This window comes from Trichomycterus rosablanca, chromosome 13 (assembly GCF_030014385.1).
Source record: "Trichomycterus rosablanca isolate fTriRos1 chromosome 13, fTriRos1.hap1, whole genome shotgun sequence".
Classification (NCBI taxonomy): Eukaryota; Metazoa; Chordata; class Actinopteri; order Siluriformes; family Trichomycteridae; genus Trichomycterus; species Trichomycterus rosablanca.
The window spans coordinates 34,362,980-34,435,068 of NC_086000.1; the positions used below are offsets into that span (position 1 = coordinate 34,362,980).

At 41.9% G+C, this 72,089-nt stretch overlaps 2 protein-coding genes across 4 annotated transcripts; one reads left to right on the top strand and one right to left on the bottom strand.

The window, feature by feature from the left end:
• Positions 1-5,792: 5,792 nt before the first annotated feature.
• setd3 (SET domain containing 3, actin histidine methyltransferase) lies at positions 5,793-60,552 on the top strand. 3 transcript variants are annotated; one of them, XM_063006993.1, is made up of 13 exons: positions 5,793-5,808; positions 13,081-13,208; positions 19,534-19,626; positions 19,744-19,892; positions 21,294-21,366; positions 23,083-23,339; positions 40,031-40,089; positions 43,389-43,503; positions 48,106-48,180; positions 50,723-50,889; positions 57,353-57,438; positions 57,883-58,043; positions 59,977-60,552. In XM_063006993.1, exons 2-13 carry the CDS (start codon positions 13,106-13,108, stop codon positions 60,373-60,375), a joined length of 1,737 nt encoding a protein of 578 aa, XP_062863063.1. In that variant the 5' UTR covers positions 5,793-5,808; positions 13,081-13,105; the 3' UTR covers positions 60,376-60,552. The 3 variants fall into 3 exon arrangements, with proteins under 3 accessions (XP_062863063.1, XP_062863062.1, XP_062863064.1); XM_063006992.1 differs by lacking the exon at positions 5,793-5,808 and adding an exon at positions 6,055-6,120; XM_063006994.1 differs by lacking the exons at positions 5,793-5,808; positions 48,106-48,180; positions 50,723-50,889; ... (1 more) ...; positions 57,883-58,043; positions 59,977-60,552 and adding exons at positions 6,055-6,120; positions 44,137-44,215.
• Positions 13,347-19,341, bottom strand: LOC134325592 (uncharacterized). The gene is made up of 3 exons (XM_063007843.1): positions 19,323-19,341; positions 13,696-15,245; positions 13,347-13,358 (listed from the first exon to the last, which is right to left on the bottom strand). Exons 1-3 carry the CDS (start codon positions 19,339-19,341, stop codon positions 13,347-13,349), a joined length of 1,581 nt encoding a protein of 526 aa, XP_062863913.1.
• Positions 60,553-72,089: the final 11,537 nt, after the last annotated feature.

Below are 72,089 nucleotides of genomic sequence, written 5' to 3' on the forward strand. Positions count from 1 at the left end.
TATATATTAGATATAATAACACACACACACACACACACATATATATATATATACAGTGTATCACAAAAGTGAGTACACCCCTCACATTTCTGCAGATATTTAAGTATATCTTTTCATGGGACAACACTGACAAAATGACACTTTGACACAATGAAAAGTAGTCTGTGTGCAGCTTATATAACAGTGTAAATTTATTCTTCCCTCAAAATAACTCGATATACAGCCATTAATGTCTAAACCACCGGCAACAAAAGTGAGTACACCCCTTAGTGAAAGTTCCTGAAGTGTCAATATTTTGTGTGGCCACCATTATTTCCCAGAACTGCCTTAACTCTCCTGGGCATGGAGTTTACCAGAGCTTCACAGGTTGCCACTGGAATGCTTTTCCACTCCTCCATGACGACATCACGGAGCTGGCGGATATTCGAGACTTTGTGCTCCTCCACCTTCCGCTTGAGGATGCCCCAAAGATGTTCTATTGGGTTTAGGTCTGGAGACATGCTTGGCCAGTCCATCACCTTTACCCTCAGCCTCTTCAATAAAGCAGTGGTCGTCTTAGAGGTGTGTTTGGGGTCATTATCATGCTGGAACACTGCCCTGCGACCCAGTTTCCGGAGGGAGGGGATCATGCTCTGCTTAGTATTTCACAGTACATATTGGAGTTCATGTGTCCCTCAATGAAATGTAACTCCCCAACACCTGCTGCACTCATGCAGCCCCAGACCATGGCATTCCCACCACCATGCTTGACTGTAGGCATGACACACTTATCTTTGTACTCCTCACCTGATTGCCGCCACACATGCTTGAGACCATCTGAACCAAACAAATTAATCTTGGTCTCATCAGACCATAGGACATGGTTCCAGTAATCCATGTCCTTTGTTGACATGTCTTCAGAAAACTGTTTGCGGGCTTTCTTGTGTAGAGACTTCAGAAGAGGCTTCCTTCTGGGGTGACAGCCATGCAGACCAATTTGATGTAGTGTGCGGCGTATGGTCTGAGCACTGACCGGCTGACCCCCCACCTTTTCAATCTCTGCAGCAATGCTGACAGCACTCCTGCGCCTATCTTTAAAAAACAGCAGTTGGATGTGACGCTGAGCATGTGCACTCAGCTTCTTTGGACGACCAACGCGAGGTCTGTTCTGAGTGGACCCTGCTCTTTTAAAACGCTGGATGATCTTGGCCACTGTGCTGCAGCTCAGTTTCAGGGTGTTGGCAATCTTCTTGTAGCCTTGGCCATCTTCATGTAGCGCAACAATTCGTCTTTTAAGATCCTCAGAGAGTTCTTTGCCATGAGGTGCCATGTTGGAACTTTCAGTGACCAGTATGAGAGAGTGTGAGAGCTGTACTACTAAATTGAACACACCTGCTCCCTATGCACACCTGAGACCTAGTAACACTAACAAATCACATGACATTTTGGAGGGAAAATTACAAGCAGTGCTCAATTTGGACATTTAGGGGTGTAGTCTCTTAGGGGTGTACTCAATTTTGTTGCCGGTGGTTTAGACATTAATGGCTGTATATCGAGTTATTTTGAGGGAAGAATAAATTTACACTGTTATATAAGCTGCACACAGACTACTTTTCATTGTGTCAAAGTGTCATTTTGTCAGTGTTGTCCCATGAAAAGATATACTTAAATATCTGCAGAAATGTGAGGGGTGTACTCACTTTTGTGATACACTGTATATATATATATATATATATATATATATATATAGAGAGAGCGAGAGAGAGAGAGAGAGAGAGAGAGGCAACAAAAGACATACCATGGTAAAATTATTCAAATGTAAAATTTTAAAATTCCATTAAAACAAGTGGAATTGTTACAGACCAATTTGAAAGGTCTAAAATAAGCAAATCAAATTATTATCAGAGCACTCCACTTTTTTCTTTAAGAGCATTAACTCTTTTATTAATGGAATACATTTCAGACATCTTTACTGTAGTAATCTGGGGTGATGGGATAGCAAGCTTATTAAAAAGTCAAATCAATAACAATAAATAAACAATAAATAAATCAATCAATAAATAACACTAGTACTTATCTTGTGATTTTGAGACTATTTTACCCTAGGAATTTAGAATAATAGGATTGCAAACCAACGTAAAGTAAAATGCAAATCAAATTATTATCAAATCACCCCATCAGACTCTTAAAGAATACTCCTACTTCTACTTACTGACTTTATGAGTCTCAGACATTTATACTGTACATTTCACTTTACGTTAGTTTGCAATCCTATTATTCTAAATTCCTAAGGTAAAATACTCTCAAATCACAAGCTAAGTACTCGTGTTATTTATGATTGTGGGGTGGCATTTGATAAGATTTTGATTTGACTTTTTAATAAGTTTGCTATCCCATCACCCCAGCTGTAAAAAGATGCTTTATTCTCTTCAATGCTTCGCAACTGTATTACCGTAAAACGGGGTGTGGGCGCACAATAAAACTTGTAGCGCAGACAATCCGTGCGTACGGTTTACTAAACCGAGGGTACGGTTTACTAAACCGAGGGTACGGATTACTAAACCGAGGGTACGGATTACTAAACCGAGGGTACGGATTACTAAACCGAGGGTACGGTTTACTAAACCGATGGTACGGATTACTAAACCGAGTTTACGGTTTACTAAACCGAGGGTACGGTTTACTAAACCGAGGGTACGGATTACTAAACCGATGGTACGGATTACTAAACCGAGGGTACGGTTTACTAAACCGATGGTACGGATTACTAAACCGAGCGTACGGTTTACTAAACCGAGGGTACGGATTACTAAACCGAGGGTACGGATTACTAAACCGAGGGTACGGATTACTAAACCGAGGGTACGGATTACTAAACCGATGGTACGGATTACTAAACCGAGGGTACGGATTACTAAACCGAGGGTACGGATTACTAAACCGAGGGTACGGATTACTAAACCGAGGGTACGGATTACTAAACCGAGCGTACGGTTTACTAAACCGAGGGTACGGATAACTAAACCGAGGGTACGGTTTACTAAACCGAGGGTACGGATTACTAAACCGAGGGTACGGTTTACTAAACCGAGCGTACGGTTTACTAAACCGAGGGTACGGATTACTAAACCGAGGGTACGGATTACTAAACCGAGGGTACGGTTTACTAAACCGAGGGTACGGATTACTAAACCGAGGGTACGGTTTACTAAACCGAGGGTACGGATTACTAAACCGAGGGTACGGTTTACTAAACCGAGGGTACGGATTACTAAACCGAGGGTACGGATTACTAAACCGAGGGTACGGATTACTAAACCGAGGGTACGGATTACTAAACCGTGCGTACGGTTTACTAAACCGAGGGTACGGTTTACTAAACCGATGGTACGGATTACTAAACCGAGCGTACGGTTTACTAAACCGAGGGTACGGATAACTAAACCGAGGGTACGGATTACTAAACCGAGGGTACGGATTACTAAACCGAGCGTACGGTTTACTAAACCGAGGGTACGGATTACTAAACCGAGGGTACGGATTACTAAACCGAGGGTACGGATTACTAAACCGAGGGTACGGTTTACTAAACCGATGGTACGGATTACTAAACCGAGCGTACGGTTTACTAAACCGAGGGTACGGATTACTAAACCGAGGGTACGGATTACTAAACCGAGGGTACGGATTACTAAACCGAGAATGTTCAGCATTTTTTATAATACCAGGTTTTATTATTTTTTTTAAAGTGACATTTGCAATAATTTGCAATATTGAGAAAAAATGTTACATGATGTCCTTCATGCATGTTGTTTTGCCTAAAATATGGTTCTGATTTATTGTTATAAAGAGCGAAAATAATATATGTTAAACAGCCTATATTAAACATTTTGATAATGTTCCTATTACCCCCCCCCCTCCCCGAACCAGGCGTCCTCTTTTTTAAGTGTAAAACATGACGTTAAAATCCCAATAAATAAATATACAGTAAAAGCTTCTATTCAGTGAAAAGTAAATAAGCATCTGTTTTAAAAGACAACTCTGCCACCTAGTGGACTTTATATTATATACAGTTACACTTCTGTATCAGATCAGATTTAAACATGATTTAAGAACAGAATAAAAGGACAGGCAACCTCAATATGTCCTGTTGTAACTAATATCATTTCAAAATCAAGGCGTTTGTGTAGTTCAGCGGTCTATTACAATAGCCCATCATTGCTGAGATCTGAAATCAATGCCGGCAAAGCATCTACAGAGACATGATTGGCTATGTCTCGGGTGGAACCGGGCCCACTGTGAACCTGACCAGGAAAAAGTCATAATCATGGTTAACAAAAATACAATGTAATGTATTTCACTATATATATTTTATATTTTAAGTTGTACTACGTTTCATGCAGTATTTAAAACTGTGATTTTCCGTATGTGGTAACTTCTGTACGGAGCGTCACTGGTAACATTTATTATAAATAAAAATAATGCTGTTGCTACTACTACTAACAACCATGAAGTCTTCACGGTAGGGTCAAACTCAACCTTACAGTGGACAGTGGTATCCTAACAGTTAGGGTAATGGGCTAGTAATCAAAAGGTCACTTGTTCAATTACCACTACAGTCAGGTTACAACTATTGGACCCCTGAGCAAGACCCTTAACCCTCAATTGCTTGTTGTTAATAAATACTTTTTTTTTTCACGTATCCCAGCTTGTTTGGAAGCTGGGGTCAAAGCACAGGGTCAGCCATCAGGAGCAGACAGGGTCAAGGGCCTTGCTCAAGGGCACAACAATGGTTGCTTGGCAGAGCTGGGATTTGAACTATCAACCTTTCAGTTAATAGCCCAAAGCTCTACGCATTAGGCTACCACTGTCCAAGTATTATTGTTATTATTATTATTATTGATAATAAAAATTATAACCTACTTTTTATTATTTGGTATTTTTGTTTGTTTTGTACTGTTATTAATAGTATTGATTTATTAATAATGATAATAATAATAATAATAATAATAATAAATACTACTACAACTACTACTAATACTACTACTACTACTACTAATAATAAAATATTACCACTAATAATAACAACACTTTATTATTATTATTAAAAATTATAACCTATTTTTATTATTTCATATTTTTCATACTGTCATTAATAGTATTGATTTAATAATAATAATAATAATAATAACTACTACTACTAATACTACTACTACTAATAATAATAATGATAATAATAATAATACTACTACTAATAATAATACTACTACTACTAATAATAATAATAAAAATAAAAATACTACCACCAATGTAATAACAATGTATTATTATTATTATTATTATTATTATTATTATTATTTACAGAAGGGCTACAAATGTATACACACACAACAAAAGAAATATACTGTATATACCTGTATAAAAGTTAGTTGTAATACTATAACCTATACAGATATGAATGAATGAATATAAGTCACCTTTAAACATTATACTATTGTTTATTTTTTATTATTATTATTACATCCTCACACTGCTCACGCCGCTTTAGCTCCATTTATGGTTACCGTTTCTCCCCAAAATAAACAAAAAAAAAGTTTAAAGGCTGAATCTTATTTAACCCCCTTACTCACTATTCTTGTTCCCTACAGAGGGCGCAGGTACTCTTTATTCACTACACATTCATCACGCGCCATTCACATGAAGTGTAGTGCGGAAGTGTGTGGATTGGGATGCGGCCCATGTTCTAGCCTCTGTCCAATAGGGGGCTGTATTGGGAGTCAGACTGCGCTTTTGCAGTGAACACAAGCTTGTTGATAATAAAACAATGTGGTAAGTAAAGTAAAATGAGGTGATTTTCGGGTTCTGTCCTGATTCAGGCCGGTTCGCGCTGAATCAACGGAGTGAGTAAAAATAACTGCCACTTCACACCACTCATACAGATATACGGACCAACTCGGGTTCAGTTGTGTAGCCAATCAAACACGAGAGTTGTTCTAGTTTAGGGCGGGATTTACATTTTTGAACCAATCGGATTGTACAAATTGACATAGGGGCGTGGCTTTAGAGAAGGGTTCAGTTGCACTTAGCTTGTACAGTGGAGGAAGATTGACAGGCAACAGGAGCTTTACATTCATTACAAAGGTATAAATTCATCCACACGTATACAGTATTTATTATTATTAACGTTACATTAATGAGAATGCGTCAGTTAGCGAATGTCGAGCTGGGCTGAATAGTTTTGCTCGAAGTATTACATTAGTGCTAGGCTAGCTGTGTGAGATTAGCTGCTTGAGTTTACAGCTAGTTTTTAAATGATGCACGTTTTTAAGGCCGTGCTTTTTACTGAATAATAGAAATACACCAGTGCTAGTGCAGTTAAAGAATATAAACCTCCTTAAAGTCAGAATTTATTTACTATTGGTTGAGTATCGTTGCTCGGGCCTGTTTATTCTGCAGAAGAAGAGAAGTAGTTGCACAACAGCATGTTAGAGGGCAAGTCCACCTTAAATACAATGTATTATCATATCTCATAATTGTGCATACAAGTGCATAGAATTGGGACAGTGTAAATGCAGGTACAGATGCAGTTAAAACGGGCCCGTACAAGCACTTCTACGGTACATAGTTATCATGCTGCTTTAAGCAGCAGGCCGACTGGTCTGATTGTACCAGTCCACCTTAAATGCAGTGTAAATATGTAGATATGTCCACCTTAAATACAGTGTCTCACAGTTGTGTATACAGTACAAGTGCATAGAATTAAGACTGTGTACGTGCAGGTACAGATAGAGTTATAACTTGCCATACCCTTCTGAAGTACGTAGTTATCATTCATCAAACACAAGGCCTGGGAGTCTGATTATTCTAGTCCACCTTAAATACAGAGTATAACGGTGCTTCACAGTCGTGTATGCAAGTGCATAGAATTGAGACGGTGTACATGCAGGTACAGATAAAAGTTTAAAACTTGCCATACACTTCTAACGTACGTAGTTATCATGCATCAAACAGCAGGCCTTCTAGTCTGATTTTTCAAGTCCACCTTAAATACAGAGTATAACAATGCTACATAATTGTGCATAAAAGTGCATAGAATTTGGACAGCCTAAATGCAGGTTCAGATAAAGTTAAAACTTGCCGTACACGTCTAAAGTACATAGTTATCATGCTGCATCAAGCAACAGGCCTGCTAGTCTGATTATTCATGTCCACCTTAAATACATTGAATAAAGTTGGGACAGTGAAAATGCAGGTATAGTCGAAGTTAAACTTAACATACACTAGAACACGACTTGATGATTATCGTGCTACTGGTTTGTTTCATTTGCAGCAGAATAGTAAGTACACCACAGCATGCCAGAGAGATATGTCCACCTTAAATACCAGAGTATAACGGTGCTCTACGGTTGTGTATACAAGTGCGTAGAATGGAGACGGTGTACATGCAGGTACAGATAGAGTTAAAACTTGCCATACACTTCTGAAGTACATAGTTATCATGCTGCTTTAAGCAGCAGGCCGGGTTAGTCTGATTATTCTAGTCCACCTTAAATACAGTGAATTTGAATGGTACATAGAAGTGCATGGAATTGGGACTGTGTACGTGCAGGTACAGATAGAGTTAAAACTTGCCATACGTTTCTAAAGTACGCAGTTATCATTCATGAAACACAAGGCCTGGGAGTCTGATTATTCTAGTCCACCTTAAATACAGAGTATAACGGTGCTTCACAGTCGTGTATAGAAGTGCGTAGAATTGAGACGGTGTACATGCAGGTACAGATAGAGTTAAAACTTGCCATACACTTCTATAGTTAGTGGTTATCATGCTGCTTCAAACAAGAGGCCTGCTAGTCTGATTATTCAGGTCCGCCTTAAATACAGTGAGTCAGAATTGTACGTAAAAGTGCATAAAGTTTGGCCAGTGTAAATGCAGGTATAGTCGAAGTTAAACGTTGCATGTTTGTTTATTAATTTATTAGGATTTTAACGTCATGTTTTACACTTTGGTTACATTCATGACAGGAACGGTAGTTACTCATTACACAAGATTCATCAGTTTTATATCAAACACAGTCATGGACAATTCAGTGTCTCCAGTTCACCTCACTTGCACGTCTTTGTACTGTGGGAGGAAACCCACACGGACACGTGGAGAACATGCAAACTCCACACAGAAAGGACCCGGATCGCTCCACCTGGGGATCGAACCCTGGATCTTATTGCTGTGAGGGTTCATTGTAGTTCCTCACAGTTGACGTGTTGAATGAAGCAGATCTGATCAGCATAAAGGCCCGAGTCACTCTGAAAAGGCCAAATCATTATGTGGCCACACAGGATTCTCACAGGCACCCAATGTGAACAATCACTGACTGCTGTGAGGAGGGACAAGCCACAAACTACAGGCAGGTTGTTGAGCCATCAAGACTCATTAATGGACCACGGTGGCTAAGTGGGTAGCACTGTCGCCTCACAACAAGAAGGTCCTGGGTTCGATCCCCAGGTGAGGCGGTCCGGGTCCTTTCTGTGTGGAGTTTGCATGTTCTCCCCGTGTCTGTTTGGGTTTCCCCCGGGTGCTCCGGTTTCCTCCCACAGTCCAAAGACGTGCAAGTGAGGTGAATTGGAGACACTGAATTGTCCATGACTGTGTCTGATATAATCTTGTGAACTGATGAATCTTGTGTAATGAGTAACTACCGTTCCTGTCATGACTGTAACCAAAGCGTAAAACATGACGTTAAAATCCTAATAAACAAACAAACATTAATGGACCAACAGCCGAGCAATTGTGGCTAAAATTACACATCTCCAAAGACAACAAGCACACGTGCCTAAAACCATAAAAGAAACTCTTTTAACCTACCTAGCAGCCAAAAAATGAAAATATAAAATGGAGCATCATATAAAGACAAGATAAAATAACTAGATAAAAACAATAATACATATTTTTGCCATTAAATGACACATATGTGTTAAACATGGCGATAAATAAATAAATAAATTACAGATCATTTTAATCCTAGTGTGGAAGTTAATGTGTCATAACTCACAGTGCATGAAAACCTTCTGTGTGTGGGGCTGTGTAGTTACAGGACAATCACTCAAGCGCTCAAGTTAACTCCTGTATACTGTTAAAAAAAAACTACAATGAGCACACAGACATCGGAACTGGACATTTTAGCTACTGGACAGTCAGGGTCAAGTAAATAAATCATTTATTAGTGGAAGAGGTGGCACCAGGGTGCAGTGTAGGATGATCCACTTTACAACATACAGAAGTTGAAGGACTCACTGGCAATGTCCTGGCACCAGATACCTCAGAACTACTTCAGATCTCTTGTATAGTTATTTTGGCTTATCAGTATTTTCACAGAGCAACTTGGATTATTAATTTGTTGCTGTACAGCGATCTATAATTTAAATTTTATTTTGTTGTATGACCTCCCAATACCTTGTTAATGATCAGGTTTATCTACAGGGTGTCTTTAAAGTCTGGACACTTAGGAAATCTGTCTGTCTGTCTGTCTGTCTGTCTGTCCGTCCGTCCGTCCGTCTATATCTATCTGTCCATCCATCTGTCCGTCCGTCTGTCCATCCGTCCATCTATCTATTTGTCCATCCATCCATCTATCTATCCATCTATCTATCCATCCGTCCATCTATCTGTCCGTCCATCCATCCATCCATCCATCTATTTATCCATCCATCCATCCATCCATCTATCTATCCATCTGTCCATCCATCCGTCCATCCATCCATCCATCCATCCATCCATCCATCCATCCATCTATCTATCCATCTGTCCATCCATCCGTCCATCCATCCATCCATCCATCCATCCATCCATCCATCCATCTATCTATCCATCTGTCCATCCATCCGTCCATCCATCCATCCATCCATCCATCCATCCATCCATCCATCTATCTATCCATCTGTCCATCCATCTGTCCATCCATCCATCCATCTATCTATCTATCCATCTGTCCATCCATCCATCTATCTATCCATCTGTCCATCCATCCATCCATCCATCTATTTATCCATCCATCCATCCATCTATCCATCTGTCCATCCATCCATCCATCCATCCATCTATCTATCTATCCATCTGTCCATCCATCCATCTATCTATCCATCTGTCCATCCATCCATCCATCCATCTATTTATCCATCCATCCATCCATCTATCCATCTGTCCATCCATCCATCTATCTATCCATCTGTCCATCCATCCATCCATCCATCCATCTATTTATCCGTCCATCCATCCATCCATCTATCTATCCATCTGTCCATCCATCCATCTATCTATCTATCCATCTGTCCATCCATCCATCTATCTATCCATCTGTCCATCCATCCATCCATCCATCCATCCATCTATCTATCCATCTGTCCATCCATCCATCTATCTATCCATCTGTCCATCCATCCATCCATCCATCCATCCATCTATCTATCCATCTGTCCATCCATCCATCTATCTATCCATCTGTCCATCCATCCATCCATCCATCCATCCATCTATCTATCCATCTGTCCATCCATCCATCCATCCATCTATTTATCCGTCCATCCATCCATCCATCTATCTATCCATCTGTCCATCCATCCATCCATCTATCTATCTATCTATCCATCTGTCCATCCATCCATCTATCCATCTGTCCATCCATCCATCCATCTATCCATCTGTCCATCCATCCATCTATCTATCTATCCATCCATCCATCCATCCATCCATCCATCTATCCATCTGTCCATCCATCCATCTATCCATCTGTCCATCCATCCATCTATCTATTTATCCGTCCGTCCATCCATCCATCCATCCATCCATCTATCTATCCATCTGTCCATCCATCCATCTATCCATCTGTCCATCTGTCCATCCATCTATCTATTTATCCGTCCGTCCATCCATCCATACATACATCCATCTGTTTATCTATCTGTCTGTCTGTAAATAGGGTTTAAATTTAATTTAAGTTGGACTGCATTACCAAGTATGTGGAACAGTGGTCTTCCCATGGTCTAAAAGAAAACCCAAACCGTCACCTTATGCTTTTAAGTCATGCCACATGTCCACAGCTTTAGAGTCTGCCATCCAACCAACAAGCCGTTTCACTTAGAATGAGATAAATCTGGTCACTGGTCATTTGCTGTAAACTGTTTATTTCTTGTCCTGCTGCACTGAGCTCCAGTTACTTTACAGCTGTCCATTTTTAAAGCCTTTGGCTATTTTAAGTCACCGGTTTTACAGCTGCATTGACCAAAATAAAACCGTATAACTTACCGTTAGGATTGTACAACTGCACTTTTGCTAATGTTTGGACACTTCTGAACAGGAAGGGTTTTTAATACGTTTGTAGAGGTTAAATAATTATGAATGACTGTACAAAATCATGAACAGTGAAGCGTCTCTGTGTCGGTATATGTGCATATGTGGATTTGCAGCAGTATTCATTTACAAAATAATGTGGATAATTTGCATCATGCTTCAGTGTAAAAGTACAAATCTGCTTACCATCATGTAATACCCACACTAATGTTGTCAGAAAGAGCTTTAATATACAGACCACATCTCTGTTCATTAGGAATAGCATATGCAGTTAGCTCTTTTAACTGTTGTTTACAAATCTACATTCTGAATGATAGTCTTTCGAGCTCAGTGTTTTTGCTTTACTACGATAGGTTGTTTTTAATTTTAAAAAGTATATAAACTCACTGATGTGTTTTATACATTGATGGGACACGGTCATCTTGTCGGCTGTCCTTTACCCATCGACTATTGTTTGTTTGTTTGTTTATTAGGATTTTAACTAGTTTTACACTTTGGTTACATTCATGACAGGAACGGTAGTTACTCATTACACAAGATTCATCAGTTCACAAGGTTATATCAAACAGTCATTGACAATTTAGTGTCTCCAGTTCACCTCACTTGCACGTCTTTGGACTGTGGGAGGAAACCGGAGCACCCGGAGTAAACCTACACAGACATAGAGAGAACTTGCAAACTCCACACAGAAAGGACCCCACCAGTAATCTAAGAATTAAGAATGATTCTGTGCAGTTTCTGTGCAGGATGTGTTGACATTCTTACACAACATTTATTTTGTTCGGGGTGAATATTGCAGTGATGCCAGTTAAGATACAGTGAGAAGAAACTTGTCTTGGTCAGGGTTGTGCTGGGTCACTGGGTGCAGGGCAGGAGACACCTGGACAGGATGCCAGTCAATTGCAGGGCTTCAGCCATTCCACCTTCTCAAACATCAGGTGTAATCGCTGCCCACCTGAGTGTGCACCTGTTTTTTATTTATTCCATACACTTTCATTGTGGATGTCCACTTTAAATGAACACCCACCATGTTTTATCTACTTGTAATTATATGTATAATGTGCCTGTTTATAAGCATTAACAAATGGATTAAAAGAGAAATTAGCAAAAGTATTTAGGTGAATAAATGACATCTGCATCAACACAATAATTGGCTTTTGCAGCATTGTTCTTCAATTTTGATCTGTACTTTTTGTCGTAGATTGTTTTCAGTTTTTTAAGGCTGTGACATGCATGTTTTTAACACAGACATTTTTAACTCTGACATGATTGACCATGTCTGGGAAGGGGTGGCTGTGATGGATTGGTGCCCTGTCCATCCTGCCTTGCATCCAGAGTTCAGGGATCTGCCGCGACCCTGACCAGGATTCAGCGGCTGATGAAACTGAAATGAAATAAATAATTGTATTAGAAGCGTAAATATTGTCACTGAAGTGTTAAAGCCAAGAGTTGCTTTTTTTGTGTGAGTATTAATGCTCACAGTTCCAAAGTAGAACAATAACTGACCTGATAGCATTTGGTAACTAAGAAAGATGTTTATTTATCAGCGATCAACATGCTGTATGAATGTTGGGCTTTTATTAACCCGTGTTTAACTTTTAACATTTAATCTTTGCTTTGTGACCCTTTATTTCACTGAAATGGATCTGGCCGGAGGAATTTTGTTCCAGTTATTCATGCTCCCAGGACTCAAACACTCGCATTTTATAGTGGTTTTGGCTGTAAACCTAATCGATTTACTGTTTCTTACCCTGCAGTCTTTCCTTATAACCAAACCAGAAGATGGGCAAAAAGAGTCGTGTGAAGACTCAGAAATCAGGGACGGGTGGGACGACTGTGGTGTCTCCCAAAGAGATGATGAACCTGATCTCTGAACTCCTGCAAAGTGAGTAAAACCCTCAGTAATCGTATTACTTCACACACGTTTAACTTTTAAATTGTTTATACAATTTTGATTGAACATCCAAGTCAGAGTAAGAATTGTTTTTTTTTTTATTTACACCTACTTCAGGTAGAATTTTGGTTACTTGTTGTCCTTAGTATTACAAATACCAGGGCATAGCACTGTCTCCTCACAGCACGAAGGTCCTGGGTTCGATCCCCAGGTGGGGCTGTCCGGGTCCTTTCTTTATGGAGTTTGCATGTTCTCCCCGTGTCTGTGTGGGTACATGACTGTGTTTGATATAAGCTTGTGAACTGATGAACCTTGTGTAACGAATAACTACCGTTCCTGTCATGAATGTAACCAAAGTGTAAAACATGATGTTAAAAACCTAATAAACAAACAAACCAGGGCAGGAGAACTACCGTTCCTGTCATGAATGTAACCAAAGTGTAAAACATGATGTTAAAAACCTAATAAACAAACAAACCAGGGCAGGAGAGGGGGCAGGAGAGGGGGCAGGAGAGGGAGCAGGAGAGGGAGCAGGAGAGGGGGCAGGAGAGGGAGCAGGAGAGGCAGGAGAGGGGGCAGGAGAGGGAGCAGGAGAGGGAGCAGGAGAGGGGGCAGGAGAGGGAGCAGGAGAGGGGGCAGGAGAGGGAGCAGGAGAGGGAGCAGGAGAGGGAGCAGGAGAGGGGGCAGGAGAGGGAGCAGGAGAGGCAGGAGAGGGGGCAGGAGAGGGAGCAGGAGAGGGAGCAGGAGAGGGGGCAGGAGAGGGAGCAGGAGAGGGAGCAGGAGAGGGAGAGGGAGCAGGAGAGGGAGCAGGAGAGGGAGCAGGAGAGGGAGCAGGAGCAGGAGAGGGGGCAGGAGAGGGAGCAGGAGCAGGAGAGGGAGCAGGAGAGGGAGCAGGAGAGGGAGCAGGAGAGGGAGCAGGAGAGGGAGCAGGAGCAGGAGAGGGGGCAGGAGAGGGAGCAGGAGCAGGAGAGGGAGCAGGAGAGGGAGCAGGAGAGGGGGCAGGAGAGGGAGCAGGAGAGGGAGCAGGAGCAGGAGAGGGGGCAGGAGAGGGAGCAGGAGCAGGAGAGGGAGCAGGAGAGGGAGCAGGAGAGGGAGCAGGAGAGGGAGCAGGAGAGGGGGCAGGAGAGGGAGCAGGAGAGGGGGCAGGAGGGGGGGCAGGAGAGGGAGCAGGAGAGGGAGCAGGAGAGGGGGCAGGAGAGGGGGCAGGAGAGGCAGGAGAGGGGGCAGGAGAGGGAGCAGGAGAGGGGGCAGGAGAGGGGGCAGGAGAGGGGGCAGGAGAGGGAGCAGGAGAGGGAGCAGGAGAGGGGGCAGGAGAGGGGGCAGGAGAGGGGGCAGGAGAGGGAGCAGGAGAGGGAGCAGGAGAGGGGGCAGGAGAGGGGGCAGGAGAGGGAGCAGGAGAGGGGGCAGGAGAGGGAGCAGGAGAGGGAGCAGGAGAGGGAGCAGGAGAGGGAGCAGGAGCAGGAGAGGGGGCAGGAGAGGGAGCAGGAGCAGGAGAGGGAGCAGGAGAGGGAGCAGGAGAGGGGGCAGGAGAGGGAGCAGGAGAGGGAGCAGGAGCAGGAGAGGGGGCAGGAGAGGGAGCAGGAGAGGGGGCAGGAGAGGGAGCAGGAGAGGGGGCAGGAGGGGGGGCAGGAGAGGGAGCAGGAGAGGGAGCAGGAGAGGGAGCAGGAGAGGGGGCAGGAGAGGGGGCAGGAGAGGCAGGAGAGGGGGCAGGAGAGGGGGCAGGAGAGGGGGCAGGAGAGGGGGCAGGAGAGGGGGCAGGAGAGGGGGCAGGAGAGGGAGCAGGAGAGGGGGCAGGAGAGGGAGCAGGAGAGGGGGCAGGAGAGGGGGCAGGAGAGGGAGCAGGAGAGGGGGCAGGAGAGGGGGCAGGAGAGGGAGCAGGAGAGGGGGCAGGAGAGGGGGCAGGAGAGGGAGCAGGAGAGGGAGCAGGAGAGGGGGCAGGAGAGGGAGCAGGAGAGGGGGCAGGAGAGGGGGCAGGAGAGGGAGCAGGAGAGGGGGCAGGAGATAGGTATAGATGAAGAGGCTGAGATTCTGAGATAGGGAGTGATGATGAGAACGGACAGGATTATGCGATACATTTACATTTTCAGCATTTAGCAGATGCTTTTATCCAGAGCGACTTCCATTATACAGTTTAAGCAAATGAGGGTTAAGGGCCTTGCTCAAGGGCCCAACAGTGGCAGCCTGGCAGTGGTGGGGTTTGAACCAGCAACCTTCTGCTTACTAGTCCAGTACCCTAACCGCTAGGCTACAACTGCCCTATATACAGGCTTATATACAGCACAGGTGGGATGTTTTGGAAACAAAGTGAGGGAGGACAGATTGAAATGGTTTGAGCATGTGCAGAGGGGAGAGAGTTATAAAGAGAGAAGGGTGCTGAGGAGGCGAGGAAGACCAAAGAAGAGGTTCATTGTGGTTAGGGAGGACGTGCAGGTGGTTAGGGTGACGGAGGAGAATGTTCATAATGGCGCCGAATACAGACCAATGAACCACTGTGGCGACTCCTTATGGAAGCAGCCGATAAAAAAGGAAGAAGATCTTAACAGAGCACAGTGAAGCACAGATTTGTTAAGGCCATGTTTATTTGCTTTACTATGATCAGTTGTTTTTTATTTAAAAAAAAAAAAAAAAAGTATGTGGGCTGTACGTTAACCATTGACTAAGTACTGTCGGTTATGGGTTACAAGAACAATTTGCACCCCTAGCAGTTCTTTAAGAATTAAAAGGAGGGCCAAAGAGGAGATTTATGGAGGGGGTGAGGGAGGACATGCAGGTGGTTGATGCAGAAGAATTTTCATAATGATGCAAAATAGAGACGAACGATCCGCTGTGGCGATTCTTTATGGAAGCAGCCGATAAAAGAGGAATAAGATCTTGAGAGAGCACAGTGAAGCACAGATTTGTTGAAGACATCTGAGAAAAGCAAGTGTGTTTAATGCCAAGTTCACACTACACGACTTTCCAAGTCATCGGGTCGCTGTACAGTTCACACTACACGACTGGATCTCTTGTAATCGGGAGTCTTTCAAGTCGGTGTGGCTTTCACACTACACGACTGATCGGTGATAGAGGGTTTCACACTACACCATCTATCACCAACTGGAATCGCAGGCGAGCTTCTCTGCTCTCCCAAACTACGTTTTGTCACGAAAACAAACGCGAGAAGTGACGAGGGGTTTAATGATACCACGTCCAAAAATGCACCTCAACAAGTAGCGAGCGATCAAAGTTTGTGCGCTGATGTGCAGCGTAAAATGAAGGAGAAAAAATAAATGAATCTGAGTGGATTTGGCAACGTGAACAGCATGGATTGCTTTGTAGTGAGTTGGAGGTTAATAAATATTATTTGCAATGCAGCGTTTGTGTTTTGTAAAGAACGATAAGGTCAGAAATACTGTAAAACTTGTGTGTGTGCTGATGTATTCTGATATAAACTATATTAAACCCCTGTCCCACGTTTTTACACTCCTCCCCTGTGTTTCCCCTCACACCGTATCTTGTGTTCTCACTGGCTGTTCGACATAGCACTCATTGCCAGTTGGGTGACTCAGATCCAGGTATTTGACATGCTAGATATCTCTCTTCGGAGCGCTTGGCGAGCCGCTTGGATCGAGTTGTTGAGCAGTTGACACATAGCGATTGAGAGCCGAGTTTCGGTCACCGAGCGAACGCAGAGTTGCTCCCGAGCCGGCAAATCTAGCGCCGACCAGTCGGCGAGTGAAAATCAGGGCAAAAATCATGTAGTGTGAACTAGGCATAAGAAATTGAGCAACCTAGCCACTGCAAGTGAACTTATCAGTGCACTGTCAGAGCTGGTCCCATGCACGGATATAAAATAAGGAGGTTTGCATCAGGAAGGGCATCCGGTGTAAACCTCCGTCAAGTCTGGTATGCAGACCAGGATTATCCGCTGTGGTGACTCCTAAAACAGGAGCAGTCAAAAGAAAAGAAAAAAGTTGTTTGTTATAACTGGTCTAATAGAATCAGAGTAGAATTTGGAAAATGGAACCGTCAATTCATGTCCTGTTAGCTAGATAAGCATAGCGTGTGCTCTAAATAAGCTGTTAACTTTTAAACCGTATCATGTTGAAACATCCTGCCATTAATTCACTGGTTCAGTATTTCAAGTGTTTATTGTGAAGTGTGTCGTAACTGGAGTAGAAAGTGAAAAGTCCAGGAGACACAAATTGGCTAATTAATAACGACTGAGCCATGAACCTGTTTGAAATGTGTTAGTGTAATGTACCAAATTAACACGCTTAGCAAATCAACACTCGCTCTGATCTGATTGCGACACTAGAATAGTTAAACAGCAGCTCCCACTTGGCAGAATTACATTAGATTTTCTTTAACGTTCTCTTCTTTAACGAGGGTAGAGATTAGGGCTGTACGATATTGGAAAAAACTGACCTTGCCATTTTTTCCCCCCTGCGATATACAGTATATTGCGATATAAAAAAAAATGCATGCATTTTGCAGGAATGCATGTATCTTACTCTAAATAAGGGGCTCATCTGTGAAAAAGGGTGGTGCCTACAAGGGATACAAAAGATTATGACCAGCTACATCTTTGTACTTGGTTGAAACTGAGCATTAAACTAAGAAAGCTTCAATATCTCTTCTCTCACAGAAAAATAAACATGGCTGACGGAGCGGACAAAGTTATTTTCAAACGTAAATAAATAATTATTGATTTTTAACAAGTTTGGGCTTGTCAGCAAATGTAACCGTTTTCTGCACACGAATCGAGATGTTATATTGACATATTAGCGCTAGGGTTGCCAACCGTCCCGTAAAATACGGAATCGTTCCGTATTTGAAAACTAAATGTCGCGTTCCGTATTGAACTGATACGGGACGCGCTTTGTTCCGTATTTTTATCAATGGGAGAGAAATGCTGCAGATAAGACTGTTCAATACTACAGTAGAGCTGGGCGGTTCCTGAATCACCCGGGTTAATGATTCGAATCTTTTTACTGAATCAGGAATCACGAGTCCGAAATCTCAATGAACCCGGATCCTACGAGTCCTCTGACCGGCTGCTGCTCGGTACACAAGGCGTGTGAGCCGTCATGGAAAATGAGAACGGTGTGAATTTTCGTTTTGTGTCGAGCAGCAAAAAAAGTTGTAGCGTGACGTATTTGATATAATTTGCTTTAAGAAACATCGCACGTCCTGCGATGTGACTATCGCGCATGCACACGTCGCGATGACGATGCTGAAACGAAATATCGTGCAGCCCTAGTAGAGATCATCCAGATCATCTCTCTGACACGTGTCCCCTCCGATCGTGTCTAGTCTCTTGACTGCCCCTGTTTCAGGAGGTCACCACAGCGGATAATCCTGGTCTGCATACCAGACTTGACAGAGCCTCAGCCCTGTGCAGGCGCCATCAGTCAGCCAGCAGGGGTCGCAGTCGCACCAGTTATGAGGACCTATGATCCCACTTTCTTACCCCCTAACCCTGAACGACAGCCAATCGTTGTTCATGCAGCCGCCCAGTCTAGTCGGAAAGGCAGAGCTGAGATTCGATACGATGTATTCAAAACCCCAACTCTGGTGAGCTAGCGTACTTTACCGCTGCGCCACCTGAGCGGCCGCAAAAAATGCTGTTCACGTAGCCAAATCCACTCAGATTCATTAATTTTTTCTCTTTTATTTTACGCTGCACATCAGCGCACTAACTTTGATCGCTCGCTACTTGTTGACGTGCATTTTTGGACGTGGTATCATTAAACCCCTCGTCACTTCTCGCGTTTGTTTTCGTGACAAAGACAAAGGTTTGGAGACCAGAGAAGCTCGCCTGCGATTCCAGTTGGTGATAGATGGTGTAGTGTGAAACCCCCTATCACTGATCAGTCGTGTAGTGTGAAAGCCACACTGACTTGAAAGTCTCCCGATTACAAGAGATCCAGTCGTGTAGTGTGAACTTGGCATACGGCCCTACCTAATTCACGGCCATGAAAATTAAATCATGGACGAGTAATATGCAGTTTGCTGTGAAATTTACTGGTTAATTTGCACTGAGGTGTCCTAGCAATCCTACAGCAATTCAGTTAGCAATCAGTTAGTCAAAATGTCCAAGATGTCGAAGTGTAAAGCTCTGACGTAAAGGAGGAACCTTCATAATGGTGTCAAGTTAGCATCATGAGCCGAGAACAATAGCTGGTTAGCTAGAGCTATCTATTGATAGTGAACTAATGAAACACACTGTTAGTATGGTAGTATGCAGTTTAACAGATTATTTCAGCCATGCTGGGAATTTCATGCTCTGCAGCTGATCGGCTGATCGTCTCATGGACCACCTTGTCTCTTTTAGAATGCAGCGCTGCAGCTCCCTCCCCGGGTAAGGAATGGGACGACTACGTCCAGATCCGCACCCTAGTGGAGAAAATCCGAAAGAAACAGAAAGGTTTGTTCCACCAAACACTCTGGACAAGAAATCATGGCTGTAATTTTACCGCAGTGGGTCGGGAAGTCGTAGCACCAGTGCAGCACCGATGACTCGACCTGGTTTCTTTTCTGACAGGAATGTCTGTGGTGTTCGAGGGCAGCAGGGAGGATTACTTTCCTGAGCTCATGACCTGGGCAGCAGAATGCGGCGCTTCATGTGAATGCTTCGAGATCGCCAACTTTGGAGACGAAGGATACGGATTAAAGGCCACCAAAGACATCAAGGTTTGTGTGGTCAGTGTAGGATCAGATAACATGAGAGGGGCACAGGTTTTGTGTTTGCTTCATGACTTGTGCCCAATTCATTAAAAGAAATCCTCACCCAATATAATACAGTAATAACCCTCAAATCTCTTTACATCTAGGACTGAAAACATTTACACTGATCAGTTAAAACCACCTCCTTGTTTCTACACTCACTGTCCATTTTATCAGCTCCACTTACCATATAGAAGCACTTTGTAGTTCTACAATTACTGACTGTAGTCCATCTGTTTCTCTACATGCTTTGTTACCCCCCTTTCATGCTGTTCTTCAATGGTCAGGACCCCCACAGGACCACCACAGAGCAGGTATTATTTAGGTGGTGGATCATTCTCAGCACTGCAGTGACACTGACATGGTGGTGGTGTGTTAGTGTGTGTTGTGCTGGTATGAGTGGATCGGACACAGCAGCGCTGCTGGAGTTTTTAAATACCGTGTCCACTCACTGTCCACTCTGTTAGACACTCCTACCTAGTCGGTCCACCTTGTAGATGTAAAGTCAGAGACGATCGCTCATCTATCGCTGCTGTTTGAGTCGGACTATTCTCAGTCCAGCAGGGACAGTGAGGTGTTTAAAAACTCCAGCAGCGCTGCTGTTGAAGAACAGCATGAAAGAGGGATAACAAAGCATGCAGAGAAACAGATGGACTACAGTCAGTAATTGTAGAACTACAAAGTGCTTCTATATGGTAAGTGGAGGTGATAAAATGGACAGTGAGTGTAGAAACAGGGAGGTGGTTTTAATGTTATGGCTGATCGGTGTGTAATCACTAGTGTTGATTAATTGATTGATTTATTGAAACATTCAGTGTTAAAAGGGGCCTAAACGTTTAGACAAATTACAGCTTTACTATCAAAAACTTGTGGTCTAAATAATTTCAACTGAGCTCTGAATTATTGATCTGCTCAGTCGAACCAGCATTTTGGAGGCTGTGCTGTTAAAGAAGGAATCAATCTGGTCAGCCTCATGTCAGAGTTAATAATTGCTCTTATTTACTTAGACATGAGTCAGAGGGATTTGATTCCTGCTTTGATTTCTATAGATTTATTTAGCTGTAGTAATTGTAAGCTCATTGCTCATTATAAACTGTGTGAGCATTTAATATTTAGAGAATTTGAGGTATTGACTGGTGATGTTTTTACATATTGACATTTTAAATTGCCCCCGTTCATGCTGGTTGAACTCATTCAGTACTCGGCTATTAAATGACCCAGTAAAACTGAGCATACGGTCGTCGCCCTTGTAGATGATTTTAATTCCGTTAGCGAAATAGTCTGACTCTGGTTATGAAAGGTATATCACTGCCCTGTATGTTAATAAGTTCTCCGTTTTATGTTCCGACTGTATTTGCTGACCTCCAGGCTGAAGAGTTGTTTCTGTGGATTCCCAGGAAGATGCTGATGACCGTTGAATCTGCCAAAAACTCCGTCCTCGGTGAGTCCACATGAATTCGGAGTCAGTCTGTGATCTCCAGCGACGGTGCGAGGCTTCATGTTCTGTCTCAAAGACGAAAATACTTGTCCGTGTTTTGACCCATACCCCCCTCCTCTGCGTCCACAGAATTGGTTGGGAGTTTTCCGAACGGTTACTTGAGTCGTGTTTTTAGCGGCTGTACACTTCTGAATTGCTGTAGAATTGCTAGGACACCTCATAGTGCAAATTAACCAGTAAACGTGAATCAAAAAATGTAAATTGCTTAACACAAACTTTTTAATTTGACAGCTAATTGCATATAAGACAGAAAAAGTCTCATTCCGCCGTCTGTGATGCGATTTTCACGGCCGTGAATTAAGTAGGGCCTTAATTATAACAAAACCAAAAGATGTAGCATTTGAATCATGTTCATACTGGATTAAAGCGACTGATTAGCACTGTGCTAAGATGTTAAACTTAGCGGCACATGGTTCTACAAATTACTTCGGATGTATTATGTATACAGTATGTTATATTTGTATTTAAATAAAAGCAAGTATTTAAAACTAGGAATAGCAGAAGTCGACTAAATTCAAAGTACCGATACCCAGGTTCGAAAAGTTCAGTTTGTGATGTTAAGTCTATGTGGTGAGTGAATGAGAGAAATTCACAATACAAGATTAACTGATGCGTCAGTGCTACATGTGGAGATTACGGCAGCGTTTACGGCACTTTATACAACAGGTAGTTCCGACCTTACAATCTGATTGGTTGAGAAGCGTTCTAACCGTGGTGATATTGGTGATAACAGCACGGCCTTTTCACACCACAACTGTATTACTCCGCTGATGTGTTGCCAGTAACGACGAGCTTCATGCACACAAACGTGCACGCAGGCGACACAGACTTTTTTCCCGATCGCGTTTTAAATCCGTTATCTGATATACAATCTAGCGCACTGTGTAGGGAACATAAATCTATTGTCTAATATATTGTCTAGTGCACTATGTAGTGAACATGAATGCGTTATCTGATACACAATCTAGTGCACTATGTAGGGAACAATAATGTGTTTGTAACGTGAACAGTTAGTTTAATAGCCCAGTTAGCAGCTCCTAAGAGTTCTGTTATCACCCATAATCCTTTGGTGTGTGCAAGAGGTTTTTTATTTCTTTTTTTTCCCTTCGGAGGTTCTTGCCTTCTTCTTCTTGTTCTTCTTTCCTCCCTGAAATGAGTTTTTGCAACTTGGGATGTCTGCTTTGTAGTGTTAAACTTTATATTCGTTGTGGAACTACTTTTTGGCGGAAGTTATTGTCAATATTAAAGCATATTTATTATGAAATTCAGGGCTTCTTTGATTTATTTTCTTTCTTTATTTTGTAAAAACTGTTGTATAAAAGCAATAGAACACTCGAGGTCGTGTGTTATCGCGAATAACATCACGGCTGTGATGATCTACGGCACTCGCCTTCGGCTCCCTAACACACTCCCTCTCGTGTTCTGTTGCTTAAGTAGAATACCTGAGGGCTGTTTGATTTCATGATGATTACAAAGTTAATGTAGTTCATGAAGAAAGGATGGCACTTTATGAAATGTTTGCATTTGCGGTGGGATTAAATTGATGTGGCCAAAATCACTAAGCTTTTAAAACATGATTTAAACTCCTTTTAAAACTCGACACTAATTTCTCCCCGTCTTCAAGTGCTAATCTTCATCGTCCTGTTCTTTAACCTGTAGGTCCTCTGTACAGTCAGGACCGGATCCTGCAGGCCATGGGTAACGTCACCCTGGCACTTCATCTTCTCTGTGAACGGGCCGACCCGGTATCCCCCTGGCTCCCCTACATCAAAACGCTGCCCGCTCACTACGACACTCCGTTATACTTTGAGGAGGAGGAGGTGCAACACCTGCTGGCCACCCAGGCCATCCAGGACGTGCTGAGCCAGTACAAGAACACAGCCCGCCAGTACGCCTACTTTTACAAAGTCATTCACGTGAGTACTGGATTTTTATAGTGTGCATATACTTATTTTTAGTGTGCAGATCTGAAAATGAATATTAATTACTTTCCTTGTCATGCTGTGGAGTCTTAGAGATAGCATAGCTCATCTAACAGTCTAGTTAATTGTAATACAAGCTCTAAGGATCCTAGCAGAATGAATTGTAGGTAAACAGAATGACCAGAGAATGTTGGTGATTAACCGTGTTCGATTAATGCTCTTGGTTAAAAATGTCTATATTTATTTCTAGCAGCTGATGATTTAATTAGAGATGCACCAGCATGCCTAAATGGTTCAGTGCAAGATCACAGGTTCTGGGGCGCTCAGGTGACGCCAGGGTTGGGCGATATTGCCGATTTTCAACCGCGTAGGGGGAGGGGGCGTGTCTGTCTGTCAGTGATGGGTCGTTCGCGAACGATCCGATTCTATTGAACGGCTCTTTGAAATGAACTAAAGGAACCCGAGTCGTGTGTTCGAAAAGCTAGGGAGCTCTCTACATATATTTTTATTTGATAAAATATGACTGATTAATTCCGTCTACTGATGCGAAGCGGAGTGGGTGAAATACAGCCGATTAGAACTGCGCAGTTATCACGGGGATCGAGCGACACACACACAGAGAGAGATAAAGAGAGCGCTAGTAGTATTATGACAAATAATTTAGAAAAAACTCGTTTAATGATGTTAAATCTGATTGGTTCATGGCGTGTATGTTTTAAAGCAGAAACAAACACATCTCTGCACAAGAGAGGATTTTTATGAAACTTAATGCAATGCAACCACAGTCTGTCTCTTTCCTGTAGTTTCCTTTTAAAATAAATCTGTTTTCTCATGTAAGTGTTGTTTGAATTATGCCTACATTTAAAGCAAGGTAGCAAAATGTTCATGATCGTTCATCATTGATATTAATATCGGGGCTGTCTTATACTAAGCTAACAGTTAGCATTTTGCCATTCAAACCGATGGGATGGGATAGCACAGTGCGCAAGCATGTCAACTCACAAGCTCGATTTTGCAAATAAAAACACATGTGCAAGTTTATACAAGTTCAATAATCATTTATTTACGTTTGAAAATAATTCCGTTTCTCCGCACCGTCAGCCATGTTTTAAGCCGAGGACACTTCCCATGCTCACTCGTTCTTGAAATGTTAAGATACGGAACTACAGCTTATTAAGGCGTCTAAGGTTTCAAACAGCCTCCTTCTCGGGAGCGCGCACAGGATGACGTAAAACGCGTCTATGTAGAGCGCGCACTAGTTTTTGTGTTATCACCTCAGTGATCACCTCCACAACCAATCAGCGAGCTCCAACCGCCTACCCCTCCCACCCCTCCCTTACAGTGGATGTGCGCATGTCCTAAAGTCTCCGTTTTTAAGGTAAACCCGAAGCAGAAATTTGGCGCTTCACTTTTTTTTTTTTAAATACCGTCATCATTTTTAAATACCGCGGTATACCGTAATACCGTCATACCGCCCAACCCTAGGTGACGCATCTAAAAAAAACACGCTAGCACACCTGAGCTGACATCTCAAACTCGACGGTTCGAATCTCAGCTCTGCTACCAGTAGGCCGGGCACCTACACGAACAACGATTGGCTTGTTGTCCCAGGGAAGGGCGCCGGAGTGGATTCCTCATAACTGATGCAATTACGACCCCTATTGGGGGACGAGGGATAATGGGATCAGGGTGTATCTCTTCGTACACAAAGCTGATCCATATATGAAAAGATTGCGAAAAGATTCCTCAGTCGGAAGTGGTCAACATCGGGCCGCTCAGGTGGCGCAGCGGTAAAAACACACGCTGCAACCGGAGCCGAAATGAATCCAGCTCTGCCTTACCGGGCGAGGCTGAGCGGCTATATGAACAACGATTGGCCGCCTGTTCAGATGGGCGGGACTAAGGTCGGAAGTGGGTCTCTCTCTGTCAGAATGGTGCAGTTACGACCTCTGCTGGCTGATTAGAGGCGCCTACATGGAGATGAGGAAGGAGTGCTCTTAGGGTGTGTCTCTCCGCACGCAACGCTAGGTGGCGCAAAACCCGTCAATGTGTGGGTGGCAAGATGCATACGGCTTGCTGCTCACGTGTCGGAGGGGATGTGGGTTAGCTTCGATCTCCTCGGTCAGGGCAGGGATCGGCAGAGGCAGAGAGCATGCGTGATGCAAACTGGGCAATTGGACGTGTTAAAGAGGGAGAAAAAGGGGAGAAAAAAAAAAGAAGTGGTCAACATCAGTAGAGAGGAAGCGTATTGCAATCAGGTAACTGCATATGACTAAATTATAAGGAAAAAAAGCAGAAAAAAGTTAATGCCATTCAGGCCCCTATTTCTGAATCGTGTTCATTTTTTATAGTGTTTTCTCACTTCTCCAGCTCCAGCACCCAGTACTTTGTTGGTGGAAAAGAGATGTCAATGTGCACACACCACCAAGACCAGAAAGGAGCGTCTGTGCTCTTGACATGCTTTTTAAAATTTTTCTATTTTGTTGACTCAGACGCCTCAATCACAAAGATCTGTGCTGTCACTTACATCCGCTTCATGTAGCCATGGGAAAATCCCACTGGATACTTATCCAGCACTTTAGGCCAGTATCAGTCCCGATAGGTGTCCTTTACTCAGCTGGGTGATCAGGGGTGGATATCAGATTGTAAAGGGTTTCTGGCTCTGGGCAGGACATTTGGAGATGGGTAAAGGAGCTTTGTAATGCCCTCTTGCACTCAATTTCATGGACTCTGATAAGCTTGTTCAGGGGCTGAGACGCACTGGCAGGCTGAGTCCACCAGGGTGCGATGTTTACCTCTTAATAATCATGATCTCCAACCAGCATCAACCCACAGCGTCACTGTCCCATGTCTTTTAACTCTCTAATGAATACCCTGGTTTAATAATAAAGGTGTTACTACTAGCTTTTAAAGACTGATGGTTTTCACATTTGCATTTCATTGAACATAATTTAGTCACTGTGATTGGCTGCTATTGTAAAATCACTTGTCAGATATACTGTAGCTGAATTGTTCTGTGATGGTTTTTAAAACAGTGGCACCTTAAAAGGGTTTGAATTGCATCAATCCCATTGATAGTACATTTCGGTTAGAGATCAGACGCCCTCTTTTGCACAGAAATTGTGCTTTAATTATCAAATTAAGGGCGGCACGGTGGTTCGGTGGATAGCACTGTCACCTCACAGCAAGAAGGTCCTGGGTTTGATTCCCAGGCGGAGCGGTCCGAGTCCTTTCTGTGTGGAGTTTGCGTGTTCTCCCCGTGTATGTGTGGGTTTCCTCTGGGAGCTCCGGTTTCCTCCCACAGTCCAAAGACGTGCAAGCGACACGCAAATTGAACTGGTGAATCTTGTGTAACCAGTAACTACCTGTACCGTCATGAATGTAACCAGAGAGTGTAAAACATGACGTTAAAATCCTAATAAATAAATAAATAAATTCTAGACTTCACATAGATATTGTTATAAATTTTAGGATTGAAATGATATTTGAAGTTGTTTAGTTTCATGTTCTGTACAGTAGAGGGCATCTGAGCTGTAACCAGAATTTACCATCAATTGGACTTGGTTCCATTGTTTTAAAAACCATCACAGAACCAATCAGCAAATTCTGTCAAGTGATTTTGGAGTAACAAGCATCACACATGTGGTGGAGAGAAACTGGTTCCCACTGTTCCATACAGACGCTTTTATCCAAAGTGACTTACAGTATTGTGACAGGAAATTGAGAAATTGAGGGTTAAAATTGGCAAACCGGCAGTGTTGGGGCTTGAACCGGGCACCTTCTGATTACTGGTCCAGTACCTTAACCACTAGGCTACAACTGCCCTAAGCAAAGAAACTGTGTAATGGGAACCAGTTTGCATTTTAGGCAGCAAGTTTTCTCATCCTGGAATCACTTATCATTTACATTTTCAGCATTTAGCTGACACTTTTATCCAAAGCGACTTACAGCGCTGTGACAGTATACAGTCTAAGCAACTGAGGGTTGAGGGCCTTGCTCAAGGGCCCAACAGTGGCAACCTGGCAGTAGTGGGGTTTGAACCAGCAACCTTTGGATCACTAGTCCAATACCTTAACCACTAGGCCACAACTGTCCACAACTTATCAACACTTAGATTACCAAAAAAAGTGGCTCGGTGGGTAGCACTGTCGCCTCACAGCAAGAAGGTCCTGGGTTCGATTCCCAGGCAGAGCGGTCCGAGTCCTTTCTGTGTGGAGTTTGCATGTTCTCCCCGTGTCTGCGTGGGTTTCCTCTGGGTGCTCCGGTTTCCTCCCACAGTCCAAAGACGTGCAAGCGAGGTGAATTGGAGATACAAAATTGCCCAAGACTGTGTTTGATATGAACTTGAGAAGTGATGAATCTTGTGTAATGAGTAACTACCGTGACGTTAAAATCCTAATAAACAAACAAGCACTGCAGAGCACCCTTGTTTTAATTTAGCAATAGAACTATTGCTTTTATACAACAGTTTTTACAAAAGAAAGAAAGAAAATAAATCAAAGAAGCCCTGAATTTCATAATAAATATGCTTTAATATTGACAATATCTTCCGCCAAAAAGTAGTTCCGCAACGAATATAAAGTTTAACACTACAAAGCAGACATCCCAAGTTGCAAAAACTCATTTCAGGGAGGAAAGAAGAAGGCAAGAACCTCCGAAGGGAAAAAAAGAAATAAAAAACCTCTTGCACACACCAAAGGATTATGGGTGATAACAGAACTTTTAGGAGCTGCTAACTGCAACTGTGAAAAGGCTGTGCTGATATTGGTGATAACAGCACGGCCTTTTCACACCACAACTGTATTACTCCGCTGACGCGTTGCCAGTAACGACAAGCTTCATGCACTCAAACGCGCACGCAGGCGACACAGACTTTTTTTCCCGATCGCGTTTTAAATCCGTTATCTGATATACAATCTAGTGCACTGTGTAGGGAACATTAATGTGTTTGTAACGCGAACAGTTAGTTTAATAGCCCAGTTACCATAATCCTTTGGTGTGTGCAAGAGGTTTTTTATTTCTTTTTTTTCCCTTCGGAGGTTCTTGCCTTTTTCTTCTTGTTCTTTCCTCCCTGAAATGAGTTTTTGCAACTTGGGATGTCTGCTTTGTAGTGTTAAACTTTATATTCGTTGTGGAACTACTTTTTGGCGGAAGGTATTGTCAATATTAAAGCATATTTATTATGAAATTCAGGGCTTCTTTGATTTATTTTCTTTCTTTATTTTGTAAAAACTGTTGTATAAAAGCAATAGAACACTTGAGGTCGTGTGTTATCGCGAATAACATCACGGCTGTGATGATCTACTCGCCTTCGGTTCGTGCCTGCGACCGAATCACAGCCGTGATGTTATTCGTGATAACACACGACCTCAAGTGTTCTATTGCTTAAGTAACATGCCAGCAAAAGATGCCACACAGTTGAGTTTATTTCAAACAGTGCCCACTGTAATACACAAACTAAACAAGACAAAATAAAACCCCAAGTATTTATGAAAAAGTGTGAGAAATGTTCAGCAGTTAGAACGCTTCTCAACCAATCAGATTGTAAGGTCGGAACTAACTGTTGTATAAACTAAAATACATTTCATACTTAACTGTATGTGAATAAATTTGTTGTGCATCATGTAAAAACCTCTTATGTGGTACGCTGATCATGTGAAAGCTGACTAATAAACCTACTATTGGACATTAAAGAGCTTTATAAAGGGCGCTCAGGTGGCACAGAAGTCTTATTCGCTAGCCCATCATCACTAAGGTCTTTAGCTCTTAGGTAGGTATCTCAGCCATGCTATCAACCTGGCTGATTGAGGCATCTTCATGACTGACGGAAGGACACAGGGTGTATCTGTACGTGATGTATCTGTACGCGATTTGGCTTTTTGGAAGGTGAACTTGTTAGTGCACTCTCAGTGCCGGTTCAAAGCCCACATAACGATGAGTGTTGCATCAGGTAGGACATCTGAAATAAAATGGACCAAATCAGGTATGCGATATCCTCAACTTGTGTAAGTTATTATTTTTTTTCCTGTGTAAGCACCAGGATTAATGAAGCCTAATCATCCTTTAGTGAAAGTAATTATTTGTGCAATATATTTGACTAACAGTTTGTAAATTTGATTTGAAACATGCAGATCTGACGTTTTTAAATGGTGCTTATACGCTGATTAATTCACACGCGTCTGTAGTAAATGCAGTACATATTAGCTCTGTTTATTCTCCTCTTAGCTATTAAACATGCAATAATCTGCTTTGTTCTTCTGAATTTCACTTAAAACATCTGCATGTGCCTTTCTTCTCTTTCATTAGATGACTGTCAATTAAAAAACAAAAAGGCCATATTTCACCTCAGTGTCGAGATAAGGCATCAAATATTCATGCCGGTAGTTAATATGTTTGTCGTGGTGTCGCCCAGTTTATTGACGTTTTTTCTTTATTAAATGTTTTCCAGTCTTGGGGGGTGGAAGTTTTATAATTAGACTGAGCTTTATTGTTTTCTGTACCTCAGCCTCATCTTAATCTGCCAAATTTGTGCCAATTTAAATACAGTAATATATCAGGGACGTAATTAACAGAGGAAATCTTGTATCCTTTGGCTTATTTTTTGATTATTTTATCCCAGAGATCATCGGTTTAGGAGGAATCCGTCTTCCCTGCCCGGTATTAGGACCCCGGTCTGTACATTAGGTGGCAGTGGAGGCCCAAAGATGTTCTAAGGATGTTCAGGATTAAGTGCAGTTCTGACAAAAAGGATTTTGAGGTTTCAAAATCTTATCACTGAATTATAACTTTTTAAGGATGTAATAGAACAATCTTATTGAAGAAAGTGAATCATCTGGATCTTGTCGAGCTGGAGAATTTATAAATTTTCTGATGTTTGCTAGCGTCTTTTGGATTGACATGGGAGACTTTGTGTCCTCCCTTTTAAAAATTTAACCAGTTATAATTTGTAATTCCTAGCCATTGATTGCTATGGCATCATCAGTGATTAAACTAGTGTTGTGTAAATTAGCAAACTCTCAATTGCACTCACCCTTAATTTACAAGCCTTCTGAGTGGTTTGGTGATGCATTTGTTTCTAGTTTGCAAGCTTTCTCAGCTGCTCTAGTCTTTCCCCACGCTTGGTAATATTATTTGCCGTTAATTTTCACAGAATCCTTATTTTGTCATACTTGTGAAACAAAGTCTGTAGCAAGTGGCTCAGTTCTATCATGTATACAGTTCTCACTGTTTACATCTGAATGCCATTTTATTATTATTATTATTTATTGGTTATACTTTTAGATGCCAGAGCTTCATTATTAGCTGGCGTGCCTTCTAGCAACGTTAAGCAGGTTACACAGATTCCCAAAATCCCTTGCTGTGCACTCGCTGTATATTTTGATTACATTTGATTACATTGTTTTGATATTTCATTGTCTCTTAGTTATTTTAATATTTTACTTAACAAAAATGTTGTAATATAATAATAACAACCAGGCAAGTGCAGCCAATGGGGGGCAGTGCGGTGGGGTTTGAGTTCATGTTGTGGATCCTTTCAGTTGGCACAGGTTTATGGGAACTGGACACTTAAGAATTAAAGATGAGAAACATCATCTGGTGAGATGATTCTGGATGGTTGATGCAGGATACCAATAATAGGTTAAAGATTTGGTGTAGACAGCATAAGTCCATGGAACCAGCGTGCCTTTTGTCAACAGTTCAAGCAGCTGGTTTGTGTATTAGACACATTTTGTGTCGGTTATCAAAACTATCTTTGTATTACTGCTGACCATAGTTAGACTCTCTGTGTGGCTGTCTGACCATCTTATCACTCATAAACTGAGGGGGAACAATTTTGAACATCTTATCAAACATCATATCTCTGATCTTTAATCTTTCAACCACGCTATACCATTCAATCAGCATGCACATGTCATGTCACAAAGCACAGGTCATTTTAAACTGTGTTCTTGTACTTTAATGGCCTTCCCAGTCATCCGATCTGAATCCAGCAGAGATACTTTGGGATGTGACAGAACAGCAGATTTGCAGCATGAATGTAAACATGGAGCCTAATCATAGATGAAAGTTTCCAGCCTCAGGGGTCGTACCTAGTATCAGAATGGTGCTTCTAGTAAAGAGGCCACTGACTGTATATGTGAGTATGCTATCTGACTGCAGCTAAGAATTAAACACATATAATTTCATCTACAGTGGGGTCAAAAAGTATTTAGTCAGCCACCGATTGCGCAGGTTCTCCTACTTAGAAAGATGAGAGAGGTCTGTAATTTTCATCATAGCTACACTTCAACTATGAGAGACAAAATGAGGAAAAAAAATCCAGGAAATCACATTGTAGGATTTTTAAAGAATTTAAATAAATGAATTTGTAAATTATGGTGGAAAATAAGTATTTGGTCAATAACAAAAGTTCAACTCAATACTTTGTAACATGACCTTTGTTGGCAATGACAGAGGTGAAACGTTTCCTGTAAGTCTTCACCAGGTTTGCACACACTGTAGCTGCTATTTTGGCCCATTCCTCCATGCAGATCTCCTCTAGAGCAGTGATGTTTTGGGGCTGTCGCTGGGCAACACGGACTCCACAAATTTTCTATGGGGTTGAGGTCTGGAGACTGGCTAGGCCACTCCAGGACCTTGAAATGCTTTTTACGGAGCCACTCCTTCGTTGCCCGAGCGGTGTGTTTGGGATCATTGTCATGCTGGAAGACCCAGCCACGTTCCATCTTCAATGCTCTCACTGATGGAAGGAGGTTTTGGCTTAAAATCTCACGATACATGGCCCCGTTCATTCTTCCCTTAACACGGATCAGTCGTCCTGTCCCATTTGCAGAAAAACAGCCCCGAAGCATGATGTTTCCACCCCCATGCTTCACAGTAGGTATGGTGTTCTTGGGTTCTTCTTCTTCCTCCAAACACGACGAGTTGAGTTTTTACCAAAAAGTTCCATTTTGGTTTCATCTGACCACATGATATTCTCCCAATCCTCTTCCGGATCATCCATATGCTCTCTGGTAAACTTCAGACGGGCCTGGACATGTACTGGCTTAAGCAGGGGGACACGCCTGGCACTGCAGGATCTGAGTCCCTCTCGGCGTAGTGTGTATACTGATGGTCCCTTTGTTACTTTGGTCCCAGCTCTCTGCAGGTCATTCATCAGCTCCCTCCGTGTAGTTCTGGGATTTTTGCGCACCGTTCTCATGATCATTTTGACCCCACGGGATGAGATCTTGACCCCAAGGGAGGTTATCAATGGTCTTGTATGTCTTCCATTTTCTTACAATTGCTCCCACAGTTGATTTATTCACACCAACCTGCTTGCCTATTGTACATTCACTCTTCCCAGCCTGGTGCAGGTCTACAATTTTCTACCTGGTGTCCTTCGACAGCTCTTTGGTCTTGGCCATGGTTGACTGTTTGGAGTCTGACTGTTTGAGGCTGTGGACAGGTGTCTGTTATACAGATAACGAGGTCAAACAGGTGCCATTAATACAGGTAACGAGTGAAGGACAGAAGAGCTTCTTAAAGAAGAAGTTACAGGTCTGTGAGAGACAGAAATCTTGCTTGTTTGTTATTGACCAAATACTTATTTTCTACCATAATTTACGAATAAATTCTTTAAAAATCCTACAATGTGATTTCCTGGATTTTTTTTTTCTCATTTTGTCTCTCATAGTTGAAGTGTACCTATGATGAAAATTACAGACCTCGCTCATCTTTCTATGTAGGAGAACCTGCACAATCAGTGGCTGACTAAATACTTTTTGACCCCACTGTATCTATTGTCTGTTTTCACTCCGCTTTATCTTGGTCAGGATCACAGATTTAATGTTTGAAATGCAGGAAACACCCTAGACCGATCGCCAGTCCATCAAAGGGAGAGACACATACACTTGGATAAATGTTTTGTAGCTCCCGTTGCCCTTAATGCATGTTTTTGGACCACCTGGAGAAAACCCACCTGGATGCAGAAAAACCATGCAAACTCCACACAGAAAGCACCATGGCTGCCCGGCTGGGGAATTGAACCCAGGCCCTTCTTGTTGTGAGGCAACAGCACTGCACAAAGTGTAATCTTTTGGGGTTTTTCAGTATACATATGGGGGGGTTGGCACGGTGGCTCGGTGTTTAGCACTGTTGCCTCACAGAAAGAAGGTCCTGGGTTTGATTTCAAGGTGCAGCGATCCTTTCTGTGTGGAGTTTGCATGTTCTCCCCGTGTCTGTGTGGGTTTCCTCCGGGTGCTCCGGTTTCCTCCCACAGTCCAAAGACGTGCAAGTGAGGTGAACAGGAGCTACAAGATTGTCCATGACTGTGTTTGACACCGATGAAGCGTGTGTAATGAGTAACTACCATGTCTGTAATGAATATAACCAAAGAGTGTAAAACATGACATTAAAATCCTAATAAATAAATATTTTACATATATTTGTTCTCTATTAATGGGCACAAGGCAGGTACACTCAAGTCTTTGCCTGGCTGGAGATGTGTCTCTCTGAGAGTTGGGGACATTACTGTGGCCGAACGTCCTGTCCACGCTGCTCTCCCTCTCTACCTCTCTGCTTCTCAGGTTGTGAGCCGGTGTCACCGTAATGACTGCCGTCAATGTCAGCCTCTCTTCAGAGGCGGCCGCAGATGACCGGGCTGGAAAATTAGCTTGTCGCATCGGCTTTGAATCGAATTGACCTGATTGTACCTTCCGCACATGTTGAGAGAGAGACTGACATCTTCCCCCACCCCGGTCCCCTTTATTCTGCCACCCTTTTACTAATGTATCTTCCCTGCCTGCTGCCCGCCTTATCAAGAATCCTCCCCCTCCGCCCCCCTAGTCAGGACGGCCAGGCAAGGCTACGGCCCCCCGTCTCCTAGAATTGGGCTGCTTTTTATATACATGTTTATACATATAAATATATATTTTATTTCTTTTTTACTGGTGTAAAATACAGGGATAGGCTGTTGTCAGCGGCATCGAGGCGTATCTGAGTGCCTTTGCTGACCGCGGGGGACCAATGACGGCTGTTGTGTCCTCGCCAGGGCCGTGCACACGTGGGGGAGGAGGACCTCATAAGGTGACCCCGCTATGCAGCGAATGCAAAGTAACCTTGGTGTGCTGCATCTGCTGCTGTTGATGAGAAATGAATAGGGTCCCCGCGGTACCCTCCTGCTCTCTTTTCCGTATCGCGCGAGATATTGTGCTCGACCTTTTCTGGTACGGAGAACACAATCAGACTGCATGACTGCACTGTCCGCTGTTTTTCTTCTTTGTTTGATTCATGATTTGGACAGATATTTAAGGGTCTGAAACAGCTTGATTTTTATCAGGTATCAGAGTTTCAGTTACAGTGGTACCTTGAAACTCAACGTCAAGGAATATTTTCCCCTAAGGATGTTTGGGAAACCTGTTAATGTGTTCCATGGTCCCATGGAACTGCATATATTTTAGGCTCATGTAAATGAATGGGGTTGTTTTTGACACTTACACACTGAAAATAACGCAAATATAATAACAGAAATACAATAAAAGCTGCACTTTACCTTTAATTCTTTATTGTTTCCTTATGCTTCCTAATCGTGGAGATGCTTGATCTTGGAATACCGTATTCAGCTCAGTAAAGGTGCATTCACATGAGAAGCGGCAAAACCGCTTTTGCACCGCTGTGCCAGGGCAACCACTTAACCACGTTAAGCTTTTTTTAATGATTAGTGTTTTAGGCTCTCGGAAAAGCTGATTCTCACAGTTTCTCAGAACCTCGAGCTGTAACACAAGTTTAAAAGTGAAACAGTGAGGAAAACCAAGATAAACATTTACATTTTCAGCATTTAGCAGACGCTTTTATCCAAAGCGACTTACAGTTGAGACAGTATACATCACAAGCAATTGAGGGTTAAGGGCCTTGCTCAAGGGCCCAACAGTGGCAAGCTGGCTGATGCGGGGCTTGAACCAGAAACCTTCTGATTACTAGTTGTGTACCTTAACCGCTGTGCTACCACTGCACTACTAAACACAGTAACATGTGGAGCTTCCAGACTGGATTTGACGATTATTTCAACAAATGCAGATTCGTCTCATATTCGCGCTTTGATGATGTTTTACTGCATCGCACACACGCCGAGATTAAGGGCGTTGAGTTTTAAAAACTAAAGTTGTCGGTGACCAAGGCTTGGATGGATTGGCGTCCTGCCTTGAGTGTTTTTTTTTTTGTTTTTTTTTGCATTGCGCACAGTGATTCTGTGAAAGCCTTACCCACTGTGACCCTGACCAGCATAAATCACTGGTAAAACACAAAAATGAAATTAAAAACCACCTGTGAACCATGCGCATCTTTTTTGAAGCTCTGGGACCAGGATTAAAGTCTTGGAAAGTTAAATTAAAAAAGTGAAGCATGCTGGGAGACGGGTCATCATGTGATGGGGCTGATAAAAGATCAGAAAAAGAAGAAGAAAATCGATGCGGGTTGAGGGGTAAAATATTTGTTCTTTATAAAACGCAGGTTGGTTTAACACAGGCCTTCAGGCTCTAAGGACCCGAAGCCCTCCTGCAGACCGGCGACCAATTAGCTTCATTTCCCGTCGGCTCGTTAAAGAAAGCTGGAGCGCGGCGTGAGAGCTTTTTGTTTTTTAATTGATTTACGGGACGCTGCCCCCTCCCATCCTCCGCCACCCCACATGGTTCCAGTGTGGGATCAGCCGTATGATGAATTACCTCTTTCTGGTAATGCTAATGCATCAAGAGCTCTCGCTGCAGAGACGCTCTCTCTCCTGCTCTCTCTCTCTCTCTCTCTCTCTCTCTCTCTCTCATCAACGCTGCTGTCTACAGCTTCCTCCTCATCATCTTTTTATTCTCACACTTTCATGCCTTTTTTTTTCATCCTCATCCTCTTAATAAAGTTTACAGAAATAGATGTGGCTCAGATCATCCAGCCAACACAGACCCCGTTCTCACTGTAGGACATGACCGTCTCCCCAGAGCGTCACTCCTCCTTTACACTAATTATTATCTTAATTGAGTCTATTAACGTGCCCAGGTGCTCGGACTCCGCGGCTGCTGATCTCAAAGGGCCGAGGATGGAATTAATGCCAGTTTAACCCATTCTCACTCCCTGGTAAAAGCTCAAGCCACCCAGCTGGTCCTGCCAGTTGGAATGCAGTTTTGTTTTGTTTTTTTTAGGGTCAGGGTCACAGTGGGTCCGGTTCTACGGAGAACACCTGGGACAGGGCACCAGTCCGTAGCAGGGCTTCGGCCATCCCCCTACCCGTCAGGGAGAGCCGATCATATCCGTGTTGGGACCGTGGTGGATTACCAACTGGAATGATGTGGGTTTGAATCCCGACTCTTCCATGCACTCACTGTTGGGCCCTTAATCCTGACTAACCCTGTGCTCTGACCCCAGATTGAAAGCTGTATGTTGTACTACACGTGTAAATGTATGTATGGCAAATAAAGGCATTCCATCTGACAATCCATTTCATCTGTGTAGACGTCTGGCTGGCTGACAGCACTGCTGAGATTCGAACCTCAAACTCAGCAGTGATTGGCTGCACTACCCAAACGCCCTGCAGTTTTAATTTTTTGTTTTAAAAACTAAATCCTGATATTATGATTTGTAGAAAATAAATATCAAACATACAGTAAGGTGGCGGCGTTTCATACAACTGAACTCTCGTCAGTATGTGCATTATTTATTAAGTTCATCAGTTTCATGTTCATTTGCAAGGAAGTAGTTCAAAAGCAGATTTATTTTCTCACCATAATTTTATTTAATCATAAATTGTGACAATGGGGGCCCAGGTGGTGCAGCGGGATAATCCACTAGCACAACAGTGTCGAGATTCTGAGCCCCCGGATTCGGATCTTGGCTCTGCTACCGGTCGGCTGGGCGCCCTCTAGCAGGCAAAGTGCTTGAAATGGACAAAAATGGCCTTCAGTCTGCTGGGTGGGAAAGACTGGACTAAGGGGTGGGTTATTAACACTGTGTTATGATGCTGTGTTAGGACCAGGAGATCAGGGCGTGGCTCTCCAGACTCGGAGGGAGTGCGTGTCAGGCAAATAAACACCCACCTTGGACGCCGACAGGGTCCCCAGCAGTGGATTGGCTAAGCTACATTGGTAGAAAAAGGAGGGTAAAATGCATTAAAAAAAATATTAATAAATAAATTGTGACTCATGAAAAAGTTAACCATTTTAGGCTGTGTCCCAAATAAAAATCTCCAGTTGCAACTTAGTCCAGTTTGTTACTATCTTAAATCCTGTAAAAATAAAGAACAATAAAGGAGCTTATCACTACTGCATCTACACATTTTACTTTCATCAACTGCTTTATCCTGGTCAGGGACGCAGTGGGTCCGGTTTGACCAGGAATACCCTGAACAAGGCGCGCCGACCAGCCGATAGCACAACTAAGAATTGAAATTGGATCTCGGCGGTAGTGGGCCCAAGAACATGGTATAGTTTATAATCAAGGTAAAAACACCCGGTGGTTTTATAGAGTTTAAACTTGTATTGATACTTTGATGTTTTCAAAACTTCTTCTTGCTTGCTTTCGGTCCGTTTCTTTACTCCACCTCTAATATGAGATGACTGCACGTTTTCCTGAGATTTGCACCGTCGCCTTCCTCATGCATTCAATTCACACTATTTAATTCTATATTTCTGGACATAAAGCTGAGATATGGTGGTGCTGGCTTTGCTTCTGGCTTTGCCTGCTGCTTATCTTTTAATGGTTGTCCATCAGGGTTTGTAAGTTCCACTTCAAATCCGGTCCAGTCCTTCAGCGCTGGTCTGAAGGAGAAAAGCAGAGAAGGGTGGAGGATGGATGTCTTGCTCTAGCACTGCTGCATAGTTTAGTGTTCAAACCTGAACCGTCACCCTTCATCTGCCCCAGTGTCGGAACTATAAATCGGCATCTCAGTTAATTAATTCATGACGGGGATGCGAATCTATCTAATTCTTATCTAACGATCAGCCGTCATTAGTCGACATTTAGCTCCACAAATAAATCAGTGAACTGGAGAAACTAAATTGTAACTACTTGTTCTGTCATGACTTGAACTAAAGTGTAAAACATCACCTTAAAAATCTATTAAATGAATAAATACATACATAAATAATAAGTAAATACATTTTGTATGTGTAGGGGTCACCACTCGCATGCCAGACTAGACTTGTGTATTTACTTCAGATGCCCTCTCTAACGCAACCCTATATTATTATATTATACACCGATGAGGCATAACATTATGACCACCTTCCTAATATTGTGTTGGTCCCCCTTTTGCTGCCAAAACAGCCCTGCAACTGTGATGCTCTGTGTATTCTGACACCTTTCTATCAGAACCAGCATTAACTTCTTCAGCAATTTGAGCTACAGGAGCTCGTCTGTTGGATCGGACCACACGGGCCAGCCTTCGCTCCCCACGTGCATCAACGAGCCTTGGCCGCCCATGACCCTGTCGCCGGTTTACCACTGTTCCTTCCTTGGACCACTTTTGATAGATACTGACCACTGCAGACCGGGACACACCCCACAAGAGCTGCAGTTTTGGAGATGCTCTGACCCAGTCGTCTAGCCATCACAATTTTGTCCTCGTCAAACTCGCTCAGATCCTCACGCTCGCCCATTTTTCCTGCTTCTAACATAGTTTGAGGATAAAATGTTCACTTGCTGCCTAATATATCCCACCCACTAACAGGTGCAGTGATGAAGAGATAATCAGTGTTATTCACTTCACCTCTCAGTGCTCATAATGTTATGCCTGGTTGGTGTATATATTTTATTGGATTGTAAAGAAGAGCCTAAATAACCACTATTTAAGTGTGTATACATTTAGAAAAATGCTAAAGTTACAGATTGTTAAACACCACAGGTTTAACACTGATGGAACTCTTAAAGATTGTTATTTAGCTGTTAATCACTGAAAACCGTCCGTTATTGGATGAAAGAAATTGGCAAGATTTGCATCTGTAATCTGAATAATTCAGGTTGCTGATGTCAGTAGGATAGTTTTTGGTCAGTATGATGCATTAGAATAACGCTGATGAATATTCCTGCACCATCGTAGGTGATGAATTACTTTTCCGTCCCACTGAGTTTCACAGCGGCGCGCTGGAGCGCAGGGCTTCATTTAGCAGGACGAGAGCCACACGCATAGCCTTGGGAGCGACGGGGTGGGTTCCACATTCATCCCTCTGTCTATTTTTATGACTTATTTTGCATGTTCAGGAGGCTGCAGCGCTGCGGCTGAGTTAGACCCCGGCGTTCTCGGATCCTTATATTTTTTCCAAAGGACTTCTCCCCCCCCCGCTGTCCATGACACACACTGCAAATGAGCCCTTGGAGGGAGCAGGTCTGTTCCTTTAAATGTAGATTTCTGTGGCACCGGTGGCTTTCTGTCACCCAAATTGATGAAGCAGATTTATGACGGCTGCTGGGCACAACAAATTAAGTTGACAGTGATGTATGGGGGGCTAATGCCACGATGATCCCACCGTACCACCGCCGGACGCTCCTTCCTCGTCTACGCTCTTGTTAGGATCTGTTAGGCAGCCACATAATGAAATTCCACTGACTGATTTGTGTTTTTTCTCTCTTTTCTCTCTTTCTCTCTCCCTCACTGTCCCTTTTATTTTATCCTTCCTTATTCTCCTTCCTCGCCGGCGTCCTTTCTGCTCGTCACCTTCGATCCCCAGACTCATCCCAACGCCAGCAAACTGCCCCTGAAGGATGCTTTCACCTTTGACGACTACAGGTTGGTTGGAATGTCCTACCGTGTCCTGAATTGGAGCTTTTCTAGTTTGAGAAGGGAGGGGAAATCAAGTACAGGGTGCTAGTAAGGGTATGAAATAGCCTCTTGGAACGAGGCGTTTGTTCCCATTGTTCTTTCATTAGCACCAAATTATCTGTGAGGGAATCATTTATCATTGCTCCCCTCTTATCTTTGGATTGTGGAGCATGATGCAAGTTTCTTCTCCCGCCGGGTAACGTGTGGAAGGAATGAATTAGCATCTTGTCGCACTTAACGAGTCACTCTTCAGTAGCCCCAGATTTCTGAGAACTCTAGCTAATTATAGCTCGATCAGCTAACAGAGGTGGTGCGAAAGGTAGATTGTCGAGTTGGGTCACACCACCTTATGTACACTATAATTGTCTGGACACAATTATGAAGTGTAGTTGTTTTAGCCACATTCATTATGTCTGAGGCCCTACCTAATTCACGCCCGTGAAATGAGCCGTTTCCCACATAATATGCAATTTGATTCAAAATTTAAAATTAACGGGGGGCACGGTGGCTCGGTGGGTAGCACTGTCGCCTCACAGCAAGAAGGTCCTGGGTTCGATCCCCAGGCTGGGTGGTCCGGGTCCTTTCTGTGTGGAGTTAGCATGTTCTCCCCTTGTCTGCGTGGGTTTCCCCCGGGAGCTCCGGTTTCCTCCCACAGTCCAAAAACATGCAGTCAGGTTAATTGGAGACACTGAATTGCCCTGTAGGTGAATGGGTGTGTGTATGTGTGTGTCTGCCCTGCGATGGACTGGCGCCCCATCCAGGGTGTTACTGTGTGCCTTGCGCCCATTGAAAAGCTGATTGGATAAGCGGTTAAGAAAGTGAGTGAATTAAAAATTTACGGTTTATTTATTCATTTTTATTTAATTTTATTTAGTTAGTTTAATTGTATTTAATTTGATGTATTTATTTATTTTTATTCAATTTTATTTCTTCAGTTTAATTGTATTTAATTTTATGTATATATTTAATTAAATTTTATTTATTTTTCACTTACATTTTATTTATTTAATTTTGTTTAATTGTGTTTATTTTATGTACTTATTTAATTAAATTTTATTTATTTTTCACTTACATTTTATTTATTTAATTTAGTTTGTGTTTATTTTATGTACTTATTTAATTACATTTTATTTATTTTTTACTTATATTTTATTTTATTTTATTTACTTTAATTGTGTTTATTTTATGTACTTATTTAATTACATTTTATTTATTTTTCACTTACATTTTATTTTATTGTATTTAGTTTAATTATATTTCTTTTATGTATTTATTTAATTACATTTTATTTTTCACTTACATTTTATTTATTTGTTTTAGTTTAATTGTATTTAATTGTATTTTATTTAGTTAGTTTAATTGTATTTAATTGTGTTTATTTATTTTTATTTAATTTTATTTCTTCAGTTTAATTGTATTTAGTTTTAAGTATTTATGTAATTAAATTTGAGTTATTTTTCACTTACATTGTATTTATTTAATTTAGGGATGTCCCGATCCGATCTCAAAGATCGGGATCGGGGCCGAACAAGGCATTTTTTAATTGATCGGAATCGGCTTTATTAAACCCGATCTTAATCCCGATCTTTTGTTTTACGTCAGCATGTCCGCTGTGTGGAAATACTTTAAACTGGAAGGTAAAACAAGTCCAACAGCGAAGTGTAACGTCTAATGCAAGCGTTTCACGAGCCGGTAGTAGCAGAGCTGCGTTCATTACTGTATGATTTTACTGTTTATATGGTGTGAGTCAAGGATCACACCGGTTTACGAAACAACGTAGTGATGCACTCGTTTAATAAAGAAATAAATACACGCTATATTCACATATTGTCGGGAGCAGAACACTTTATTAACTTCTTCTGTTACGGTACCGAATATTGGACAGCTGAGTCAAGCACGCTGTTTCATGTTCTATGGAAGGCCTAAAGGGTCAAAACACACTCACTTCGTGTACAAACGTCCATCAAACCCTTGTCACAATACAAACACTTTAAGAACTGGCTTTCCTTCATAACAAAAGAACCTTTCCATTTCAGGTTTTACTGTAATGCTTTCAAGTAACTTATTTTCTTATATTCAAGTTAAGCTGCTACACAGATTTCTGTTCATTTTTAGTGTATCACTGCATTAAACAGATTTTCTTTCTTTGAATGTAAAGTTTAAAGTAAAACTGTAATTATCTCACTCATTTTGATTGATTTTGTAAAAATACAAAACATTAGGCCAATAGCTTGGATGCAGCATTTTCCCCTTCAGCACTGCAGAGCTATTTAGTTGTTAAACATGTACACTGGATTAATTTGAATAACTGTAATGTTCTTGAAGTGTGCACTGTGTGAACAGTGTTATCTAGTTCTTATCTAGACAATATCTAGAAAATACAAGTATCGGTTTGAGACTCGGTATCGGATCGGGATCAAAATTAGTGATCGGTATCGGGAACAAAAAAACCGTGATCGGGACATCCCTAATTTAATTTAGTGTAATTGTATTTCTTTTATGTATTTATTTAATTAAATTGTATTTATTTTTCACTTAAATTTATTTATTTGATTTAGTTTAATTGTATTTAATTGTATTTCTTTTATTTGTTATGTTCCCCATTTTTCTTCCAATTTAATCAATGTCAATTCCAAGTTGAGGAGCGCTGAGAATTCCTTGTTTCCTCGACGACACATGTAAAGTCGCTGGCCACATCTTTTCACCTGCCAGTGACGTAGTCTCAAAAAGAAATTGGAACAGACGACATATACAAGATGTCGTATTGGGCACTCTCACCTAACACATGCACACCTGTTGAAGGGAGAACGCTCACCGATATGTGACCACTGTAATACACAAATAACCATTTAACATTTATTAACAAAGTGCACAAAATCTAACATAGAACGTCAAAGACTTGCAATACCAAATACAATAGTTGAAATTTTTAACAAAACCAAAACAGAGACTGATCATTTCTTTGAAAAATACAAGACTGATAATACACGTCTAGAACTAAACACAGTAAGGACACTAGACAAAACATGAATAAATAACCTGTACAAAATCTAGGTACCTATCTAGCCATGAGAATGACCAATGTGTAAACGACCAATGGCGTTAAACAACAAACAAACAAAAAGAAATTCAAACACAAGACCAATAAAACAAGCATAAAGCACCGATTTCTGCCGTGAATATCACAGATGTGACAAACAAACAATTGTAAGCTATCAGGCACCATCTCTGTGTTCTGTATATTTGAAATATATCGTGTATTGTAGATGGGCTGTATCGTCTGTGATGACCCGTCAGAACCAGATTCCTACAGAAGACGGCAGTCGGGTGACTCTGGCTCTGATTCCTCTGTGGGACATGTGCAATCACACCAATGGTCTGGTGAGTACAATCACACTCACCCCGACAAATCCGCGTACTTTTAGCTGACGATTTTATCCAAAGTGACCTACAATTGTGACCGAGGGCGGCGCGTTGGGTAGCACTGTCGTCTCACAGCAAGAAGGTCCTGGGTTTAATCCCCAGGTGGAGCTGTCCGGGTCCTGTCTGTGTGGAGTTTGCATGTTCTCCCCGTGTCTGTGTGGGTTTCCTCCGGGAGCTCCGGGTTCCTCCAACAGTCCAAAGACGTGCAAGTGAGGTGAACTGGAGATACAAAATTGTCCATGACTGTGTTTTATATTAAAATTGAACTGATTAATTACCTGTCCTGTCATTACAAATTAACCAAAGTGTGTAAAACATGACGTTACAATCCTAATACAGCGGTACCTTGTAACTCAACATCCCCCAAACTCAAAATCTTAACGCCCTTCGTCAAGAAATTTGTACCCTTAAACTCAACGTTTCCCTTAATCTCAATGTGTGTGCGACTGCTGTGTGTTCAGCGCTCGGCTTGCGAATATGAGACGAATCTGCATTTGTGTGGAATAACCGTCAAATCCAGCCTGAAAGCTCCACATGTATCTGTGTTTATCTGGATTTTTCTCCTGTTTCACTTTTAAACTTGTGTTACAGCTCGAGGTGCTGAGAAATTGTAGGAATCAGCTTTACTGAAAGAGTATAAGACGCTTATCATGAAAAAAAGTAACTTAATGTATTAAAAGAACAACATTAAAACTCTCTCAATTATTACTGCTTATTTGTTTTCTCCACTAATTACGAAGCATAGGAAAACAATAAAGAAGTAAAGGTAAAGAGCAGGTTTTATTGTATTTCTGATGGATTTTTACCTGTTTTTAATTGTATTTCAGTGTTTTTTATATTATATTTGTGTTATTTTCAGTTTATAAGTGTCAAAAACAACCCATTCGAACTGAGACGCCCAGGTGGCACAGCAGGATATTCTGCTAGCACACCAGCACAGAGTTTCTGAACTCCTCGGTTCGAAACTCGGTGTTGCCACCGGTCGGCTGGGCGCCTCTTGGGGGGCATAATTGGCAGTGCCTGCAGCAGATACTGATTGGCCACCGTATCTGCAGGGTGGGGGCCGGACTATGTGTGGGTGGGTGGGTCTTCATACGCTCTGTAAGGACCCTGATTGGCGGAAGAGACGCCTGTGCAGAATGCAGGGGCGAGAAGAGGAGGGCTGTACACGTGTCGGAAAAGGCGTGTACAGCGACGTGCTCTCCTCGGATGCAATCTGGTATCTCTGGTAGCAGCGGAAGACAAAATTGAAAATTGCTAAATCAGGAGGAAAATGGGGATAAAATGCATAAAAAAAAACATTCAAACTGCCCTGTGTCCATCCCAGCTTCCTCTGTAGTCTACAGACCGTGGGTATGTGTACCAACAAACTGTACTGTAAATAAGCTCTAAAGCAACATATTTTTTCTTGTTGATTGTACCCACATCTCTCGGGATATTTTATTTCTATTTGAATAATTTGGCTTTGATTGCGTTTAGCCGCTCGCACTACGAGCAATATATCTCTTTGTGTGGGAAATGCGTTCACACCCGAGCATAGATTTTAATTTGCATTGTTGAATAAGGGGTTATTAGGATGCTTAATGAAATGACGTTCTGGTATCCCCCTGGTTTGGTGTAATAAAACATGCGTTTTCATTTGTGTATTAGTTTGTTTATCATGGAGTTGAGACAAATTGACCAAGTTTTATTACATTTCCTGAATTCCTTAAAGTTCTTTAGTAATTAAATGTTAGCCGTTTGCATTTATTTGCATGCGCATTCATTTAGTGCGCCGTATATTAAAACGTGTTCGAACACAATCTGATTGTGGTGCACTGGGTGGCTTTGCACTAAACATGATTTCAGTATACACTGTTTGAATACACCTCACTATGAGCTTGTTGGGCATCTGATATCAAAAGCATGGGCATAAATATGTGCACCCCATCCAAATATGAATGATTAGTGATGACTCCTGAAAAGGTGCCGTCCTATGACCTACTACTGGAACCCCAATTTATCCAGCACCACCTACATCATAAACCCCCTGGAAATGTCCTGCCGATTGTTGCGTGGAGATAAAAGATCCTGCTGTAAAGCGTTAAGATTTTTTACACTAAAATGTAAGGGCTACGCCCAAACTGTTACTCTAGTGGTGGTGTTCTTTTCATGAATCTAGCCGACGTGCAGCTCCAGCAGGGCAGAGATTTTATTTATTTATTTGTTTATTTATTTATTTAGTTATTTTATGTATGTATAATTTATGTATTTATTATTTATTAGTTTAATTTGGTTTAATTGAATTTAGTTTATTTGTATTTATTTTATTTAATTAATATATTTTAATTATTTAATTTAGTTACTTTTAATTAATTTCTTTTAATAAATCTAAAATCTAGCCGACATGTGCCGCTCCAGCAAGACAGAGATTAAATTTATTTAGTATATTTGTATTTTATTTTGTGTATGTATTTAATATTTATTTATTTAATACTTACTTTTTATTTGTTTAATTTAGTTTAATTATATTTATTTTGTTTATTTAATTTAATTTTTTATTTAATTTAGTAACATTTAATTTATTTATTTTAATCAATCTAGCCGACATGTCCAGCTCCAGCAAGACAGAGCTTTAATTTATTTGTTTATATATTTATTTAATTTTTATTTCTTTGTATGTATTTTTAATTTCTTTATTTATTACTGACATTTTATTTGTTAAATTTAGTTTAATTATATTTATTTACTTAAATATTTTATTTAATTTGATTTATTGTTGTTATTTAATTTAGTTACATTTAATTTTTTTAATGAATCTAGCCGACATGTGCCGCTCCAGCAGGACAGAGATTTTATTTATTTATTTAGTTAGTTGGTTTATTTGTATTTCATTTTATGTATTTAAAATTAATTAATTTATTTATTACATTTTATTTGTATAATTTAGATTAATTGTATGTTATTGAATTTTTTTGTAATTGTATTTATTTTATTATTAAATTTAGTTACATTTAATATATTTTTTTTAATTAATCTAGCTGTCATGTGCAGCTCCAGCAGGACAGATTTTATTTATTTAGTTAGTTAGTTTATTTCATTTTGTGTTTATTCAAGTTTAATTTTATTTATTATTTAAATTTATTTTTAATTCAGTTTAATTGTATTTAAGGAATTGTATTCATTTTATTTAATTATATTAGTTTTTTTTTTTTTTTTTTTTCTCCCCCTTTAGCGCATCCAATTGTTCAGTTTGCATCATGCTTCCTCTCTGTCTATGCCGAACCCTGCCCTGACCGAGGAGTTCGAAGCTTAACCCATATCCCCTCCGAAACATGGGCAGCAGCCGGATGCATTTTTGCCACCCGCACATTGATGAGTGTGGCGCCACCTAGCATTGCATGCGGAGAGACACACCCTAAGGGCACTCTTCCTCATCTCTGTGCAGGCGCCTCTAATCAGCCGGCAGAGGTCATAATCGCATTCTGACAGAGACCCACATCCGGTTCTTTGTCCCACCCGCCAACTGAGCAACCAGCCAATCGTTGCTCATACAGCCACTCAGCCTCGAACCGGTAAGGCAGAGCTGGATTCGATACCATGTACTCAGAATCCAGCTCTGGTTGCAGCGCGTCTTTTTACCGCTGCGCCACCTGAGCGGCAGTTAATTTAATTTTTTTAATGAATCTAGCTGACATCTACAGCTCCAGCAGGACAGCGAGGTTATTGTTTTTTTTTTTGTTTTTTTTTATTTAGTTTTTTTTTTTTTCTTCTAATTTTATGTATTTATTTAATTTTTATTCATTACATATTATTTTTTAAATTTAGTTTAATTGTAATTATTTTTTTTTATTATTTAACTTAATTTTATTTATTTTAGTTTTTAATTTAGTTACAATTTATTACTTTTTTTGTTTGTTTTTGTCATATTTCCCCATCCCCTCCCCAATCTAATCAATTCCAATTCTTAGTCAAGGAGTGCTGAGATGTTCTTGTTAGGTCTCTGGTCCAGTCTTAAGAAGACCTGTGTAGTGTATGGAAATGGAAACAGAAAAATAACTCTTCCATCCATCCATCACTAGTCCAGCAGATGACTTACAATTATCACTGAATACAATTTGAGCAATTGAGGGGTAAGAGCCTTGCCCAGGAGACCAACAGTGGCAACTTCGCTGTGGTGGGGCTTGAACCGGCAACCTTCTGATTTCTAGTCAAGTATTTGATCCACAGAGCTACCACTACAGAACATTACAGAAGTCACAGTTTTACAGTGCCGATAAAACCCCGTTGACCATCCTCCCTCGGGCACACCCAGTTCTGCCTTTTGGACCCCCAGGCAGGTCGTTAACAGCCCCTGGAGTTGGAACTTTTTGGAAAATGTTGCATGTTGTGACAGTGTTAAGTCATTAAGCTCTTGAAATGTTCTTGAACATGAATGATTATACTGCTTGTCCATAGACGCTACACTGCTGTGCGCTTGATTGCAATGCACACGTTAGCAATTACTATGGCTGTCCACATACTTTTGAACATGTAGTGTTGTAAATCACCCAGTTCTAATCGTACATTTTTTTTCTGTAGATTACGACTGGTTACAACCTGGAAGATGACCGATGTGAATGTGTCGCCCTGCACGACTATAAAGAAAATGAGCAGGTGAGTGAGCTCTGGCATCTGAAGCAGGTCACATGACCACATTCTTGTATCGGTTGAGCCATCAGAGCTCAGTCCACCTCTTTATGTTACCAGGTCCGCACGCAGGTCCTCGTCCGTTTATTCCCGCTCAAGGCCGTGCAACGCGTTTATCAGCTCCAGGCTATTACGGGGCTCGTGGGTAATATCAGAGGCGAGGCATTCAGGTCCATCCGTGGAGCGTGAACGGATATGCTGGGCAAGTACTGACAGATCGTGTGGACTCGCATCCCCTCCCTGCCGTCACAAAATGTGAATTATTTGATAAGATTGGTAAAGGCAGCCCGGGGAGAGAGGACGAGGCCGTGCAGGACGGCGTGTGGGACAGAGACGAGGGTGTTTATAGGTAGGAATCAGGAATCAAACGGCGAGGGATGGCATTCTTAGAGATGCTCTCCGCTTTATCGGCTCCCCTCTGACCGACTGTAAGTGCTGAGGATGTGGACGGTGTACACGGAGGAGGAAAACGTGAGGCGAGTTCAGATGTGCACCGCTGCAGCTCCGAAATGATAGAGGGGATCTTAGAGTTCTCTGCCATCCGATTCTGCACCACTGAGTCCTTCCTCTTGTTTGTAAAGATTTGTATATGTAGATTTTTGTTATTTATCTTTAGTAATGTTTAATTTAAATCCCCTGTTGGGGGCGTTTGTGTACAAATTAATTTTGTGTTTATGTACCTGTTAAAATTCAGTTATTATCAAGGGTCGCGACTAGGGCTGACTCGATACCACTTTTTTATGTTTGATACAGATACCGATACTGCAAATTGAGTATCTGCCGATACCAATCCGATACCGTCATTTCTCCTCTCAAACAACTAAGCAGTAATAATACACGTCTCAATGCACCATGGTTAAAGTAGCTATCTAAATAACGATGCTCAGACTGTGAAACTAATATTCTAACAAATATTCTAAAGGAATAAATACAGAAGCTACAACATCACACTTGCTACACTACACTACACTACACTACACAACTGCTGCTTTTATTTTCACTTTTACACACAGAACATTTAGCTGCATTTTTGGCTTGTTTAACAGCACCATACAAACATTTAAAATACAACTTTATCTGTGTTTAAAAAAAATAATCAATTTTCAGCCCCCACCAAAAACTGCTTAAATTCTTAGAAGCAATAGGACTTAAAAATACTAGAGATGGGACGATCGATCGGCTACGAATCGGTATCGGCCGATTTTTAATCAAAATATCCTATCGGCGATCGGCGATATTTCCTAAAAGTAGCCGATCCGATCGTGTGATATATAAAGATCATGTTAAGTTAACAGCTCAGTGGATCGATCCAGACTTTGAGCTACGAAGCGCCAACCATCACATCACCATTCATCAACAATCGAACAGAAACCATCGTGAAAGCTCTTACGATGTAATTTTGCTGATTGAAATATTTACTTTAAAAAGATAATTCAACCCGGTCACATCTGAGTCGATTCTATCAGCACGTTATATAAACTCCTGGTTCACTTTGGTAAATCGTAAGCGGTTCTTACTTGTGATTTAGATGAGAACAGAAGACGTTACAGAGCCAATCCGAGGCAAAAGTTTATTCATTACCAAATTCGTTAGTTCAGGATCATCTGCTGAACTTTTAGAAAACTTTTAGCTCCTTAGACGGAACGAGTCTGACTCGGTTACAGATCTGTGGTAATAGCAGTTTAATTAAACTTTTTAATGAAGCTTTTTAATGTAAGAGAGTCACACAAAATGTTCTGTATTAGTTGGTGTTTATTTAAAACCACGACATTTAATTAATAACAGTAAACACGGAGAGATAACTGAGAAGAGAAACTTACGCTTCACATAAAAACAAATCAACTCATGAATCAATGAATCACTTATAGCGATACTGTGAACAAAGCGTCTCTGTAACTCTGTAACTGCGTCTCTTCTAAAGGCACAAACACACACACACACACACACACGCGCGCTGCTCCGGTTTATCTTTACTGTGAGGCTCTTTTTAAGTTTATTTACTGCTAATCCCCCCCCCCATCGGAATCGGCTATCGGCCGATGTCCCTGAAAGGAGATCGGAATCGGTGCCAAAAACCCCGATCGGTCCATCTCTAAAAAATACCATATAAGGTATAAAAAAAATCGATTAAACTCCACACACTTAAAGTTATTCAAAAAAACAAACCTAATCCAAATAAGGTCTTTTTAGAATTCATATAAGTCAGTCAACTCAAGTCAAATTTATTTATACAGCACTATTTACAATGGACATTGTCTCAAAGCAGCTTTACAGAATCCAGGACCAACAGACAAAAAAAACCCTATTGAGCAATCCGAGGGCGACAGTGGCAAGAAAAAACTCCCTTAAAATTACAGGAAAAAATCCTTAAGAGGAACTTAAGAGGAAGAGTTAACGGACAGACCCATAGTAACCAAGGTGGAAAAAGAATTGTTTAAACACCAGTTGACCCTTCTGCTCTCTTCCAGTGTCTTATTTCTACCTGTACTAAATGTTCAATCTTTTACAGATCTACATTTTTTACGGTACGAGGTCCAACGCTGAGTTTGTCATCCACAACGGCTTTTTCTTCGAGGACAACGCACACGACCGGGTGAAGATCAAACTGGGCGTCAGTAAGAGCGAGCGGCTTTACGCCATGAAGGCCGAGGTTCTCGCTCGCGCTGGAATCCCCGCGTGAGTACGCTGCACCGCATATCACTCCAAAACTGATTAGAGGAAAATCAGCCAGCAGCTTCATCAAACACATCATGAATTATGGAAATATATGGATGCATGGAGATTATTCTCAGTGTCACTTTAGTTTATTGCCTCCTGATTTGAAAAGATTTCATTATTGGTTTTCGTTTCATTTTATTCGGACCGACTTTTTTTTTTCTGATGACTTGGATTTAATCTCGTGTTAATTTGATTTGTAATTCATTTTTGAAAATCATTTGGATCCATTTCCCTTTGTGAGAGCTTTTCTGTAAACCAAGCGTTCAAGTTTTAGTTAAACTAATCGTTTCTAGGGCGCTCAGGCGGCGCATTTGTCTAATGTGCTATCTCCCCACTGCTGAGAGCTCGAGTTCTCAGTTTCGAATCTCAGCTGTGCTATCGACCTTGCTGGGCACTCGTGGGAAGGAGGTCGACAGGGTTCCTCTTTGCTGCTGCAAATGCGACCTCTACTGACTGCATGAGGTGCCTCCACGAGTGCTGGGAGATTCACAGAAAGCATAGAGAGCCGCACCACGTACGGAGAGTCACGCTATCAGTCTGGCAGGTGGAAAGAAGCGACCGGCAGCTGCACACATTCACAGTCGGCGGAAGAGTAGTTGTAGTCTGAAATTGGAAATGACTAAATTGGGGTAAATCAGATCAGTTTTAAAGTGTAATAATTATATTCCCTTTTCTCTTATTGTTTATCATAAGCTGTATTCTGACAGGAGTAGATTTACATTTACATGAAGACATAGGGTAGTTCCATCTTTAACAGGCACCGCTCTGTAATTTTATTTCTGTCCAGATTGGCCACAAAGATGACAAGTTTCAAAGCAGATTTGTGGGTACAAACCAAAGGTCAGAGGTAACTAATGACAAGTCCGATGCCTATTGGCTGATTGGCACGTGCTGAAGGAGTTCCCTCATAACTAATGCAATTATGACCCCTGCTGGCTGATTTATGGTGCTGCACAGGGACAGGGGATAATGGAGATCAGTGTGTGACTCTGGATCTCTATTTGAACCTGCATCATGCTGGTAAAAATGAGCAATTGCTAATGCACATGTAACAGAGGGAGCGTGTGTTAGGCACGGCTTTCCTCGGTCAGGACTAGAGGTCTGCAGCCGTAGAGGAAGCAAAATGTGATCGTGTAATTGGATACGACTAGATTGGGAGGAAAACTTGGTGAAAAATGCATTTTTAAATGCTATAAATGTAAATTGCAGACTAATATGCATATTTAACCTGAAAACATTCTGTATTATGATGTTTTTTTTTACTATTTACTGTTTATGTGTCGTACAACCTCAGTCCCCAGGTGAGCACTAGCAGAAGAGAGAAATTCAATCAGAGAAAGTAAATTTAAAGAATAATAGAAGAAAAGAGTTGTAAAAAGTTCAGAAATAAAATCATTTCTCCTGCATTCATTTTTTATCATCTAGATTCTTATAAATGAAGCATTTACCGAGAGACAAATCGTGCTTTATCGTTTTTTTTAACTCTCTTTCAAGCCTCAAACTATGGGCATTAGTATTAAGTTGTTTACCACCGCTTCACCACAGCCACCTAATTTGTGGAGTTTAACAGTATGTTGGATGAGAAGACCTTGCTCACAGTCTTCATATCAGTTTATATATATACAGACTAGGCATAACATCATGACCACTGACAGGTGAAGTGAATAACACTGATTATCTCTTCATCACGGCACCTGTTAGTGGGGGGGATATATTAGACAGCAAGTGAGCATTTTATCCTCAAAGTTGATGTTAGAAGCAGGAAAAATGGACGAGCGTGAGGATCTGAGTGAGTTTGATGAGAGCCAAATTGTGATGGCTAGACGACTGGGTCAGAGCATCTCCAAAACTGCAGCTCTTGTGGGGTGTTCCTGGTCTGCAGTGGTCAGTATCTATCAAAAGTGGTCCAAGGAAGGAACAGTGGTAAACCGGCGACAGGGTCATGGGCGGCCAAGGCTCATTGATGCACGTGGGGAGAGAAGGCTGGTCCGTGTGGTCCGATCCAACAGACGAGCTACTGTAGCTCAAACTGCTGAAGAAGTTCATGCTGGTTCTGATAGAAAGGTGTCAGAATACACAGAGCATCACAGTTTGTTGTGTATGAGGCAGCAAAAGGGGGACCAACACAATATTAGGAAGGTGGTTATAATGTTATGCCTCATCGGTGTACATACTTTATATTCCAGTTTATCCAAAAGGTGTTTAGTGTAGTGAAATGATGGCACTGCAGAAGTCACAGGAATTCATCCATCCATTGTGGCAACAGTTTGGGGGAATGCCCTAAGTTGAAAGTGCATTCTTTACATACTTACATGGGTGGGTAAGTGGGTAGCACTGTCGCCTCACAGCAAGAAGGTCCTGTGTTCGATCCCCAGGTGGGGATTCCTGAGAATTGAGAATGAAAGATTTGCAGAGTGACAAAATACTACATTAAATACATAAAAATGCAAAAATATTCATTAATATTTATTAAAAATAAGTCAACACATTCTTTACATGAAATACATTTCTGTACATTTGATGCACAAGTGTTATTTTTTGCGATGTTGTGGCATGCTGGCACCATGGGTAGCATTGTCACCTCATCTCAAGAAGTGCCAGGGTCCTTTCTGTGTGGAGTTTGCATGTTCTCCCTGTGTCCAAGTGAGTTTCCTCTGGGTGTTCCGGTTTCCTCATGCAGTCAGGATAATTAAAGCCCCTAGAAATTGCCTGTGTTTGTATGTGTGTCTGCTCTGTGATGGATTGGCGACCAGTCCAGGGTGTGTCTTGCCTTTCAGCCAATGAATCAGACCCAGCGCAACCCTGACCAGAGATAATTAAACAGACAATGACGGAATTAATGAATGAATGCCGTGCACTTGTATTGTTTCACTCCAGTGACGATTCTGTTTGACCAGTCAACAGTCTGCATTGCTTCGTGCCCCATGTATGCGGCCCGCTTTAGCACGTTTAATCCCTGGTCGAGAGGGGTAAACAATTTTAGCACAGGTACCTGGTTACAGTACAGGTCACTTAGCTATGAAAACAAACACTAAATGTGTTTTTTTTAATTTTTTTTTTATTTTAAACACTAAATTTTGCAGACAAGCCGCTCAGGTGGCGCAGCGATAAAAACACACGCTGGAACCAGAGCTGGGATCTCGAATACATCGTATCAAGTCTCAGTTCTGCCTTCCGGCTAGGCTGAGCAGCCACATGAACAACGATTGGCCTGTTCAGTTGTGGGTGGGATTAAGCCGGATAGGGACTCTCTCATAACTAATGCAATTACGACCTCTGCTGGCGACTGCAGAGAGACGGGAAAAGAGTGCTGTCAGGGTGTGTCTCTCCGTACACAATGCTGAGCTGCACTGCACTCGTCAGAGTGTAGGCGATAAGATGCATACGGCTGCTGCCCACATGCGTGGGTTAGCTTCGTTCTCCTCAATCAGAGCAGGGATCGGCATTGGTGGCGAGGAAGCATGATGCAATCGGGCAATTGGACGCGCTAAAAAGGGGAGAAAAAAGTGGGAGAAAATGCATAAATAAAATATTTATACATAAAAAAATTGCAGACAAATAGCACATTTGTTTGTTCTTTGTAGAGGACGGTGTTCTTTTATTTATAAAGTGTCAATAAAAATGTCCAAATTTTGACCATCATTCAGTCCAGGCTGCAGCATTGAATGAAATAGAATAAAGTTTTTCCACAATCAGTTTTTAGCTGAAGTGTCGTTTTAAATGTCTCTGTGAGTTCTGGATCATATACAGTATTCGGGTGAATATTTGGGCGCTTGTGAGGGGTGAAGCTTTTCCTATTAGATTTGCTCGCTATGAAGCTCAGGGCACGGGGTAATTGAATTGCTCAGCGGTGAAACCGCTATAATGTATTTGTGGTGTAATATCGTCGCCTCGGCCGCCCGTGTATTGTCTCATTGATCAATTCGTGAAAACGTTGCCCGTTCAAAATTACTTTTTGATTCGGTTCAATCTCTGTCCTTTCATCCAGAGTCGCTGTGAATCGGACATGAAAGGACAATAGATAGTCTTCAGTAATTAAACGGTAAGCTGTACATGATTGAGTGTGGGGTTTTTAAAAATGCATCGTGTTCGGCGCCGTGTCATCTCTTCAGATCAATCAGTCGACTTGTGAGGGCGGGTATCTCATGGTGCTCTGTTATAGACGAGCGCAGCAAGCATTCTGTGTTAGAACGGCTTTGCTTTTAGAGGTATTTAAAGCGTTCACTACCACTAAAAACATTTTAGAAATCTTAAATACGTAGTTTAAAGCATTGAGCCATTGTAGAAAGAGTAATGACCTTATCGTGCTTATGCATGCTTGTATTGCCTTTTTATGTATGAGCTGTTAAACATTGTGAACAAGTTAAATCAGCTTTTCAGGTTCTCAAACATAACTTTGGTGCTTGAACGTAACTTTTTTAATGCATATTATAAATGTTTTGGCTCTAGAGATCGTAGAGGAAACTCACATTAAAAAAGGATGAATACGTTCTGGCTAGAAAGCTTGTTTGGAAGCACTAAACTTTAAGACTTGAGTACAGATATCAGACTCCTCTGTGTACCGTGATACTGCGCAATTATAATGGCGACAAAATAGCGAAGACCACAATTGAAAAAATAACAGCCCAAAAATCCCAACGGATAACATTAAACCATACATAAACTGACATATCAAAATGTGAATTATTTACTTGTCATATACACCGATCAGCCATAACATTAAAACCTCCTTGTTTCTACACTCACTGTCCATTTTATCAGCTTAACTTACCATATAGAAGCACTTTGTAGTTCTACAATTACTGACTGTAGTCCAACTGTTTCTCTACATACATTTTTAGCCTGCTTTCACCCTGTTCTTCAATGGTCAGGACCCCCACAGGACCACCACAGAGCAGGTATTATTTAGGTGGTGGATCATTCTCAGCACTGCAGTGACTCTGACATGGTGGTGGTGTGTTAGTGTGTGTTGTGCTGGTATGAGTGGATCAGACACAGCAGTGCTGCTGGAGTTTTTAAATACCGTGTCCACTCTATTAGACACGCCTACCTAGTCGGTCCACCTTGTAGATGTAAAGTCAGAGACGATCGCTCATCTATTGCTGCTGTTTGAGTCGGTCATCTTCTAGACCTTCATCAGTGGTCACAGGACACTGCCCACGGGGCGCTGTTGGCTGGATATGTTTTTGGTTGATGGACTATTCTCAGTCCAGCAGTGACAGTGAGGTGTTTAAAAACTCCAGCAGCGCTGCTGTGTCTGATCCACTCATACCAGCACAACACACACTAACACACCACCACCATGTCAGTGTCACTGCAGTGCTGAGAATGATCCACCACCTAAATAATACCTGCTCTGTGGGGGTCCTGACCATTGAAGAACAGCATGAAAGGGGGCTAACAAAGCATGCAGAGAAACAGATGGACTACAGTCAGTAATTGTAGAATTACAAAGTGCTTCTATATGGTAAGTGGAGCTGATAAAATGGACAGTGAGTGTAGAAACAAGGAGGTGGTTTTAATGTTATGGCTGATCAGTGTATACACGTGCACAGTACAATAAAATACTTTAGCTGGGGTCAGAGCGCATGGGCAGCCACTATACGGGCTAGCAGTGGCTGCATGGAAATACTGCAATTCAAACCGACAACCTTCTGTTTGAATGCCCACAGCTCCACCCACTAGGCTACCACTGCTGCTCCTCTTGAGTTCTACTTACAGTAAAGCAACTTACAGTACTGTGACAGTACTGTATATTGTCTAAGCAATTGAGGGTTAAGGGCCTTGCTCAAGGGCCCAACAGTGGCATTCTGGCAGTGGTGGGCCTTGAACCAGTGATCTTTTAATTGCTAGTCCAGTACCCTAACCTCTAGGCTACAACTGCCCCTACATGAATAACGGCGATGGGTTCAAATCCCAGCTTGTTGAATTCAGCCACTTTTGGGTCATACAATGCTTATGTGCTCTGACTTCAGCTTCCAAAAAAGCTGAACTATGCAAATAATAAGTTTGATTATACTGTGCATGTGTATCTGTAGGGCAGTTGTAGTCTAGCAGCTAAGGCACTGAACCAGTAATCAGAAGGTTGCTGGTTCAAGCCCCACCACTGCCAGGTTGCCTCTGTTTGGTCCTTGAACCCTCAGTTGCTTAGATTGTATACTGTTACAGTTGTAAAGCGCCTGCTAAATGCTGAAATATAAATGATATGGATCCCAGTCAGAACCTGCCACGCGCAGGTGAAAAGAAGCGGTCGGCTACTGCATACTTGTCGAAGACGGCGTGTGTTAGTCAGGAGTGAGGGACAACAGCAGGAGAGTTGAAATACAAATCGGGCAACTGGATACAACTAAATTGGGAGATAAGTAGAGGAAGTGTTTAAAAGTGCTTACTCTGACTTCTCTCTGTTGCTTTATCTGTGCAGGTCCAGCGTCTTCGCCCTGCACTGCAACGAGCCGCCTATATCGGCGCAGCTTCTGGCCTTCCTGCGCGTCTTCTGCATGACGGAAGGTAAGAACTTAACTTCAGGACCCGCCGAGACGCTGAGCGCGCGGTTCAGGTGTTTAATTGATCAGGACAATCTCACAGCTGCATGAGGGAAACGATCCAGACCTGGTGAAATATTCATACTCGCATATGCAGAGGGAGTTTGTCATAAATCCCATGGAGCAAGGCCGTGTCCTCTGGCTAAACCTCTTATTGCTCGGCCCATCTATTATTCAGCTTTAGTATGTTAATTTTTAAAGGAAGCGCGGCCCCCTTTTTACAGCCCTGACACCGCGCTGCACACATTAAGCACTCGTTCACCAAACCCTTTCATCTCGTTAGCAAGCGTCTAATCATACCTTATGTAATCTCTCATCGCTCGTCAGACCCGCGGCTCACCGCTAACACACACACACACACACACGTTATTACTGCTCTAACCAGTTAGGTGGATGTGTGTAATTTTAGAGGAACTCAGGGACTACCTGGTGGGCGAGCATGCCATCAACAAGATCTTCACACTGGGAAACGCAGACTTCCCCGTCAGCTGGGAGAACGAGATCAAGCTGTGGACGTTTCTGGAGACGAGAGCTGCTCTCCTCCTCAAGACCTACAAAACCACGTCTGAGGTATGAAAGGAGATTCAAACCCTGTTAAATTCATCCTCACTTTATGTGAACAGCACAGCGTTTTTCAAAATGGGTCGCAGAGAAAAATAATAATAATTAAATAAACTTGTAAGTGAACTCCCACTTGTGGAGGCTTTATGTTACATCTTGTATAGAGAAAGTAAGATGCATTGTGTTGCCTGGGTTGTGTAACAAATCATGGACAAAATGTGGGTCGCTTGACAAAAAGTTTGAAAAACCCTGCCCTAGCAGACACAATTGACAGACAAAACTGGCCACTAGATTGCTGGGGAAAGACCGGACTAAAAAGGGAGTGGGGTCTTCAACGCTGTGTAAGGACTCTGGTTAGCAGCCCGAGGCGTCTGTACAGAAAGTTGAGGAACTTGGAGGTCAGTGTGTGACTGGTTTCATACTTGAATCCACTTAAGTACAGGCGAATAAGAAGGGTCGGTGTAAAAGCCAGCAGTAAAAGACTAACTGGCCACTCTAAAATTCAGAGAAAAAGGGAGAAAATGTAATAATTAGAATTTAAAAAATCATCATTTATATTTACAGCATTTAGCGGACACTTTTATCCAAAGCGACTTACACTACTGTGACAGTATACTGTCTGAGCAATTGAGGGTTAAGGACCTTGCTCAAGGGCCCAACAGTGGCAACCTGGCTGTGGTGAGGCGTGAACTAGTGACCTTTCAATTACTAATCCAGTACCTTAACCAACTACAACTGCACTGTAATTGGCTGATATGGTTGCCCTCACTTTTGGTTCCTTAGGTTAGACTCATTCTGCAAGGCTAATTTTTACCTTAAATAAGGCTGAGCAACGTAGCCAAAACTCTCTTTCACAGGGCCAAAAGTCTGAGAGCACTAGAGAACATGCTTCTGCATTTTTAATCAAATTTAGTACCACATGCTTTTAACACACTTGTTCCTTGTCTTTTAAGGGGGAAACTGCCCCACTGTGTGATAGTTGCCAAATACCTGTTTTTGTCAAACATGTACTGACTGAATGGCCTAAATACTTAGTGACGACAACGATGTATAGCAATACTTAAGACTATGAGAGAAAATTTTAACCAAGCAAAAAATGGTCTAAAAGTACACATATAACAAACAACATACTAAAATAACTCTCGACAAGGGCAACACACTGAAAGAAAAATTACCCTTCCTGCCGTAAATATAACCATTGTGTAAACATGGAATAAAGCATCTAAATAAATAAATAAATACATATCAAATTTAGCGTTAAGTTTTTTTTTAATGATAAAACTATATAATTAGCAAGTAAAATGTCAGATTTTTTTTATCATAAATCCTTAATGCTGCTGTTCTGTTTTTGTCCTCAGTGCTAATTAAGATATTTTTACTCCTTCCAAGTTTTGTTATTTCCAAACAGAATTAAACTAAGGTTAAAAAAACATCCAGGAATTCCAGGATAATCTGCAGGATAATCCACTAGCACACCAGCACTGAGATTCTAACTCTAGCCCTCTAGCTGGCACAATTGACTAATGCCTGCAGCAGACAAAATTGCCCTCCAGTCTGCTGGGTAAGAAACACTGGATTAAGCGTGTAAGGACCCCTGTACAGTCGGGATCCCCAGCAGTGGATTGGCTACAATAAACAGTGAGAAAACAGTGAAATTAGGTCTGAATTGTTTGGTCAGGTGCATTAATTTCAAAATGTGATTGAACTTTCTGATCTACTTCAGAGCTTAAATCGACCCCCACTTTAACCTTTTAAAGAACCTTTTATTCAGCCATGATAATAGCAATAGCAGCTGACATGGCGTTAGGAATCAAACAAACAAATTTGGAGCATTTAGGTTCTAAGAAACAAATACAAATTTGCCAGCCAATGAGAAACCAGGAATTTCCATCGTTATCGTATGATCAGTTGTGAAACCAGTGTTTTTTGGTGTGTGTTATAGGAGGACCGCTCTATGCTGGAGAAGCCTGACCTGTCTCCACATTCCCGTATGGCTGTGAAGCTGCGCCTGGCCGAGAAGGAGATCCTGGAGAGGGCGGAGTCCAGCGGCCGTGGCAAGCGCCTGCACTTCCAGAAACAGCTGGATGACGGAGCTCCGTTGCCCGTCTACGAGGAGAGCGACATCTCTCTGCTGGAGAACGCTGATGCCAAACTGCCCATCGTATTGAGCCAGCTGGAGGAGGACGAGGAAGGGCAGGCGGAGACGCCACTCCTCAACGGAGAGGGCAAGGAGGGAGAAAAGAGCAAGTCGAAGAAAAAAAAGAGCAAGTCGCAGAAAGGGAAGGCGACCGCAGGGGAGACCAGTTCTTCCCATCGAACTGAAGGAGTAAAAGAGGAATAGTAACGGCCGAGGCTCGGCACAATCACGGCTACTGCTATCTATTTATTTTTGTTGTAAGTAACTGAAAAATGAAAGCAGTGGAAGCAATCGTAACCAGAAGAATTCAGTTTACTTCACTTGTATTGCTTTTTTATATAGATATCTGCTAAAACCTTTAGTAAAACCAGTATGTGTGAAGGTCTGCAGATAAGCGTTTGCTTTTCCATCCCGTCTGAACAATTCTACTTTGGTTTAACTGTTATTTCTTGTTTAAAGCAGGTTCTTCACATCATAAAAATGGACGTGGAGACTCGGAATCGTATGTGACGATCGTAACACTCGTAACAGACGATCACATAGTGACGTTTTGCTTAACGTTTCGAGTTAATGAAAGGACCTGGAGTTTGCACAAACGGGATTCAGTATGATGTAAATCATTAACCAGGGGTTTAACGCTACCTGTGTGAATTTACTTTGCTCTGATAGTAGTCAAACTTTTTATTTAAGCGACCCACATTTTGTTCATGATTTTTACCGCGACCCAGTCAACACATCAAAACACATCAAATTCATCCAACCAAAACACAAAACGAAATAAACTTCATTAATGAAGATGGTGGCAATCTGGTCCCACTGTGGTTTACAAGGTGAAACGTAAAGCCTTTACAAGGGAGTGTTCAGTTAATTTGTTATGTGCCTGTTAAAATTAGTTTATATATATATATACTTTAGCATGTCCAATTACCCGATTGCATTATACTTCCTCTCCACCGATGCAGATTGAGGAGAACAAAACTAACACACGTCCCCTCCGACATGTGTGCAGTAGCCGACACAAAGCAAGTTCATATGCGGATCAGCTTTGTGTACGGAGAGTCACACCCTGATCAACACATTCTTTCCCCGTCTTTGTGCAGGCACCATCGATCAGCCAGCAGAGGTCGTAATTGCATCAGTTATGAGGTCCCTATCCGGCTTTCCACCCTGTATGAACAACGGATGGCGAATCGATGAGTTCGAAATGTCAGCTCTGGAGGCCTGTTGCAGAATTTCCTGTTTCGAGCTTCTGATTTAGCTTACAGCTTATAGATAGTTCCATATTCATTTTCAACAATTATCAATACCCAGGACTTTAAGAGAAATCTTTTGCCCAAGACAACGATACTCCTCATCAAATTCCTCACAGTTACTAAGGTGAAAATAAGTATCTGAAGACCAACATAAAATAACATCTCTTCACAAACTCCACCAACTCATACAATAGGAGTGAAAACTTAACCTGTCCTGCTATGAATGTGAGCTTTCATGAAAACCTGCCTTTAAGTATTTAGTTAAATACAACCCCAAATCAGAAAAAGTTGGGACAGCATGGAAAATCCAAATAATAAAAACACAGAGTTTCTTACATTGACTTTGACTTGTATTTGATGTCAGACAGGATGAACCTGAGATATTTCATGTTTTATCTGCTCAACGTCATTTCATTTATTAATAAACATCCATTCCTGCATTTCAGGGCTGCAACACATTCCAAAAAAAGTTGGGAGAGTAAAGCATTTACCACTTTGTAATGCTGTCGTTCCTTTTCACCACACTTAAAAGACGTTTTGGCACCGAGGAGACCAAGTGATTTAGTGTTTCAGCTTTTATTTTGTCTCGTTCTTCCTGCAAACACGTCTTAAGATGTGCAACAGTACGGGGTCGTCGTTGTCGCATTTTTCATTTAAAAAAAATCTCTCTTGGGGAGAGGTAAGGACTGCAGACAGGCCAGTCCAGTACCCGTACCCTCTTCCTTCACAGCCACGCCTTTGTCATGTGTGCAGCAGGTGGTTTTGCAGCGTCTTGTTGAAAAATGCTGGACGTCCCAGGAAAAGACGACGTCTTGAAGGCAGCACATGTTGCTCTAAGATCTCAATGTACTTTTCTGCATTAATGCTGCATCACAGAAGTGTAAATGACCTTTGCCAAGGGCACTGACACACCCCATACCATGACAGACCCTGGCTTTTGGACTTGTTGCTGATAACAGTCTGGATGGTCCTTTTCATCTTTGGTCCGGAGCTTACAGCGTCCATTTTATAATGTGGTTATATCAGATATTGTTGAGTGGAGGTTCTTGATGCGGCGCCGTCTGAGGGATGGAAGATCACGAGCGTTCAGATTAAGTTTGCACCCTCGACCTTTACACACTGAAATTCCTCCTGATTCCTTGAATGGTTTAATGATATTCTGCACTGTAGAGGGAGAAATATGCAAATCCCTTCCAATCTTTCTTTGAGGTTCATTGTTTTTAAACATTCCAATCATTTTCTCACACATTTGTTGACAAACTGGATCCTCTGATCATCTTTGCTCATCAGAGACTCTCAGCCTTTCCTGGATGCTGCTTTTGCACCAAACCATGATTGCAATCACCTGTTTGGAATCACATCATTATTTAGTTTTTTCACCTCATCACTAGCCCTAAATTGCCCCCGTCCCAACTTTTTTTGGAATGTGTTGCAGACCTGAAATGCAGGAATGGATGTTTATTAATAAATGAAATTAAGTTGAACAGATAAAACTTGAAATATTTCAGGTTCATCCTGTCTGACATCAAATAAAAGTTAAAGTAAATGTAAGAAACTCTGTATTTATTTATTTATTTATTTTGCATTTTCCATTCTGTCCCAACTTTTTCTGATTTGGGGTTGTAAATACGTAAAAAAAAATTCGGCTTGATAATTAACCTGATAGATATCGTGGATTTGAAAGCAGGAAACATTTAAAGTCTTCAGCGTAGTTGCCCTTCAGTACTGATGTAAAGAAACCCTCCTCTAAAATTCTCATTCTGTTGGTGTGTTTACTAGACAATCGTTTTTACTTTACTTTTGTTTTTACATTTGGAGAGACCTGCTGCTCCTGCACTGCGCCACAATTTATAGGCACTGCTAGTTTTTCTGACCCAAGGTTTGTCCAAAACCAGAAGTTGAGGTTCATTGACTTGTACAGTTTTATGTTCTGTAATACTGTGACTGAACCTTACATGTTAAAGCAGGTTTAAGCTTTGGATTAATTCACGGTTAATAAGAAGTAATCTCACTATGAATGTAGTTTGGAGTTCACTGTCATTGTATGGATTTATTACTTAATTGTGTGCTTGTAATGACCGTTTTGGCTGCTGGAAACGTGGCACATTTTACATCATTAACATGTTCTTTTATGACAAACTCATTGTGGTTTTATTTGTGGTAATATTTTACCTTAAACAGTGTAACTTCACATCTCATCACATTCATAAATAAGGTTTTTTCTTCTCTTTTTCTTTTGTTGCTTCATGTATATGTGCCCAAAAGTACTTTACTTTCTGGTTAGTAAATGTGGCAAATTCAGACACACCTGATGTAGACAGGCTTAAAATAAAGACTGTAATACAAACATGCAGCTCAGCAATCTCTATACATAAACCTCGGTTGTAGAAAAGAGCTCAGTTAAGGGTCAGTGTGGCAGTTTTTGGCTCTTTGCAGTTCCAAACTGCTTATACACCGATCAGCCATAACATTAAAACCACCTCCTAGTTTCTACACGTACTGTCCATTTTATCAGCTCCACTTACCATATAGAAGCACTTTGTGGTTCTACAATTACTGGCTGTAGTCCATCTGTTTCTCTGCATGCTTTGTTACCCCCCTTTCATGCTGTTCTTCAATGGTCAGGACCCCCACAGGACCCCCACAGAGCAGGTATTATTTAGGTGTTGGATGATTCTCAGCACTGCAGTGACACTGACATGGTGGTGGTGTGTTAGTGTGTGTTGTGCTGGTATGAGTGGATCAGACACAGCAGCGCTGCTGGAGTTTTTAAATACCATGTCCACTCTATTAGACACTCCTACCTAGTTGGTCCACCTTGCAGATGTAAAGTCAGAGACGATCGCTCATCTATTGCTGCTGTTTGAGTCGATCATCTTCTAGACCTTCATCAGTGGTCACAGGACGCTACCCACGGGGTGCTGTTGGCTGGTGGACTACTCTCAGTCCAGCAGTGACAGTGAGGTGTTTAAAAACTCCAGCAGCGCTGCTGTGTCTGATCCACTCATACCAGCACAACACACACTAACACACCACCACCATGTCAGTGTCACTGCAGTGCTGAGAATGATCCACCACCCAAATAATACCTGCTCTGTGGTGGTCCTGTGGGGGTCCTGACCATTGAAGAACAGCATGAAAGGGGGCCAGCAAAGCATGCAGAGAAACAGATGGACTACAGTCAGTAATTGTAGAGCTAAAGTGGTAAGTGGAGCTGATGAAATAGACATTGAGTGTAGAAACGAGGAGGTGGCTTTAATGTTATGGTTGATATATGAATAGTTTTTCTGAAGTTGCTTCTTTGGTCACACACAAGCCTAAACATATATACAGTGCGTATACAATGTTAGCTACAGTGGTGTAAAGCACACTACTGCTGGACACAGATGCCATGCTTTACTATGTGGTAGCTTGAGAAACAAATTAGATTTTTGCCGAGTGCCAAAAAATGGCCATATAGGCCAAATGTAACAGTTCTGTGGAGAAGAACTAATGACCTGGCCTGTCTTGGGTGGTTTGGGCTCTTTAAGTGAAGGTAAATCTAACACTATAGAGAACTTTGCTTCCAACGCTGTGGAATGAAGTGAGTTCTGTAAAGAAATCAATTTCTGGCCTGCACAAAGCCCTGAACTTCACCCAAACTTAACCCTTATTCAACACCTCTAGGATGAATTGAAATCCTGAAATCTTACTGCACACATGTTGGAGGGGTGTGTGTGAGTTACAGCTCTGTTTGGTCAGGAGTGGAGGTCTGCAGCGGTCTGCAGCAGTAGATTTTATTGGATGTGTCATATTGGAACCACACCGTCTGTGTTTTTTACCACAAGCTGGTTCTGACTTGATCCTTTTCAACCACAAGGCTGAAGCTCGTAGGTTTGAGGCCTCCATGATTACAGTGCCGTTCCTGCTGGACTGCTGGATGTGATCTGTAGTGACTGCACTCACAATATGCAGAACTCACTATTTGACTGAACTAATTTATTTTATTACGCTGTTTTATTTGGTATCATTTTTTATTTTGCTTTTTTTATTTTTACCTTTCTAGTGTATGTTTAATACAATACTATTTCATCCAAATTAACCTCTAGGCCACTCACGATTGGTGGAATCTGCAGGCATTTCCAGACCTGCCAGGACATACTGTAGACCCTTGACTTACGAATGTAATTGGTTCCGAGGGGCTGTTCCTAAGTCAAAATGTTCATTAGTTAAACTTATTTTTACCATAAGAAATAATGTAAATAGAATTAATCTGTGCCAGACCTCCCAAACCCCCCTTACCCTAACCTCTCTAATGTCTTAAATGCTCTTTTTTGTTATAAATACAAGAATATTTTCCCTGAAATCTTAAATAACAGAATATACATTACTGTAATAAACAATAATAAACAACAATACACAGTAGTACTGTACATAAAAAACACATCACATTTCAGTACATTACGTGTGCTGTACCATACACCATAATACATTTCCTTCTTTTTTTCAATAGTAATAGATTTTTTCATTTTCTCACCACTACGCTTTCTTTGCACCTTGTATGGGGCCATTTTGATATTGAATTTTACAAAATATTAAGAAAACACCGGAAAAACACAGTCCGCTGTCTGAATGTTCGCTCACTGTATATAAAAAAAATATATAGAGAGAGAGAAAGAGAGACTGTCGGAGTCAACTTGTTTGTGATGTCTCATGTTTTATTTGCATGTGAATTTCGGTTCGTAATCTGAAATTTGTTCGTACGTTAAGTTGAAAAAAAATCACTCGTAACCCAAAATGTTCGTATGCTAAACGGTTCGTAAGTCAAGGGTCTACTGTATAATCCCTCCAGCAGGTTCTGGGTCTACCACAATGCTTCCTACTAGTTAGCCGTGCCTCCGTGTCTGGTATACCTCAACAGGAGGCGTCCAGGAAGCGTCCTTATCAGATGTCCAAACCACTGAATCTTTAATCAAATTGCATTTATTACAAGATAGATGGTTGTAAGTTATGGGCTATAAACACTTCCTACTGGATAAGGAGCACAAAATGGACCCAACACCTGATGCAGGAATTAAATCCTAAAGCTCTTGGTAGGACTTAAGGATTCCCCAGGAGGAGCTGGAATGTTTGGCTGGTCTGATCTGCTCCATCTACTGCCAGAGAGCCTCACACGGAGATGCAGATGAGATGAGAAACATGCTATTTCTTTTTTTCTTTGCTGATTAAAATGGAAGAACTTCACAAGTTCATCTCATGGCTGTGGACATCACTGACGTTTACTTTTTACACTGAGCAGAGGTCAGTTGGATTTTAAGGGTAGTTAATAGCCACCATTTGTACTGATACACCAGAGAACTGATGGTGTAGAAAACAGTTGGTCCTAAATCTATACAATAATAAAAAATAATAATAATTAATTGGGGATGGCTGGGTGGATAGCACTGTTGCCTCACAGCAAGAAGGTTCTGGGTTCGATCCCCAGGTGGAACGGTCTGGGTCCTTTCTGTGTGGAGTTAATAATTATTAATTGCCACACAGGCTCATGATTGGCTGTAACAGGGACCCTCGTTGCTAGTGTAAGTACATCCTTTGCTATCCAGTTGAGGTACAGGCTGTTTATTGATGCCTGTGTGTGGCTCTTCGTCTCTGGCTGGTGAAAAGAAATGGACAAATGGTGATGGTAGTGACGAGAGATTCTAATTAGCCATGACTAGATTAGGGTACAAAAAGAGGAAACAATTAGTGGAATTTCATTATTTTTATGAGTTCAGAGTGACCGGTGTGTGGTCTGTGATCTTGATTCGGCTATATCAATATGTTGAGGCACTTGGTTCCTAAGAGAGCAACTAAAGATTCAATAACTGAATAAATCTACTGAATACATTATAAAATTGTTAAGAGTAGAATAAAAAAAATCGATACACAGTTCACAAAGGGCTTTAAGACTGACATCACAGTGGAAGGCTGATAAATATTGTCCTGAATATTGATTTTCCCTACAAATAAATAAACATTTGGAGTAGAGCTGAGTAAATGAGCTTGCCAGGGTGCTCAGGTTGTGCAGCAGTCGAACAAGCTTACCGTCAACTGTGGAGAGATCGAGCTCACTAATTTAAGTCTAGCGGTGCTACCAGCCTGGTCAGGAACTTGACAGACACAGCTGGCTGTATATGTGCAATGGGAGGTTAGGTAAGGCTTTTCTTTATTGTTGCTGTCTGGTCAAGGCATTAGCATGAGTTGTGAAGGTGCACAGGGGACATTGCGTGACTTCATTACAGTGCGGGGTGGCACGGTGGCTCGGTGGGTAGCACTGTCACCTTACAGCAAGAAGGTCCTGGGTTCGATCCCCAGGTGGGGCGGTCCGGGTCCTTTCTGTGTGTGTTCTCCCCGTGTCTGTGTGGGTTTCCTCCCTTAGTACAAAGACATGCAAGTGAGGTGAACTGGCGATACAAAATTGTCCAAGACTGTGTTTGATATAATCTTGTGTACCGAGTAACTACCGTTCCTGCCATGAATGTGACCAAAGTGTAAAACATGACGTTAAAGTCCTAATAATAAAAACATTACATTTAAAACAACACATTACAGTGTGGTCCGGTATGTAAGAATCCTCTGCTTGCTGGTGCAAAGCAGCAGCTAACGACTTCACACATGTTGTAGGGGGTGAGTGATAAACGGTGGAAGCAGCTGAGAAGTTGTAGCTGGGACTAAGAAATGACTAAATTTGGCAACAAGGAAATGCGAAACAAGGAGCTCGATATCAGCACGTTATCTAAAGGAGTGCATTTTCTATTATTAATGACGCTGAATAATTTACTAATTTATCTTTAGTAACTGATTGATCCTGGTCAGATATTTAACAAATGCTTCGATTTAGATAGCCAGTTTTTTCTTTCTTAGCCCTCTTTCACCCTGTTCTTCAATGGTCAGGACCCCCACAGAGCAGGTATTATTTAGGTGGTGGATCATTCTCAGCACTGCAGTGACGCTGACATGGTGGTGGTGTGTTAGTGTGTGTTGTGCTGGTATGAGTGGATCAGACACAGCAGCGCTGCTGGAGTTTTTAAACACCTCACTGTCACTGCTGGACTAAGAATAGTCCACCAACCAAAAACATCCAGCCAACAGAGCCCCGTAGGCAGCGTCCTGTGACCACTGATGAAGGTCTAGAAGATGACCGACTCAAACAGCAGCGATAGATGAGCGATCTTTTCTGACTTTACATCTACAAGGTGGACCAACCAGGTAGGAGTGTTTAATAGAGTGGACAGTGAGTGGACACGGTATTTAAAAAACAGAAAGCAGGTTGGAATTGTAGTCTGTAAATAAATATGAATACAAAACATTATTTTGTTATTATTAAACAGTTGGTGGCACCGTGGTTTCCTCCGGGAACTCCGGTTTCCTCCCACAGTACAAAGACGTACAAGTGAGTGAACTGACTACCAGTAACTACCTGCCCTGTCATTAATGTAACTGAAGTGGGTAAAACATGATGTTAAAATCCTAAAAATAAATACAAATATTATAATAATGTTATCTTTTATACAAAATAAACATTGTATAAACCCCTACATTCAAGTAAGGTGTTTAACTGTTCTGACCATTTTATAAAAAAGGATTATCAATTGCATTATTAATTGCCAGTGGGGCAGTGCTGTTGTCCAGCCGGTCATGCTGATGGCCATTGTGAACATAAAGGTGTGGTAGATAAGCTGTCTGAGACGCAGATCCTACGTCATCGTAAAGGACAAAAATAATTCTCTCTCTTGAAGATGACACCTGCCAGTCCTTTGTCCTTCTCTAAATTGAGAATGTCTATCTAATGTATTTCTGCCCTCCTACCACTATTACAAATTTATAAAAGAAACATTATCTTGAATCATTTAATTCGGGGCAATTAAATTTTGAAGTACCGCGTTCATAATTTATGAGCCTTAAGATAAAACCCCCTTTAATCCCTGAATAGATTATTATAATGGGCAGAAGGATGGGCAGTGGTAAATGGAGGCTGCGCTGCATTTGTCCGGTACGGTTAGGATTCCTCGTGTCACGGCTGAGAGCCCGGGCATGTGGGGCTTTGTGGGTCGGCACTGAAGTAATTCTGCTCATAAATAAAACACATTTGTGCTATACATATTAATATACAATCAATCTGAGCGCCGTCCAATAAAACCCTTATTGTCATGAGAGTATTTACCAATATGTTTTACAGCTTTTGAAACAGCAGATTCATACAGAGGTTAGGAAAAGTGTTTGTATAGGATTGGAGTCCTGAACTTAAATGCTGTATAGAAGATAGAAGAAGATCTACTTTATTTGTCATTTATACATATACAGTTGTACAGTACAATGAAATTCTTTCTTCACATATCCCAGCTTGTTTGGAAGCTGGGGTCAGAGCGCAGGGTCAGCCATCGTACGGCGCCCCTGAAGCAGACAGGGTTAAGGGCCTTGCTCAAGGACCCAACAGTGGCTGCATAGCAGAGCCGCCAATCTTCTGGTTAATAGCCCAAAGTTCTACCCACTAGGCTACCACTGTCCCTAAAATGTGAGACAGTTTACTCTACAATGTTTACTCTTGTTGTCCATGTTGGATAAAATGTTTGTTTTTGAAGCATCTTGTCATTTTTAATACAATAAATGATCCATGGGGCGGCACGGTGGCTCGATGGGTAGCACTGTCACCTTACAGCAAGAAGGCCCTGGGTTTGATTCCCAGGTGGAGCGCTTCGGGTCATTTCTGTGTGTAGTTTGCTCCTACAGTCCAAAGACAAGCAGTCAGGTTAGTTGTAAATACTAAATTGCCCTTAGATGTTTGTGTGTATGTGTGTGTGTGTGTGTGTGTGTATGTCTGTCCTGTGATAGACTGGCGTCCTGTCCAGGGTGTTTCTGTGTCCCTTGCGCCCATTGAGAGCTGGGATAAGCTCCAGCACCCCCTGTGACCCTGATTATAAAAAGCAGCATAGAAAGTGCGTGAGTATGTATGACATTGAACAGAGAAACTCTGAAGACTTTATAAATACCACACTCGGACGTTATGAGAATACAGAATTCAGTTCTCATCGCTCACCCCTTATTAGCATTACAAGCTAGAGCCTGCGCTGTAGCCACATGGCTTCAGGTTTGCTGTGGGTGGTTGGAGCGTTCGTCACTTTGAGTGACTCTGGGTGTAATGATATGGTGAACTATGTATGACTTCTGGCCTGTGGTTTCTCTACTATAGCCTAAAAATGTTTCCCACCTTAACAGTTTTATCTACAGAGCGCTTGAACTGCAGTGGGACTGTCGGCTGTTATCTGTTTGAAGTGGTCGTTGCAGGTTTTTCATGCCTTGAGAAGATCTGCTTAGTGGTAGGAGACAGTTATACAGCTGACTCAAAATGCAGGTGAGACTTTAGATGTTTCCTAAAGTTTTATATTAATTATCAATACCAAACCGTCACTCTTAAACCCCAGCATTCAACCCCCAACGTCTGGGAAAAAACAAGTTTAATGTGTCTTATGGTGACATTTTCTGGTCCACGTTTTTATATATATATATACAGTATACAGTGTATCACAAAAGTGAGTACACCCCTCACATTTCTGCAAATATTTTGTTATATCTTTTCATGGGACAACACTATAGACATGAAACTTGGACATAACTTAGAGTAGTCAGTGTACAGCTTGTATAGCAGTGTAGATTTACTGTCTTCTGAAAATAACTCAACACACAGCCATTAATGTCTAAATAGCTGGCAACATAAGTGAGTACACCCCACAGTGAACATGTCCAAATTGTGCCCAAATGTGTCGTTGTCCCTCCCTGGTGTCATGTGTCAAGGTCCCAGGTGTAAATGGGGGGCAGGGCTGTTAAATTTGGTCTTTTGGGTACAATTCTCTCATACTGGCCACTGGATATTCAACATGGCACCTCATGGCAAAGAACTCTCTGAGGATGTGAGAAATAGAATTGTTGCTCTCCACAAAGATGGCCTGGGCTATAAGAAGATTGCTAACACCCTGAAACTGAGCTACAGCATGGTGGCCAAGGTCATACAGCGGTTTTCCAGGACAGGTTCCACTCGGAACAGGCTTCGCCAGGGTCGACCAAAGAAGTTGAGTCCACGTGTTCGGCGTCATATCCAGAGGTTGGCTTTAAAAAATAGACACATGAGTGCTGCCAGCATTGCTGCAGAGGTTGAAGACGTGGGAGGTCAGCCTGTCAGTGCTCAGACCATACGCCGCACACTGCATCAACTCGGTCTGCATGGTCGTCATCCCAGAAGGAAGCTGACGCACAAGAAAGCCCGCAAACAGTTTGCTGAAGACAAGCAGTCCAAGAACATGGATTACTGGAATGCCCTGTGGTCTGACGAGACCAAGATAAACTTGTTTGGCTCAGATGGTGTCCAGCATGTGTGGCGGCGCCCTGGTGAGAAGTACCAAGACAACTGTATCTTGCCTACAGTCAAGCATGGTGGTGGTAGCATCATGGTCTTGGGCTGCATGAGTGTTGCTGGCACTGGGGAGCTGCGGGTCATTGAATGAAACATGAATTCCAACATGTACTGTGACATTCTGAAACAGAGCATGATCCCCTCCCTTCGAAAACTGGCAGTTTTCCAACAGGATAACGACCCCAAACACAACCTCCAAGATGACAACTGCCTTGCTGAGGAAGCTGAAGGTAAAGGTG

What these genes read in the sequence shown, in the direction of transcription:
- setd3 (XM_063006993.1), top strand. Translation starts at nt 13,106, where the DNA reads ATGGGCAAAAAGAGTCGTGTGAAGACTCAGAAATCAGGGACGGGTGGG. An exon ending in AATCCGAAAGAAACAGAAAG is followed by an intron (nt 19,627 to 19,743) that starts GTTTGTTCCACC and finishes CTTTTCTGACAG; the next exon opens with GAATGTCTGTGGTGTTCGAG. An exon ending in TTCACCTTTGACGACTACAG is followed by an intron (nt 40,090 to 43,388) that starts GTTGGTTGGAAT and finishes CGTGTATTGTAG; the next exon opens with ATGGGCTGTATCGTCTGTGA.